The following is a 72089-nucleotide window of genomic DNA, read 5'->3' as shown; positions in this document are numbered from 1 at the left end:
TACCTTCCCCTTCTTCTTGCTCTATCTAGAGGATGAGAGAAGCCCATAAATGGAAGCTCCCCTCTCCTTTAAGGTAGAGCCTCCCTTCCCTTAGCCTCACCATGGTTCCTCGCCATCAAGTACTCCGCGGTCCTCGTTTGTGAGTTCAGCTCACTCCCGCATCAGTTCGTAGTTCTCCCTTAACATTGGCAAACATTCCTCATCAGTTGGTTGCCAGAAAATTATTTTGGAGCACTCTAGCATTGTCTTTTAACCTTTTGAGGTCTGATTTCAACGTTTTTTGAATTTTTGGCACTTCCCAAACATAAACGACCCTATCCCGCACCTTTTCAGAAAAGAAAAGGGATTTTTTTCTCGTTTTTTTTCGTATAGTTGTATGGACGTCCATACGGACCTCTGCAAATGGATGCGCGACAGTGCCAGGAGTCCATACAACTTGTTAGAAGGTGATTCCAAGAAGTTTTAGGCTATTTTTTGGCATTTTTTGCTCAGATTCGGACTCTCGTGACCTCCAACAGTGATTTGAGCTCCCTTGGCACTTTTACTCATTTTTTTGAGCCTCTTCTGTGCATTTGGTGATTCTGATCGGCACATTGAGAGTCATGATGTGATCTCCCTTGGTAGTTGCTCCTATGGCCTTCATCGACACATCATTCAAGGGCATTCTCGCTTGGTTCTTCACCGACATACTTCTTTGCATTAGGATGTGCACACTCTTGTGCAGTAGCTACTTTGGGCACATGGGCTCTCTTCCCTTGCTATGCATAAAATGAATAAAATATATCTTTACTACTTTCTTGTTTGAGTCAAGGGTACTCTGCCCTCAGTTGTCCCCCAAAATGAATGCAAATAAATAATGTGTGTTAAAGGTTCTCTGCCTTAGTCCTCCTAAAAAGATGTATTTTCCTATATTATTTTGGTGTGTGGCTCCATGTCTCTCATTAGCCCTTGGAGCCAGGAAAGGATGTACTGTGGGAGCCATGTATTGGCTTTGATAGGTTTAGAGGGGGATGTATTGTGGGAGCCATGTATTGGCTTTGATAGGTCTCTTTATCAGGCCTGGCCGAGTTCCAAGATGTTGGTGTATTTCTAGACCTATGACCTGGTCATGTAGCCATGCTATAACATGAGCCTTTGAGCATGTTGTCTCAAGCGATGAGAGTGCTTGGATAAACCTCTGAACACGCTCAGACTTTAGCCTTTGAGTTACATAGGGTGCACAGTTTGATGACTGTCATTGTCATATTCTGTTCTTGGTTCCATTCCAATAGTCCCTCACCTTAGACCATCATTGTCCTGTTCTATTCTTGGTTTCATTCCAGTAATCTCTCGCCTTGCCTTCATGGGGGGTTGTTGGAATATGAAGCCAAAGTGAGTCAAAAATGTGTGTTCTAATGTGAGTTCTAGTCTAGTGTGTCCTTTGGATGCCATGTGTCATATTGGGAGTATCAAGCTACAAGCTCTTTGGTCTACATGTGAGTACTCTCATTTTTGTTCATTGCTCTAGTCATTTCATTTCCATTTCATTATGTCTCCTTTTGAGTATCACTTCCTCTCTCCCTAGCCTACCCTCTGTCTCTCCCTCTCTCTACCATGTTCCTTCACTACCTCCTTTTTGCTTGGCCTGGTGTAATGGCTCTGCTTCACCCGCTCAGACTTCTTGGTCCCTGGGAGTTTCTTCCTATTCTCTTGTCTCACCTTCCTCCATTTCCTTACCCTCGAAGGTGCCCTTCTGGATGTTCCCCTCTAGGTTATCCTATTCTTTCCCTTCATTGTCATTCCCCTCTGGCCTCTTTTCTCCCTCTTGATGCTCGGTGAGCTGCTCTTCCTACTCCTTCTCCCATTCTTGCTATTCTTGGTTCTATCCCTTCTCCTGCTCATGGTCCTCTTCTTGCTCCATCTCCTACTCCTGCTCACCAATTCCTTGTTCATCTTGATGTTGTTGTTCCTGGCTTTCGGGTTCTTGCTCACCTTGTTGAGTTCTCAATGGCCCGACTCTGCTTGAAGAAGGTAGTGCACCAAGGCACCGTTTTGACACCCACCGATGGTATATCATGCAAAGATGGGGGTTGGGGGCTGAGGTTAGAGTGAGTGTAGCCTCTTTTCACTGATCGTTTCAAAAATTGTGAACTAGTCAACTGCCATCGAGTCCTCCATTGCAATGATGACTCAAGCCACATATTGCCTTAACACATAGACTACACTTTTCTTTATTCCAATGAACTTGGACAAAAACTTGCAAGCCCTCATCCTCATCCTTATTGATCAGGTATCCCTATGAGGATGAGTAGCTTCCTCCTTCATGTTGAGATATCAAGCTCTATCCCCGACATATCTCCTGGATGACTATCATTTATGTCACCGTCTATGTTAGTTGTACTCGTGGTGTAGTTAGACCACCACGTATGTTTTTGGTTTGGGTTCACATATGAACCACGTATTCTAGGTTTTGACATATAGGGTATTTCCCTCTTCTATTGTATTGTTGTTGTGTGCAAAAGTGAAGAAAGGCTTCACCCTCCAACCTTGTGTCCTCTCTCTCTTTTGTGTGTTGAGAAGAAAGCTGAACTTGAGTCTCCTATCTCTCTCCCTCATTCTTTACATGGTATCAGAGCCTTGTTCGTGGTAAGGAGCTCAAGAAAGCTAGCCAAGTTTCTGGTGTCCTGGTAAGAGGACCAGTGTAGCTTTCCTATTTCGAGTTTGGGAGCAAATCTCTGCAGGTAGCACAGCCAAAAGTGCAGGAGTGCACTGCTTCAGATTGAGAGGCCCTTCGCGGTGCGGCGAGAGCGCAGTATATGCTGCGGGAGAGGGCGAAGCCCTTGGTGACTTTATTTTTCTGATTTGAGGCCGTTTCGGGGCCTGTTTTCAAGGCGGAAGTTCTTCGCAGGCACTCAGAAAAAGGCTCTGTTTTTGCTGTGCGACCACCGCGCGGCTAGTCGGTGGAAAGGTGCCACAGAAATTGCATCGTATGCCTATGTGCATAGATATTGGGAGTTGCAGATTCATGCCTGTTGCCTGTTGATGCAAAATCGTCACGAGGAAGTGACTGTGTGGTGAAATACCACTTTCGTCAGTGTTGCAGATCTGCCCCTGTGAGGCTTTTCGCAGAAGTTTTGCTATTTGCCCTTGTGTGGCATTTGCTGTGTTTACAGGTTGCTGTTGCAATTCGTGATTTGTAAAATGTCTGAGAATCTGTCTACCATTGTCAGTGAGAAGCTTGACAAGAACAACTTCCAAGCATGGAAGTTCAGGATGACAAACTTCCTTATGGGAAAGGGAGTTTGGGATTACATCAGTGGTGAAACTGCAGAACCAGTTTTGGGTACTGCTCCCACTCCTGCTGAATTGAAGGCCTTTAAGGAATGGCATGAAAAAGCCAGAAAATGCTTGTATTGGCTATCTGTTAGCATTTCAGATTCTATGATTGTGCATATACAGGATCTAGAGACGCCTAAGGAGGCATGGGATACATTGGTGAAGCTGTATAGCACAAATACCAAAGCACGAAAGATGCAGCTAAAGCAGGAGTTGCACAATGTGCAAAGGAAAAATCTGAATATAAATGAGTATTCCTTGAAGGTGAAAGGCCTTGCAGATTCTCTTGCCTCCATTGGAGCACCTGTTGATGATGAGGACTTAGTGTCCGTGACCTTGAATGGTCTTGGGAAAGATTATGCACAATTTCGGACATCCATTGGAGTCCGTGAAACATTTCCTGATTTTCAGGAACTTATTGCTCTCTTGCTGAGTGAAGAGCAAAGGAATGGTGGTTCAGCCACCTCAACTTCTCAAGGGACTGCTTTCTACTCGAATACAGGTAGAGGCAGGGGTAGAGGAAGAGGCCGTTCTGGTGGCCGTGCAGGAAATCAGAACCAACAGCAACAACAGGAAAACCAGTCCTATGGAGGAGGACGTGGTAGTTCTAGAGGCAGGGGGAGCCAAAGAGGCCGTGGTTCATGGCAAAGGAACCAGCAAGTAAATAGCAGCACAGAATGCTATTATTGTGGAAAGCCTGGACACAAGGAGAATACATGCTATAAAAAGTAGAATGACATCAAAAGTGGAAAGTTGCAGCAAAGCAACTATGCATCATCAAGTGGGCATGGTGACGACAGAAATGAGCACCTTTTTGTGATGCAGCATATGGTTAACTCCATGTCAGGAGATGCTGCAGCTTGCAATGATGTTTGGTATGTTGATTCAGGTGCCTCTAACCACATGACCAGTCATGGTGAGTGGTTTCATGATGTCAGAAATTTGGATAAGCCAGGTTATGTTGAAACAGGTGATGATACTGCGCACCCAATTACGCAAGTTGGTAAAGTGCCATTGGCTATGCAGGATGGCAAAACAAAGTACTTGGCAGATGTACTTCATGTTCCAAAAATCACTAAGAACCTGGTTTCAGTTGGCCAGATGGTTGAGCAAGGTCTGCAGGTTAGATTTAACCCTGATGGATGCTTCGTTGAGGACTTGAAAAATAAATGCCGCTTGGTTGCGAAAGGCAACAAAAATGGAAGAATGTTCACCTTGGATGCTGATATGCCTGAGGTGAAAGCTGCTATGTTTGCGCATGGGAGAGGTGTCATTGCAGATATTGAGATATGGCACAAGCGCATTGGGCACGTGAATATACAAAGGCTGAAATCTATGCAAACGAAAAACATTGTTGCAGGTTTGCCTAAATTCAGAGTTGAGGGAATGCAAAAGGTATGTGAAGCATGTCAAATGGGTAAGCAGGCCAGACATGCATTTCCCAAAAATGCTAAGGTGAGCAGAAGACCTTTGGAAGTGATCCATTCAGATGTTTGGACAACCAAAGCTGCTTCTATTGGTGGATGCCATTATTATGTGACGTTTATTGATGACTACACTAGGAAGGTGTGGATTTATTTTATGAAGCACAAAAGTGAAGTGTTCAGCCATTTCAAGGCTTTTAAGGCCATGGTTGAAAAAGAGAAAGGTGTGCATATTAAAGTGCTAAGATCTGATGGAGGTGGAGAGTTCTTTTCAGAAGAATTTTGTGAATATCTGAAAGAACAGGGAATTCAAAGGAAGTACTCATGCAGGTCTACCCCTCAGCAGAATGGGGTTGCAGAAAGGAAGAACATGCATATTGCAGAAGTAGGACGGGCGATCCTAAATGAGAAAAACATGCCTGATTATTTTTGGGCTGAAGCAGTAGCAACTGCTGTTTATATTATGAACAGAACCCCCACTGCAGCTGTCCATGGTATGACGCCTGAAGAAATGTATACAGGCCAAAAACCAGATATTTCTCACTTGAAGGTATTTGGTTGCATAGCTTATGTTCATGTTCCTGATGAGAAGAGAACAAAGCTGGATCCAAAGGCAGAAAAATGCATCTTTATTGGATATGCTCAGCACCAGAAAGGGTATCACTGTTATAACCCTTCCACCCGCAAAATGCAAGTGAGCAGAGATGTTGTTTTTGATGAAATGAGCAGCTGGTATGCACCAACTGTTATGGTAGGAGATGCAGATGCAGGAAATGGGAATGCTGCAATAAATGCAGAGCAGCAATCTCAAGCCTTGAGTGGACCCAGAGAGTCCTCTACTAGTGGATCTAATGCATGGACAGGGAGATTGAGATCTAGTGAATCGTCACATGGCAGTCCTGATAGTGTTGTGCAGGTATCACATAAGGGAAAAGAAAAAGTGGACCATGCTCCAGTGTTTGATGTGTCTGCTGGTAGCTCTCATGTTGATGGAGAGTCAAGTGGCTCTGAAATAAGCCTTGATGAGGAACTTGGGATTCCTTCTGTTGTTACACCTGGTGCAAGGAAAAGCAGGCATGATTTAAAGACTCCTGCAACTGATCCAGTTGTACGGAGGTCCACTCGTATTAAGTATCCAGTTGACAGGCTGAGATATGATGGGTATACAGCACATCACTATGCTTATATGGTCAAGGTTCTAGAGGAGCCAGAGCCCACATGTTTTGAGGATGCAGCAGGGCATAAAAATTGGGAAGCAGCTATGGATGAAGAGATGGCTGCCTTGGATGCAAACCACACTTGGGATTTGATGCCTTTGCCTCATGATAAGAAGGCTATTGGCTGCAAGTGGGTTTACAAAGTAAAGCACAATGCTGATGGGTCTGTTAGCAGGTACAAGGCAAGATTGGTTGCCAAAGGTTTTGCACAGACATATGGAATTGACTATGAGGAAACTTTCAGCCCAGTTGCAAGGATGGCAACCGTGAGAGCAGTAATTGCTATGGCTGCTGCAAAGGGATGGTCTTTGCATCAGATGGATGTGAAAAATGCCTTCTTGCATGGTGACTTGTAGGAAGAGGTTTATATGATGCAGCCAGAAGGTTATGAGGATAAAGCACACCCCGATTTTGTATGCAGGTGCGCAAAGCCTTGTATGGCTTAAAACAGGCGCCGAGGGCATGGTCAGACAAGATAGGGCAATATCTTGTCACTATTGGATTTCAGATTTCCAATTCAGATTTTTCACTTTATGTGAAAAGGACAAACAGAGGGATTGTGCTTATAGTCATCTATGTTGATGACTTGATTATTACAGGTGATAGTGATGCAGACATTAATGAAGTGAAGCTGCTGTTGAAGCAGAAATTTGAGATGAAGGATTTGGGAGAGCTGCGTTACTTCTTGGGCATTAAGGTTATTAGATCCCCAAGTGGGATATGGCTGTTGCAAAGGCAATACGGTTTGGACATGCTGTCCAAATATGGGATGACAGGCTGTAAGCCTATCTCTGTTCCATTGGAGCAGAATGTGAAGCTCAATGCAGAGTCAGGTGAGCTTCTTGAAGATATTACTATGTACAGGCGCATAGTAGGTAGCTTGATTTACATGACTATAACCAGACCAGATTTGAGCTATGCTGTGGGGCTGGTGAGTCAGTTTATGCAGGCACCGAGGAAGCCACATTTGGATGCGGCTAGGCGCATACTGCGGTATGTGAAGTCCACATTGCATTATGGACTGTTTTATGAAGCTGGGTGTGCATTACAGGTACATGGATACACAGATGCTGACTGGGCTGGTAGTGTCTCAGACAGGAGATCTACTAGTGGTTTTATGTTTTCCCTTGGGAGTGGTGCCATCAGTTGGAGCAGCAAGAAGCAGCCAACAGTTGCCTTGTCGAGCACAGAGGCAGAGTACAGGGGTGCAGCAATGGCTGCATGTGAGGTAGCTTGGTTACGGAAGCTACTTGCAGATATGGGACAGTCAGTTCATGCAGCAGTTGTCATTCATTGTGACAACATTAGCAGCATCATGCTTGCTAATAACCCAGTTTATCATGCTAGAACGAAGCACATTGAGGTGCATTATCACTTTGTGAGAGAGAAGGTTCTAGCTGGTGAGATTGATCTTGTCTATGTCAGCACTGAGGAGCAGGTGGCTGATATCTTTACGAAGGCATTGGGTACCGAGAAGCTTCGCAGATTTAGGAGCTTGCTTGGTGTACGTGAGATGGATTTGAGCTTGAGGGGGAGTGTTGAGATATCAAGCTCTATCCCCGACATATCTCCTGGATGACTATCATTTATGTCACCGTCTATGTTAGTTGTACTCGTGGTGTAGTTAGACTACCACGTATGTTTTTGGTTTGGGTTCAGATATGAACCACGTATTCTAGGTTTTGACATATAGGGTATTTCCCTCTTCTATTGTATTGTTGTTGTGTGCAAAAGTGAAGAAAGGCTTCACCCTCCAACCTTGTGTCCTCTCTCTCTTTTGTGTGTTGAGAAGAAAGCTGAACTTGAGTCTCCTATCTCTCTCCCTCATTCTTTACACTTCAAAGTAAGCATCGCACCGTTTGGCATCCGCCAACTTTGCAGAAGTGGTGTGCTGCTTCAATCTCGAAAGGCATTCTTTAGCAACTATGAGGTGATCCTGGCATGTGTTTCATTGATGATGAGGTTGTGGTTGTTGTCCTCATCATAAGAGTCAAGGATCTCCTCTGCTAGCTCCTCATCGTAAACCTCCTTCCATGGCAGCTGTGTGAAATTTAGAAGATAGTTGGTCTCTAGGATGCCTATAAGAACATTGCTAAAGAATTCTTCAATTGGGTGTGCGGTGACACATGAGAGCTCAGTCTCTGCTCCTATCAGACTTGGTGCTCTGTCTCCTCCATGATAATGAGGATAACGTAGTTGATAACCAAGAAGGAAGATGGTTGGCAAAGAGGTTGGGTAATGAGAATGAATTGGCATAAGAAAGATACCAAGATCAGAGAGGATGACATAAATGTGAAAGCTTTAGCAAAGTAAGCTCAGAGAGGGTTGTTGAAGATGAAAAAGTATACTAAGTCCACAAGTAAGGTTGATCAGTAGAGTTCCTGACCAAATGTAGTCGATTTGAATCTACAATTGTAGTTCCTATCAAATCAATGATTGTATGAGACTCCTTTGCTTTGGCATGATGATTTTGCATTAATAGGCCTTCAACTTTAATCACGCTACATGGTGGAACACGATGCATTTGTTCCACCATAATTAAACAGCTAGCTGGCATGTTGCCTTATGAGAAATTCACTAAGGCATTGTGTGAGATGAAGTTGGGGGTAATAAACTTCACGCACCTCTTCACTTCCTGCTGCTTTCGAACTGACAGCCAAAGATATTTATCATTGAGAATGGGACATTTAGAAAGAAACTTTTATGCCAAGATACCACACCATACTTTCCTCCCTCAGATAAGAATGAAGATGGTAACATCCCAAGTGATGTTGTAATCAAGCATAGGGAGAAGGAAAGGATCCTACAAAATGCACAAGCAACTTTAAGTGGGGGTGGGGGTGTTTTTAAAGTTTCCAATTGCTCCTTAATCATTTGTTCTAACTTAGAGAGCTTGTCTGATTTTTTCTTGCCTTTTGATTTCTCTTTGGTCTTGCTCTGTTTTTTCTTTTTCTTTGAGGTTTCTTCCTCTTCACTCTCATCATCTGATGTGTAATCGTTTGTATCATCACTTTCCTCTTCTTCTGCATTAGTGTCTGTCTCTATTTCACAATCTGTGTCAGAGTTGGAATGCCTTTTCTTCTTTTGTTTTTTAGACCTTGACTTCATGCCTAGTCTTCTTTTTGCTCTTTGTGCCACATCAACCATGTTGTTTACTCCTCTAAGCTGATCTTTGCCAGCTACTGATGTCTGTAATTCTTTGTTTAGTCCCTTATAGAAATAATCTGCCAACTACTCATCAGTGGGTTGTTGATTGTTTGTCAACCTTCTATTCAAATTTTTGAACATTTGTGCATAATCTTCAACTGAGAGATGTTTTTGCTTCATATTTTGAAGCTTCTTGAGTATGTCTTCTAGAGTTTTTTCTTTACAAAAATGGCTTAAAAATGCAGTTTTCAATTCATCATAAGAGGCAAAATGAGCTACACCATATTGCATAAGCCAAATCATTGCCTTACCATTAAAAGTTGCTGCAAACTGCTCTTTTTTGGTGAGGTTCCGAAGTTGTCCGAATCTGCTTGTAGCTCACCTTGTTTTAAATTGTCTGACATGACTATCCTCTGCGATAGACCTCACACCCCCCCCTATTCCATTCTCTCTTCTCCTTCTCTTTCTCTTCTCTTCTCCTCTCCTCTCCTTTTATTAAGGAGTGGGAATTGAACCCAAGACCTCCCCATTCACAAAAGAAAGACTTATCAATGGGCCATGAAATAGGAAATGATGAAAGTGTAATGATATTGCTTATGTTGAAATATCATGAACTATAACTCTCTAACAGTAGGGAAATTCCTCTTGCTGTAAAAAGAAAAAGTACTTCATTTCATGTGCTCTATTCATGTCTCATACTAGATCGTAGATTCTGAACTTTTTCAAGTTCATTCCTTGGACGCATGCCACACGAGGAGGGTGGATATTTATGTCACTTCTCGACGAGTTCAACGATTTGGTGCTTGGTCCTCTGCTCATTATGGCTACCAATTGCCAAGATCTCTTTCTTGATCTTCATGTCGACCTTCAACAACTGATTGTACAATGCGTTGCTCAAGGAGACGATGAGTGGGATGATACACCATGGATGATTCAAGGTAAAGAACTAGTGATACATTGGGAGGGCTTTGATTCCAATTCTACTCATTGTGTGGTGATCCGAGCTACTTGTTGCATTGGAGGTAATTGAAAGGGTGACATTCTTCCAAGGGTGGGATGATCCACAAGCTTGGGGGAGATAATTTGGCGCATCTGCTTATTAATTCCTATGGATAAGCTCATCGTGAATGATTTCTTCTCAACCTCACTACAAACGTTTCTAGGGCTTGGCTATAGTCGGTAATGTTTCGACTAAGGAATCCCTTGTATGTAATCAACCCTTTGTGCCACATTTTGAGATTTAAGTTGTAATCTTTTTGGTGATAAACTATCAACAAAGGATTGCAAGTTCATTTGGTGCTGAACATCTTGTTCAAGTATTGAATTCTCCCCACCCTCTCCTTCTACCTATCTTGGACTACCGAGAATCTTGGGATGTTCAAATTTTAGTCTTGGTGTGATGACATCTTGGCTCCTCCAATTTAACGGCGCATACAAACCTTCGACCAACAAGGCTACTGGTGTGGGTGTGAAGCTCACTTCACCAAGGGGTGAGGTGTATTGTTATAGCAAGTCAGCACTAGTAAGAACTTGCAACTAAGCTGAGTACTCGGCACTCATTTTTGGGCTACAAAAGGTGCAAGAACATTGCATCAAGAAACTTGAGGTACAAGGAGATTCTGAACTCGTGTGTGAACAAGTTAGTGGAAGGTGGAAGGTGTAGAGCGAAGGCTTGATTCCACGACATCAACAAGCATTGGAACTTTGCCAACAATTTCAAGAGGTAAAAATTCAGCATATCCCTCAAGCTCAAAATTTTGTTGCTGATTTCTTAGCAGGAGAAGCTTGTACTTCAATCATGCATGAAGCGAGTGGAAGCACCGCCCCAACAAAGCTGCAAGCCACGAATAATGGTCTCAGACAGGATGAGTCATGTCTTGGATAGCCCGCTATCACTCCTGGAGATCACAGATTCGTTACATGAGCTTCCTAGAGATAGATGCTTAGGAGAGGATGGTCTATCGCCCCTTCTTTTTAGAGCTCTCTGGGATACGATTGGGCGTCATCTACTTTCTGCCTTTTCAGAGGCTCTCGATATAGGATCTTTGGGCGAGGCATTATGCATAGGTATGATTTGTCTCATCCTGAAATGGGGAGACAAGATAGTCCTACGTAATTGGAGACCCATTACACTTTTAGGGATAACCTATAAGATCCTAGCAAAGACCTTGGCCCTTTGTTTAAAGCCTATGATACCAGATATCATCAGAGCTACTCAGACAGGATTTGTCCAAGATAGGAGTATCTTGGATAATATCTTCACTTTTTGATCTTCTCTAGAGTTTACTTGGGCAATGTTTTCTCAGCTAAGTGACTAGATAGTGTCATTGGATCCACACTTGCATGATGATAATAATGAGATGAAAGATTTCAATTTGACACATAATGTGATACGAGATATTTCGATTAGATCACTAATGTGAGACTAAAAGATTTCGATTAATGAACTATTGTACCAAAAAAGATTTCAATCAGACAACTAATGTGGCAAAAATTGTAGTTACTCTTGCCAGAGATATTGTAGTTATCACCACAAATATTGGCGGTACAACTTGAGGTAAGCTATTTTCTTGTAAAAGTAAGGACGTTTTACTTTTGTAGCATATCAGTATTGTTGGGATTTTATCATATTGTACCCTTATGCATGAGCATAAGCATGAGCTTATGCTCATGCTTATGCGGAAGCATAAGCATAAGCATAAGCTCATGCTTATGCTCATGCAGAAAAAGAGAAGGAGCTTATGCATAAAAAGAGAAAGAGGAGCTACTAGCCACACAGGTTATTATAGGAGATTCATCTTGTTCTATGCGAACATAGCCTAGCCACTGCACCAGTTTTGAGGTCACCCGAATGGACTTTAATATTCCATGTCCATATTGATGCCTCTAACTTTGCCATCGGTTGTGTGTTAACCCAGCCCGAGGAAAAAAGGGAGCTCATTTTGGGGCCTTTTAGAAGAGAGAGAAAATAGGCTCTCAACCAATTAGGAGTGGGCCAACGTAACGTTGAAAATTCAACAAAAGAAGATGAAAATAAGAAAAAGAAATAGTACTATATGTTCGTAGAAGCATGTCACATTTATGAGGTGATCTGATTTGAATCTTTAAAAAATTTATTTTCTGTGCAGAATTTGATGATTCTGACACCGCAGACGCGTTCGAAACGGCCCAAAACCCCAAGAACGGCTCTGGAAACGCTGGAATTGGACATCCGGAGGCCCGGAAACGGCCAAAAAAGGCCGAAAAGTGGGATTTGCAGCAAAATGCGATCTGGCACCTTTTGGAAAAAAGGCCGAAAAACGCGATTTGCAGCAAAATGCGATATGGCACTTTTGAAATTTCAAAAGGTGCCAGATCGCATTTTGCTGCAAATCCCACTTTTCGGCCTTTTTTGGCCGTTTCCGGGCCTCCGGATGTCCGATTTCAGCGTTTCCAGTGCCGTTTTTGGGATTTTGGGCCGTTCCGGACGCGTCTGCGGTGTCAGAATCACCAAATTCTGCACAGAAAAGTGTTGCTCTTATATGAACATTGAATGTAAAGCATGTGAAAGAATATATTTATTCCTTTTCACACTGACATTTCTCACGCAAGTATCCATATTTTCTTGCTTTTGTAGAGAGAGAAAAGAGAAAATAGTGAATTTCTTACAGGGCCCCAAAATGAGCTCCCTTTTTTCATAATGAAGCTGCCAACTAAATCCAGAAAAGCAACCAAAGAGAATAAGAGTAATGAATGAAGATGTTATGCTAAAAGCAATGCGATCTACATGCTGTAAGCATACATGTATGCGATCCATTAACTTACATGACATAAAGGGTTGTAGAGAACATGTCTGGCAAAGGAAAGGAAGCAGAAGAAATGAATACCTACTCACGAGATTGTCTTGCTTTCTTGTAAATCATAAGAGAAGGCGAAGTTCAGGACATCAAATAAGGCCTCTTATAAATGGAAAAAGTATATGCAATAATGCATATCGCATTATTACAGGACTATCACATGGCACATATTGGAATTTGGCTAATAAAGCAAAGTATGGAGTTAAATTTAACATTCATGGAAACATAGGAAGGCCCAAAACAAGAGCCTCAACGGTTGCGGCAACAGCAATTTTGAAAGATTACATTTATGAAAATGCTTTACCGCAACCCCACCTATCAGAAATGCATCTTCCGATAGGTTTGACCAAAAAAGAAGTATTTAACTCTATTGGAGAAACACAGAGGCAAAGAGGGCATGCACCGGCATCTTTTCATACTTTGTATACTCTTTGGAAAAAAAGCTTTGGACATGTTAAAATCCCAAAGAGGCAAAAAATGTCAAAGTGCAACGACTGTGATGATCTAAAGCGAGCACTTGAGAGTGCAACATCTCCAGAACAAAAAGAAGCTTACAAAAGAAAGAGAGAATTTCATCATGGACTTGTTCGACATTCTAGAATAAAATATGCATTTTGGAAGGAGCAAGCTATTTCTCACCCAAATGAGTACATGTGCATTATTGTAGATGGTATGGATCAAAATACAACAACATTACCTCGATTCGTTAACACTCCACCTAAGCTACAAGGCAAATACTTTTTAAAGACACATCTATGTGGAGTGTTAGTGCACGGATTTAAGTTTTTTGCAGACATATGGATTGATTCCTTGCATCTACACGATAGCAATCAAGTTGTAACATCCGTTATGAAGGCAATTCACAATGTACATGCAGAAAAAGGTCGCCTACCAGCAACTTTGAGAATACAAGCAGACAATTGCGGAGGAGAGAATAAGAATGTACTCTTCTTTGCATTTTGCTCAATGCTAATCGCTCATAGAATCTTCAATGAGATTGAAGTTGGGTTTTTGTTGGTTGGGCACACACATGAGGATATCGATCAGGTATTTAGCACAGTTTCAAGAGAACTAAAACACAAGGACATGGAGACAATGGATGACTTGATAAGAAAATGCGGGAGGCAAGTTGGTGGCCGTAAGGAAGGAACAATATGCTCAATGGTTGAGAGGATGTATGATTGGAAGAGCTTTATTCTACCTTTCATACAAAAAGGTGGTGATGCCCTGATTGGTCATAGCGCTCCACACTATTTTCGATTTTTCTTAAAGGATGAAAAACCAGTGATGCAATGGCAACACTATTCTCTTGATACAAAATGGGAACCTGAAGAACCTTACTCTCTCTTAACTTCAATCCTGAGCAAAGAAATGCATCCAACATGGGCTCCTATAGAAGAATTCAGCGAGAAATCCAAAGGTGAAATAGAAGGCTTAAAAGCTTTTATTGCATACAAAGAGGAAATGCTCCGGAGATTTCCTGATTGGAAGCCCTCTTGGAAGGAACACACTACTGTTGTAATTAGCAAGACCTACCAATTGATAAAGGACCTTGCAAAAATGCGAGAAGATGATATTAAGGCAGAACGGCCTTTATTTTGGCCAAATGTTGGTAATGACTTGCGTCCAGCATGTGGTCTCTTTGAAAATGAGTTTGAATCGTTGCTCCCACGTCCATATTGTGGACCTAAGAAGAGAGAGTTTATGCCACAAATAGACATAGATGTCCATTGTTTTGTTGCAGTTCGACCATCGGATGATGAACATGAGAACGTGAAGTTTTGGGTTGCAAAAGTAGTTGACGTGAGCATGGATGACCGGGGGAGAGCTACAACATTTACAGCGGTATGGTATGAGCCAAGGGGCAGGAAGGAGAACCAAGATAATAGTACATTGTATAGTAGTTTTTTGAAAAAGGAATGGGTCCCAAACCATGAAGCAATTTCAAGACTTTCCACAGAGACAGTCATAGTATGCTGGAAATCAAGGTCAAAGAAAACAAAGAAGCACATGGGGTATGATGTAGAAGACAAAATAAAATTACCGCAACCAATTATTACGCACATTACAGAGTTCACAAAGATGCTCGCCCGGGAGGAAGTAGAAGGAGATAGCGCAAATGAAGAATGCCCATGATAACACCATTCAAATATCGAGAAAGAGTGAAGGTGGTGGTGGTTGTCAGATGAGAGTGAATGAAGATGGCACCCAAGCGACAAGTGACGACAGAAAGGACATTCTGAACAAGCAAATGTTTGGATCGCTCATTTCTGTAATCATGATAGAAAAGGACATTCAAACAAGCAAATGTTTGGATTGCCCATTTGTACTAAACTCATTGTAAAGGAAAAATTAAATTATTGAAAAGGCCACAGGAGATCCTTTGTACAAAGACTCATCCAGAGCAATATTTGTTGTAAAACTTATGACATGATAATGTAAAATTGCAAGCATAGCTATTGCTATTTTTTGGAGTACAAAAGAGGCTTCCATCATGTCTCATGTGTATATAAATCTTTTAATTTCTTGAATATTCAAGAGTGTTATAGTTTTCTGCATTGAAAGTAAAAAGAGTCTTACAGTCTCTTATGTATACATTTTTAAAATGTTGTGAATCCTCAATAGCATGGTTTTTCATGGATTTAAACTAATAACTCGGATTTTTTATTTTAAGAATATGATTCTTATAAACAAGAAATACAAATTTAGGATTTAATAGTAGTTTTTGCATTATTTGTACAACATTGTAGAGAGATATTTTGAAATGTCTTATGTGAAAATGATAGTGCCAGAAAGTAAACTTTTGATTCTCGAATGACAGTTTCATAAAGTAAACTTTTCAGTTGGCAAGGATTTTAAGGAATAGTCCAAAAGTAGACATATGAGTCCAAAATTAATGAAATAAGTGTTTATTTTTGTTATTTGCATTGGCCTGTAGCTAGCGCCTTAAGCACTAGCTGTAGTGATGGGTGTAGGAACCCCTCTCTTCCCTTATTTCCTCTTCTTTCCCTCTCTTCCTCTCTTCCTTCTCTTCCTTTCCCTATTCTTTATCCCTCTTCTTGCTCATATGCTCATGCATAAGAATAAGCATATCCTTTTCTTCCTTTTCTCTTATGCTTATGCTCTTTTTTCCTCTTCCTTCTCTTATGCTTATGCTTATGCTTTCTCTTTTCATAAGCATATGTATTTGTCTATGCTTAAGCTTTCTCTCTTTTTCTTTTATGCTCATATGCTCATGCATAAGAATAAGCATATCCTTTGTTTCCTTTTCTCTTATGCATGAATGTCTCCTTCTCTTTCTCCTTCTCTTTTCCTCTTTTTCTCTCTCTTTCTCCCCCTCTTTCCCCTCTTTCGATCTCTTTTCATAAGCATATGCATTTGCGTATGCTTAAGCTTTCTCTCTTTTTCTTTTATGCTTATATGCTCATGCATAAGAATAAGCATATCCTTTCCTTCCTTTTCTCTTATGCTTCTACTCTTTTTCCCTCCTCCTTCTCTTATGCTTATGCTTATGCATGAGCATTTGTCTCCTTCTCGTCTTTTCCTCTCTCTTTCTCCCCCTCTTCCCCCTCTTTCAATCTCTTTTCGTAAGCATATGTATTTGCCTATGCTTAAGCTTTCTCTCTTTTTCTTTGATGCTCATATGCTCTTGCATAAGAATAAGCATATCCTTTCCTTCCTTTTCTCTTATGCTTATGCTCATTTTTTCTCTTCTTTCTCTTATGCTTATGCTTATGCATGAGCATATGTCTCCTTCTTCTCTTCTCTTTCTCCTTCTCTTTCTCCTTCTCCTTTCCTTCTCTTCTTTTTTCCTCACTTTTTCTCTTCTTTTCATAAGCATATTCCTATGCCTATGCCTATGCATATCCTTCTCCTTTGTTTCTCTTCTTTTTTTCTCTCTTTTTCTCTTCTTTTCTCCCAGTCCTACGGAGTTATACGGCTACATGACGGGTACTCTAAGCACCCCCGTAGGAGTCGTATAACTCCGCAGGAGTGGGAGGGTACCCCAAAAGGTTATATAACTTCTGAAAGATGGCATCTCGAAGATCAGGTGAGGCTGAAGAGCTTCCTGGCCACATGATGAACTGAAGAAAAGAAAAGAAGACGCATCGAGCATGCCCTTGTCACGAGATGCAAAAGAGAAAATAGAGTGACATCCTGACATTGAGCAAGCATTTATAGACTCGTGCATTCTTTGAATTACAGTGACAGAAGTCTGTATCCGTTTGCTCAATGTCAAGCTATTGATGCTTCACATGGGGAAAAAGAGAGGAAAAGAGAGGAGAAAAAAGATAGGAGATAAGAGAGAGAAAGAGAGGAGAAAAGAGAAGGACAGAGAGGAGAAAGGAGAGGAAAAGAGAGGAGAAAAAGAGAGAAAAAGTGGGGATAAAAGAGAGAAAAAGAGAGAAGGAAAGAGAGGAAAATAGAGGAAAAGAGAGGAGAAAAAAAGAGAGAAAAAGAGAGGAGATAAGAGAGGAAAATTACCACAAAAAGAGAAGGAAAGAGAGGATAAAAGAGAGAAGGAAAAAGAGAGAAAAGGTGAGGATAAAAGACAGAAAAAGAGAGAAGGAAAGAGAGGAGAAAGAAGAGGAAAAGAGAGGAGAAAAAGAGAGAAAAAGTGAGGATAAAAGAGAGAAAAAGAGAGAAGGAAAGAGAGAAGGAAGGAGCGTAAACGAGAGGAGAAAAGAGAGGAGGGAAAGAGACAAAAATAGAGAAGGAAAGAGATGAGAAAAGAGACGAAAAGAGAAGGAAAGAGAGGAGATAAGAGAGAAAAAGAGAGAAGGAAAGAGAAGGAAAGAGAGGATAAAAGAGAGAAGGAAAGAGAGGAAAATAGAGAGTGCAATCCCTTTCTTCAATCATGCTTTCCCTTTCCATCATTCATGCAATCCCTTTCCATCATTCATGCAATCCCTTTCTTCATTCATGCAATCACTTATTTCCATCATTCAATATGCAATCCTTTTCTTGGAAATGGAAGTGGAAACGGAAGGGAAAGGGAAAGGGAAGAATACGGATTATCGGAGTATGTCTATGGATGCATCTAACAACGCATCTATAGGCGCAACGGTTTTGTTTTTTCAAAGAGACGCATCTATGTTAGATGCATCTAAAGACGTGTTGTTAGACGTGTCTATAGACGTGCTTCGACAAATGCCTTTTTCTAAGAACTTGAAAAGGACATGCGCCCGACACAAAAAAGAACAGCACTAGTACCAAAAACATCCATTCCCTACATACGACAAAGGACGAATCCAAAGAGAGCAACTTTCAAAGAAGATCAACCATCAAGATACTTACCTTGGATAGAGGTATGGAAGCTTCTTGTCCTTCTTCAAAGTTGCTTCTCTTTCTTCTCTTTCTCATTCACCCTCTGCTTCTCTTTCTTCTCTTCCTTGTTCACCCTCTTCTCTTGTGTGCTTGGGGATGATTGTCTAAGCTTGGAGATAAGTGTGGGTGCTTGGATGATCGATGTCGAGGAAACATGTATCATGCACATAGAATTACACTCAATCACGTCTCAAAGTATGGAGAATGGGATGCGACCATAAACATGGTAAGTGTTAAAGAGTTAAGGTTGATTGAGTTACCTATGGGTGTTCATGTGCTTGAGTTATGATCTCGTTTCAATTTGATATAGGATGCACTGCCACACCCACATATATTTCCCTATGCTCATCGTGAGGAGGCGAAGCATTAGTGATATGAGGTGAGATCTTCAAGAGGTACCATTACGGATGCATGGAGTGATGGTGATAGAAGCCCTCCTCCATTACCTCATGAGGCCGTGGAGGAGGAGGTGTTTTATGATATGGTGCGGGATTTATATGTCCATCAATCTTCAAGTAGGGATGATAGCATAGAGTAGGACGATCTTTTTACCGTAGCATCGACTCCACTATTTGAGGGGCACACATTCTTTGTTCTACATGCCTACCTTGAGTTACTAAACTTGTAGACCATCTATGGATGGAGCAATGCAAGTTTGAATGCATTACTCAAGTAAACTTTAAAGTCTATTTTGCAAACATGGTGAATTCTCAGGGGGGTCACTCATCATATGTAACCCTATCACATGAGTCCAACAAAAGGATATTTTGAACTTCTAAATTTTACAGAAGTTGATTTACATAAGGGAGTATTTAAACAATTTTGGAAAAAAGTTATAGATTTGTATAGAAAAAGGGTATATTTTATTAGTGAAGAATTTACAGATAAGAGATTTTAGAAATAGACCTTGAACGCACGTGATATAGAGGGTTTATACATAGTGACCCCTCGGAGGGTGAATTATGCTAGTGGGTCAATTACTCGAATGCTTTTTCTCATTTATGGTCTTCACATGCAGGCTATTGTGTCAAATGCTTCCAAGGGAGAATAAATTACCAACCTCAAGAGATATGGCAAGGCAACATGTGACCTCTCTTGGAGGATTAGATTACAAGTACATCCATGCATGTGTCAATGATTGTGTTCTGTTTCATGGAACACATAAGGATGCAAGAGAGTGTCCTAATTGTGGAGAGGTAAGATATAGAGCAAATCTCAAAACTTTGGATGTGCCTCGTAAGGTTCTGTGACATTTTCCCATAATCTCTTGCATCCAACATATGTTCAAGTGCAAATCCATTGGAGAGCTCATGTCATGGCATTCCTCCCATCGATCAATCGATGGCAAGTGGAGAACTCCCGTAGACACTCCTGTGTGGAAGCAACTAATCAACCATTCCAAGTGTGTTCAGTTCATACTACCTACTAGCATTTCTCACAGTGCATCGAAGGATGTGAAGGATTGTATTTACAAGATGGGCGAGCTTGTGAGGTACTGGACATGATGCAAGGTGTTCATATTGCTAATATTACATACTTTTTCCTTTCTAGGTATGTGAGCTCAAAGGAAATAGATCCCACCATGCTTGAGAATGCTAGAGTTATGTCAGTGGAGGAGATATTTCCATGTTCTATTCTCACAAGCCAACTACACCTCTTAGTGCATTTGGTGGATGAGATTGCTATGTACGGTATTGTACATGCACGATGGTTGTTCTTCCTTGAGTACTTCATGAAGACCTTGAAGGGTTTTGTGAGACAAAATGCAAGACCCAAAGGTAGCATGGCCAAGGGTTGGTTGATACAAGAGTCACTTGTATATATTTTTGAGTTTCTTGTTGATGTGAATAGCTCTCTCCCACGACTATGGAGAGATGATGAAGACCTAAGGATGATCTCTATTGTGCCTCAAGGGAAAGGATGTAGCAAAGTAATAGACATTGAGTGGCTTAATAATATCAACCTCTATTGCATGCTTAATAATGATGTCATGAAAAGATGGGTGACAAGATACGAGGATGCAAAGACGAGAAGACAAGGAGAAAGGGCCCTTTTTGTACACACCACGTATCTCATGTGCCATACCCTCAGCATCTAAGAGCATTTCCAAAGGATATTTATGTGGATTGGCTACTTGACAAAATGGAGAGAGTAGAGAGAGACGAGGGGATGCATATCACAATGAAAGAATGGGAGTATGCTAGGGGATGCATGAGCAAGGTCGGTATATAGAATGTTATGCATAAGTTAGGAGCTTTCAATAATTTAGATTGCTTATTTAATTGATTTTTTCTTGGTGTAGTGCAAGTGGCTTGTAACTATTAACTCCACAAAGTTTCAGCAAAGTAAGGACACACTAGTACTACCATAACAATCTGAATAGGTATTGTACACACATATAAAAATACTCACTTTTAAATATTTGATACCTTCGATGCAAGGAAAATAACATGATTGTATTTGTGTTTGAAATAGATTGTCAATTAACCAATGGTGGGGATAATAATCGATGTTGGCATGTCATACCTATCACACCATGTTCCAAAGTGATGTATAGTACATTTACTAATATGGAGCATATGGAGGATGATCATGGCCATGGAGGCAATGATGACCATGATATGAGAGATGAGGATGATCATGAGATAGGAGATATAGATATTGAGGCCATTACCCATGAGGACAAGCCTACCATTGGTGATGTTGATTTCAATGAGCACATGAGTAGCACAAGTAGTAGTGGGTTGAATGTGTTTGTAGATCTCAACACTAATTTGGATTTTGAAGTAGATAGTTGAGAGTGCTCTCAACGGAAGCAAGAACGGAGGAGGGAGAGAGAAACAGAGAGCCACACAAGTTTTGGTGGGTGCAGAACCACCCTAATCTTCTTTTTCATTCATTTATATATGTGTTTGAGTATTATACATAACTGGGGGGTAAAGGCACAGTGACCTTTAACCCGCACAACCTCCCACTTAAAGGACAATGTGCCTTTAAGGGAGAACAACCAGTGAGTATACTATCCAATGCCCATCAATACACGATAATACTCAAACCGCTCACTAGGTAGACTCTTCATCAGCATATCTACAGGGTTATCATCTGTATGAACCTTAACAAGCTCTATGCGCTTGTCCTCAAGTACCTCCCTGATGAAATGGTACCTGACCTCAATGTGTTTGGTCTTTGCATGAAAGACCGGATTCCATGCTAGCTGAATAGTACTCATGGAATCACTATGCAATGTCGGTACACCTGTATGAATTCCCAAATCTCCCACTAGCTGATCAAGCCATATAGCCTCCTGGCAACCCTCTGTGGTTGCAACATACTCAGTCTCTGTGGAAGACAAAGCAGCGCACTTCTGTGCACGAGACATCCACGACACTGCACCACCTGCAAAGGTGAACACATAACCAGAAGTGGATCTCCTACTATCCACATGCCTTGCATAGTCTGAATCCATGTACCCAAGTACATGCATGTCTCCTTACCAAAGCAGATGCACATCTCCTTGGTACCCTTCATGTACCTCATGATGCACTTAACTGCCTCCCAATGCCTCTTTCTTGGATTAGCCATATACCGGCTAACAACTCCCACTGCAAATGCAATGTTTGGTCTAGTAGCTATCATAGCATACATAAGACTCCCAACTGCTGATGCATAAGGAACTGTGGCCATCATGGCCCTTTCCTCATCTCATTTGGGACTATTTGTATGACTTAGTTTCACATATGGAGGCAATGAAGTACTCACTGCCTTCCCCCCCTCCATATTGAAACACTGCAATACTTTTGTAACATACTCTTTTTGTGAAAGCCAAAGGAGTTTCCTACTCCGATCCCGCGTGATGCACATACCAAGAATATGACCTGCAAGTCCCAAATCCTTCATATCAAAGGCCTCATGCAACTTGGCCTTTAATGCATCTAGCTCATAAGTATTCTTGCTAGCCAATAGCATATCATCCATATATAGTGTCAAGAGTATCAGACTATTATCCTTAGCCCTTTTAGTATAGAGGCAGTGATCAATTTCACTCCTTCTAAATCCTAGGACCGAATGAAAGCATTAAACTTCTGATACTATTCTCTAGGTGCTTGCTTAAGACCATAGAGACTCTTCTTCAGCTTGCAAACTAAATGCTCTTTGCCCTTTTCTTCAAAGCCTTCCTGCTACACCATGTAAATTTCCTCATGCAAATCCCCATGCAAGAAAGCTGTCTTGACATCCATCTGCATCTCCATATCCTCTGCTGCCACTAGTCCAAGCATGCATCTAAGTGTGGTCATCTTCACAATCGGAGAGAATATCTCATCCAAGTCCACACCCTTCTCTTGCTAGGCTTGTACCTAGGCACATCATCACCTGTGACCTTCATTTTGTAGACCCATTTACATGGCAATGCTTTCTTTCCATGTGGCAAAGAAACCAAGTCCCAAGTCTTATTCTTCATAAGTGAACTCATCTCTGATTGCATTTGCATACTCCCACTTGCGTTGATCCTCACCATCATAGCCTCTTTGTAGCAAGAAGGCTCCCTGCAATCAGTAAGCATCACATAGTCTACCCCTGGAACAAACCTATCAGGAAGTCTAGACACTCTAGATGATCTTCTTAAGGGCATTTCAGCCTGCTGTCCCACCTACATATCAGTCACATTTGGCTCATCATTTCCACCAATAGATGATCCATCATCTGCCCTTGATTGTATACCTATGGGAGTACTTGGTGGTGCCATTTCTTGCACATTTGGTGCATGGACAGCTTGCTGTCTATCAACATATGCAGGTGGATTCACATCCTGGAAAGTGATTCTCCTCATTTCCACATCCCTCATGGGTGCCTTATGCATCTTCTTCTCATTGAAGACTACATCATGGCTGCGTATGATTTTCTTTGCTTCTGGATCCCAGAGACGATAGCCCATCTCTCCACTTTCACCATAACCCAGAAAGATGCATTTCCTAGACTTAGGATCTAGCTTCTTTCAAAGCTTTTATTGATGGTAATCTTGTGACCTTGACAAACTAGTTGCCCCTCCTTCACATTCATGTCTTGCACCATCTTGATGAAGTTTTGGAGAGCATCCACATTGGGATTTTGAATAGTGAGAGAGGAATTCCCATATGTCACAATTTTAGGATGAGGGGCTCTAGCACTATGCTGCAAAGGGGTAGGAAAGATTGTGTGACGAGCTCCCAGACTATGCAAGGTCCATTACGAGAGGGGATAGAAGTTGCAAGAAGAGTGCAAGGAAGAAAAAATTGGTTAAGAGGGATAGAAGATGAAACAATGAAGGAAATGGAATAGTGGAGGCTTGAGATTACAAGGGAGAACGAAACATTCGAAAGGGATATAAGAGGAAACGGTTAAGGGAATGGAATAGCTGACCTCACTATCTAGGTGAGAGCCATCACGGTGGTTGGCCCGAATTTCGAATAATTCAAGGTGGCAGTACTGACTTGCATGGTAATGAATTATTAGAAGTGGTGGCATCTAAGATTCCCAGCCATGTCTGTGATGGCGTCTAAGATCCACTGGGTTGTTAGCGAAAATGTATGCTATGTGTACTCACCCACCCTAGAACCATGATATTCTTGTGAGCCTAACAATGAGGCCACATATGGAATCATTACTTTACCAACAACTCATGCTATCGATGCAAGGGAGGAATTATTTGCAAACTATGACTTTTAATTTAAAAAATTTGTCACCGATTTTCTCAAGAGGGATCATTTCCTACATTTCATCCATGTTATAAAGAGGAGACCAATGTTTGCAACAATGCTGTCATAGAAAACTATTCTAATGTGATATCAAAAGGCATGAATTGTGAGTGTATTTGAATTTATTTTAAACACCCATCACAATTATGTAGCCCAGCAAAGATTTTATTTGGCCACTCAGTGTAGTTTTCACTCACATGCAACAGTAAGTCCAATACTTTTCTGCATTAACTTCACAAGATGTGCACAATTTCTCAATACATTGTGGAAAGATAGTGATTGTTGTATTGCTTTAGTTTATGTTTTGTATCTTCTATATGAGAAAAATCTATATTGGGGAATTTGGGAATTATAAAGTGGGACTTGGGAGATTCCCAAATTCTGCAATACAGTGTTTTTTTTGTTCTTGCATTGATTTAAGCATACTCTGATCAATCATTGCTGATAGATTTGTGTTTGTTTTTTCTATATGTTACAATAATGCCATGAAAAGTTTCAAGAAAGAGGGTTCTAAAACTAGAGGGTGAAAGCATGTTTAGGTGGTACACTATTATGGTCTATTAGGACATCTAAATGTCCACTATTAAGGCATTTCCAATGGTATTCATAAAAATCTAAAGGCTCTTATACCACTAGTTAAACTACAAAGATCTTAAAAGCACATCATTTGTTTCCATTTTTGTTCAATTTTCACATAATCGCATGAATAATAGTGGTATCCGAGACACCACTAATTGTACCACCTTAACATGCATAGACCCTAGACCTAATCTTAAGGAGCCAAATGTTCATCGTCATGCTGAGGAAAGGGGGAAGCAAGTTGTTGTTGGCTTAAGTCTTGCTCAAGTGTTCAACCTCTTTTTTTGTAAGTAATCACAAACTTGGTTGAAATTCAAAATGCCCTACTCCAACTACTTTTGAGCCTATTATAGTGTCATATGAGAGCAAGATGTTTGACTAGTAGGCAAGATTATAGCTCATAGAAACAAAGATACCTTCCAAATAGCCTACTAAATGAGCTACCATTCCTAGGAAACTAGATCACATAATCCTCCTGGGAATTAAAGAGAACATTTTTAAACTACATATTTTTTCTGGAAGCCCATATGTATTATATTGCATGTGCTCTGACTTTTACCCACACTTCATGCTTGACTCTACATCCCTATCAATGTGCACATCACTCTTATGTGTCTAGACCTTATCTCCATATAAGCCTTAGCAACAATTAGCTCCATCCATGCATAGTTGTCCTATGATTTCTCTCGCATACATAGAACATCTTCTTAGACATAAAATTCCACTTGCTATTTCTTTCAACCTCCTCCTCAAATTCACTTTCCACCTCCTTCCATACTTGTGACCATGTATTCACAATTGCACTTGTAACAAGACTCTCATCTCCATCACACTTGCACAAGGATGCAATCAATGCCCCCAGCTCAGGCAAGTAATCGTCATACTGGAAAGCACTCTTTCATGCAAGCCCCTAATTGAAGCATAAGGAATCAACATGCAAAGGGGGATCCTAGGACATTCATCAAACCCAAGAAGTCTTGTCTTCCCAATCACCACTTATTATCTCCATGTCCATCTCAGCAATTCATCCTCTTCTTTTGCTTCACCTGAATGCCCAACCCTTGTGTCTAAATATTCCTTAGACATTTCTTTCTCATCATTTACCAAGATCTTTGGCTAGTGTAAGATTTCTCAAGAAAATCTATAGACTGAAGGGTAACAGTCCCTTAAGTTGCTTTCATGTCGAAGATGAAGGACTGTGACTTTTTGTGCTTTGAGGTTTAATTACAAAAGACACTTTTACGCTGGTCACTTTTACATTGGACATAAATATATGCAAACATATTTTACCCCCCCCCTCCCGAAAAAAAAACATTAATTATGCAATTCACTAGCAATATTCCTCTATGCACATGCCTCTCTATGTAGATATCAATTATAAATAATGAATTACAATGAGATTACAATAGGCCTTGCTATGACACATGTGGACCTCTTTGTTCATACTTAAATAAAATTAGGATCAAGTATAGCAAGCTTCTAGATATATACCTTTAAGAAGAAGTGCTTATCAAAGTAAAGGAAGCGATTGATTCTTATTTTTATTACTTTATAATATATTAATGCTCAATATTTTTAAGAGCATGTAGGTGAAGTAAGTAGATATAATTGTGTTGAAGGCACTAAGTTAAAAACATGCTTATAGAAATAGTGATAAGGCTTCCCTCACTCCATGCTACAAAGGAAGTATTATTGAAATCTTTGTAGTTTTGCAAGATTTGATTATTTTAGCTATTGTCTATGTATATATCACCTTTAGTTGGATGACATTAGGTAAAGTGATTAACTAGGTAGACTTTGAAAAATATTCTTTACTAGGATTATGTTACTAAATATTTCTTGTATGCCTAGAGCACATATTCTTGTTTCAAAAGTAATTTTGATTAATATATGAGAAAAGAAATTAATTTTTAAATAAAAAACGATCTTGCATAATGGATAATTTATGAATTAGAAAATTACCTTCTTATCAAAAAACTTTGAAAAATGATATATACTAGTTATAATTCATGGGATACTAGATCAACCAAAACAAGTAGCGGAGTATGTTTATGTGAAAAAGGAGTGGTAGATAACTTATAATTCTCTCATAGTTTTTAAAATATATACTTTATTAGTAGATAAAAAGTATTGTGTGTCTTAGTGAAGAACCATATGTTTCTAGATTCAATGTTTTTAGTATAGACTTCAAATTTCTTAAAGAAATTGTAAATGTGAAAATATTAGATACTACCATACCAAAGGTATGAGCATATTACTTTATTAAGTTTCATTCTGCACAAAAATTAGCATTGTTAAAAGTAGTTCAAGAAGGAAGTAATTGACATTTTTATTTTTATTTTTTTATAATATAGTAATTTTTAACGTTTTAAGAGCACATAGGTGAGGGAACTAGCTACAATTGTTTGGGTTCAAAATAGGTTTATATAAATCATAATAGGCCTTCCCTCAATCCATGCTAGAAAGGAAATATTGATGAAATCTTTGTAATTTTACAAGATTTCATTTGTTTAACTATTGTTTTTATGAATATTGGCTATTGCCTATGGCTGGATGACATTAAGTAAAGTGATTAATTGGCTAGAACTTGAATATATTATTTTGTAATAAATCGACAAGATTGCGTTATCTCTATGCCTAGGGCATCGAATCTTTTCTCAAAAGTAAATTTGATCAATCTATGAGAAACTCAATTCATTTTCAAATTGTAAATGATCTTGCATGATAGATAAATTATGTGAATAAAATAAGATCCTATCAGAAAACTCTAAAAAAAGGTAGAGAACAACATTCCATGGGATGCTAGATCAACCAAAATAGGTAGTGGACTATTGTTATGTGAGAAATTCTTTGAAGAGGAGTGGTAGAATAAAATTTATTATTTTTTCATAGTTTTCAAAATATGAACTGGATCACATCTAAATTCAACATTTGTAATACAATCTTCACATTTCTTGAAGTAATTGTAAATGTGCAAATATTAAATACTACCTTGTCAAAGATTGTGAACATATTACTTTCTTAAAGTTCATTTTGCATAAAAATTAGCATTAGTTGAAAGTAATCTTATATGTCCATAGATGTAGTATAGAAGGTTGTCTAGACAATCTTTGCTATTAAGTACGAATATAATAGTTCAAAGGATTAGCATATGTATTTCATTTTGGAAGTTTTTTTAAAAGTATCTCATCAAACAAAGGAGTATGTAAATTGATTTCCATGCATGAATATTTGTTAAATTTTATAGTCCAACTATCCATCCTAAATGTATGGAAGCCTTTAAAAAATTGATATCCATGCATTAAGACTTGTTACATTTTTTAGTCAAACTCTCCATCCTAAATTCCATGCAAACGGTATCTCTGGTTTGATTCAAATGGATCCAGAATAACTTGCAATTAATCTCAATCCTTATAATAGAAACATGTGTGAAATTTCAAATCAAAAAATTGGTACTCATATAAAAACTACAAATGGTATGTCTAATGCCTCACATGATCTGATTTATTAAAGGCATTCTTATTTTGTGTTATTTAAAATTCATGAAAGAATATTTTTTGACCTTATTCATCACGTTTTTTAATTTTATTTATAATTTCACAAAGATAATAAGGTATTTTATTTTATTTATAATTTCACAAGAAGAAGAAGGTATAACCTTCTTTAGTGTGCTTGTGAGCTAGCTACTCACAATGCCCACCAACCCTTTGTGAAGGAGCACATAGGCTAGGTGGATTACAAGGCCATAAGGTAATTTAATTGAAACCATGTGATCCATGACTATACTAGGCAAATAGGCAATAGACAAATTGTAGAACAACAATCTTCTGCCAATAATGTTGCATGTAGGGGCACTTTCTGCACACATTATCATGATATAATCCACTGTAAGTGAAGAGTTATGAATCGGAATAAATATTTAAGAAATCAAACCCATATCAATGAATTGAATAAAAATATGTGCACAATAAAGAAAGCCTTCCCACTCTAAAAAGATCATTAGTAACAACTAGCAAATATAGATACTTTTCAAAGAAACATAATTCTTGGTGATTACCTTAATGGACACTACTAAAGATTACATAAATTTTATAAGAAGAAAAATTATGAGATGAAATCACAAGTTACACACTTTTGTGTATACCTTTCAAATTAAAGCTAGTCCATAAGTTGTTGATGCTTCATCTGACACCAATGATTGCTTATGATTTAGTGGACCAATGCACACCAATAGAAGGCAAGTTTCACTACAACATTCGTTACTATTGACACAAATAGCACCGATGGCTTTGCATGTAGGAATGGATTCTGTAACAATGCCACAATATGTATTATAATCAATAAGGTTAGTGATGCCAAAAGCTTTTAGGTAATCAAATCATCATACCTATGAATGTAGCAAGGTCGTTGGTCATTAATGGTTCCTTTGATGCTAAGGGCTGATCATACTTAAGTGGAAGAGCACACACTAGTAAAAGGCAGCTCTCACTACAACATTCATGGTTGCTTGCACAAATGGCGCCAAGGGCTTTGCATGCAAGGGCTGATTCTGTAACAATGACAATTGGGCTCAAGTGAGTAATACTTTTATTGGTGGAAATTATCATAATTCTCTAATGACGTCAAGGACTCATCATGCTTAATTGGAAGAGCACATAGGAAATTTAGGGATCAAATTTTACCATAGCCAATGCTAGTTCATTCTTGTTAATGCAACCTTTGATACCAATGACTCCTCATGCTTAAGAGGGATAGAACACAATAATAAAAGACAATTTTCGCTATAGCATTCATGGCTAGCCACACAAATAGCACCGATGGATTTTCATGTCATGGTCAATTCTATTTCAATGCCATGAAGATTCATAATGATCATTAAAACACTATACATAGATGACTATGACTTCTCACAAAAAAAACACTGATGAGGAATGCTTTTATGGGATAAAATTTTACCTGTTAGTGCTAGTCCATTGCTTAATGATGCAATGGTTGATGCCAATGATTGATCATTCTTAAGAGGAAGAGCACACATTAATGACATTCAATTTTCACAACAACATTCATGGCTAGTCGCACAAATAGTACCAATGGATTTGCATGTAACGGTTGAATATGTATGAAGATAATTAACAATATACATATATACTATCATTGTAAATAGATGGCTATTGCTCCTAGAAACATCACCTATATAGGAAAATTTCATGGGATCTACCTTTACCTATCAATGCTAGTCCATCACTTGTTGATGCAACCTTTGATACCAATGACTTCTCATGCTTAAGAGGAAGAGCACACACTAATAAGAGACAATTGTCGCTACAACATTCATGGCTAGCTGCACAAATAGCACCGATGGCTTTACATGTAGTGGTCACTTCTCCTTCTGCTTGAATGCCACAAAGACGAACGATGATCATTGTCACTATACATAGATGGCTATCATTGTACAATCATGACTATCACTACTCACGCAAAACAACATTGATGATGGAAATCTTTTAGCCATCAAATTTTACCTGCCAGTGCTAGTCCATTGTTTGTTGATGAAACCTTTGATGCCAATGACTCCTCACGCTTAAGAGGAAGAGCACATACTAATAAGAGACAGTTTTCACTGCAACATTCATGGCTAGATGCACATATAGCACCGATGGCTTTGCATGTAGCGGTTGATTCTGCTTTAATATCACAAATACACATGAAGATCATTAACACTATACATATATACTATCATTGTGAATAGATAGCTATTGCTCATAGAAACAACACCTATACGGGAAAGTTTTATGGGATCTAACTTTACCTGTCAATGCTATTCCATTGTTTGTTGACGTAACCTTTGATACCAATGACTTCTCATGCTTAAGAGGAAGAGCACACACTAATAAGAGACAATTGTCACTACAACATTCCTGGCTAGCTGCACAGATAGCACCGATGGCTTTACATGTAGTGGCCACTTTTGTTTTTACTTCTGCTTCAATGCCACAAACATGCATGAGGATCATTAGCACTATACATAGATGGCTAGCATTGTACAATCATGATTATGACTACTCACACAAAACAACGTTGATGATGAAAGTTTTTTAGACATCAAATTTTACCTGTTAGTGCTAGTCCATTGCTTGTTGATGAAACCTTTGATGCCAATGACTCCTCACGCTTAAGAGGAAGAGCACACACTAATAAGAGACAATTTTCACTACAACATTCATGGCTAGATGCACATATAGCCCCGATGGCTTTGCATCTAGCGGTTGATTCTGCTTCAATATCACAAATACACATGAAGATCATTAATACTGTACATATATACTATCACTGTAAATAGATGGCTATTGCTTATAGAAACAACATCTATATGGTAAAGTTTTATGGGATCTAACTGTACCTGTCAATGCTATTCCATTGCTTCTTGATGCAACCTTTGATACCAATGACTTCTCATGCTTAAGAGGAAGAGCACACACTAATAAGAGACAACTGTCACTACAACACTCATGGCTAGCTGCACAGATAGCACTGATGGCTTTACAAGTAGTGGCCACTTCTGCTTCTGCTTCAATGCCACAAATATGCATGCGGATCATTAGCACTATACATAGGTGGCTAGCATTGTACAATCATGATTATCACTACTCACACAAAACAACATTGATGAAAAATTTTTAGACATCAAATTTTACCTGTTAGTGCTAGTCCATTGCTTGTTGATGAAACCTTTGATGCCAATGACTCCTCACGCTTAAGAGGAAGAGCACACACTAATAAGAGACAGTTTTCACTACAACATTCATGGCTAGACGCACATATAGCACCGATGGCTTTGCATCTAGCGGTTGATTCTGCTTCAATATCACAAATACACATGAAGATCATTAATACTTTACATATATACTATGATTGTAAATAGATGGCTATTGCTCATAGAAAGATCACCTATATGGGAAAGTTTTATGGGATCTAACTTTACCTGTCAATGCTATTCCATTGCTTGTTGATGCAACCTTTGACACCAATGACTTCTCATGCTTGAGAGGAAGAGCACACACTAATAAGAGACAATTGTCACTACAACATTCATGGCTAGCTACACAAATAGCACCGATGGCTTTACATGTAGTGGCCACTTCTGCTTCTGCTTTAATGCCACAAACATGCATGAGGATCATTAGCACTATATATAGATGGCTAGCTTTGTACAATCATGATTATCACTACTCACACAAAACAACATTGATGATGATAGTTTTTTAGACATCAAATTTTACCTGTTAGTGCTAGTCCATTGCTTGTTGATGAAACCTTTGATGCCAATGACTCCTCACGCTTAAGAGGAAGAGCACACACTAATAAGAGACAGTTTTCACTGCAACATTCATGGCTAGATGCACATATAGCACCGATGGCTTTGCATCTAGCAGTTGATTCTGCTTCAATATCACAAATAGACATGAAGATCATTAATACTATACATATATACTATCACTGTAAATAGATGGCTATTGCTCATAGAAACAACACCTATATGGGAAAGTTTTATGGGATCTAACTTCACCTGTCAATGCTATTCCATTGCTTGTTGATGCAACCTTTGATACCAATGACTTCTCATTCTTAAGAGGAAGAGCACACACTAATAAGAGACAATTGTCACTACAACATTCATGGCTAGCTGCACAAATAGCACCGATGGCTTTACATGTAGTGGCCACTTTTCCTTTTACTTCTGCTTCAATGCCACAAACATGCATGAGGATCATTAGCACTATACTCAGATGGCTAGCATTGTACAATCATGATTATCACTACTCACACAAAACAACAGTGATGATGAAAGTTTTTTAGACATCAAATTTCACTTGTTAGTGCTAGTTCATTGCTTGTTGATGAAACCTTTGATGCCAATGACTCCTCACACTTAAGTGGAAGAGCACACACTAATAAGAGACAGTTTTCAGTGCAACATTCATGGCTAGATGCACATATAGCACCGATGGCTTTGCATGTAGCAATAGATTCTGCTTCAAATGCCACTGTCACATATGCATGGGGATGATTAGCACTACACAAAGGTCATCAATATCATAGCTAACTTAAACGCCATAGAAGAGGGATGTCTTTAAAGGATCAAATTTTAACTATGAGTGCTAGTCCATTTCTTGCTGAGGCAACGTTTGATGCCAATGATTGCTCGTGTTTAAGAGGAAGAGCACACACTAATAAGAGGCAATTTTCACGACAACATTCATCGGTAGCCGCACAAATAGCACCGATGAAAGAAAGCCGATTAAGGAGCTAAAGAACAGAGCGGAGTACCGATGGCCATGAGAAGTTCACCTTTCAAATTGGACGGCTAAAGATACATGAGGATCATTAACACTCTAAAGAACAGAGCTAAATAGAGAACAGGAAGCCGATGAGGATCACTAACACTCTATGCAGATGACTACAACCGTAACCAAAAGTTGACGGAGCGAAGATACATGAGCATCCTTTGACACTCTACACAGATGACTATCGCTGTCAGCAAAGTTGACGGAATCCCTATGGCGCTAAGAATTTCACCTTTCAAAGGAAGTGCCGGGAGGAGGTGATCGCTGCTGGATTCCGTTAATATGGGGGCTGCCATTGCTGCATGCCAATCCACAAAGTTGAATATCAGCCGCAATAGATTTACAAGGAAAGCTTTCATTCGTAATACGCAAAAGAAGCGACTCGGTTGGATGAGCAGGGCTTTTCCGACCAGCAGTTGAGGCGCCATGCATGAAGGGTAACCCTCCGCGAGAGGCAGAAGCGGACGGGAGAGGCAAGCACATGCACAGCAGCAGCGCCCAAGCGAGGAAGGCGACGACGTCGAGGGTGGAAGCGCTGGTCTTCATGGTGCTGCAGGAGACAACGAAGAAGATTTTGAGATCCTGAAATGCCATAGCCAGGCATCGGCTTAAATAGACAGATATGCTGACGAGCAACCCGTTGATCGATCACGTTGATCAACAAGAGCAACCCGTTTCCTTTCCTCTGAGCAACCCGTGATCCTCTCCTCTGAGCAAAGGTGACAGACAGGGGTGATACGTTCTCGAGTCGGTCCTGGATGCGTTTTGCCTCGATTCTAGCTAGGTCCTATCGCGGATGCCTTTTGCCTTGTGTTGCCCGCGCAAAATGCACCCAAATACGGGTTGCTTGAGTTGGCGGTCTCCCTGGCGCTCATAGAGACCTCCCACTGCCCATTGTCATCATGAGTACTGCTTTCTAGGAATTGTCAAGGGGGCGCACTGTTAATCAACCTGGAAAGTGATGCGAGAGGAAACCGTGATCCTCGTCTCTCGCATTTCCTCTCCACCCAAAACCAGTCTAATTTTTACGCAGCGCCATGGTTTAAGCTTAGAGGCCTTTTCTTCTAGTCTTTTATCTCCTGAACATAACTACCCTTTTCACGAACATTTCTCTCGTGAACAAATGAGACCGATGGTCATACAGTGAGAGGCTAGTCTCTGGTTTGAAAATGAGGAAAGTGACACTACAGCTTAATGCGCGGCCGAAGAGCAAAAACTGGTGCTTATAAATGTGTACATATAGAAATAAATTAGTAAATCAAACAAAAAAATGTATATAAAGAAGAATGAAGTTAGAAACTTTGAATTGATAAGAAGTTGGTGTGTATTATAGATCCAAAACAAATAAACCACGTATTGGTCCCAAAGATATATTGTTTACTCATTGACATGGATTATCGACTCCACATTGAGAGTGATCCTCAATCCTTCATAAAGTAACAATATTCCCAGCTTAACATTCCATACCAACATTAATTGTTGTTTGTATTGTTAATTGAAATGTAGACAAAGTACTTGATATGCCATAGTGGCCGGTGTGATCAAATCACATTTGTCCTTGGAATGAAAACTCTTCTACACACATGGGTGCCGATCATTACTTCAAGTTCTCTTCTATTAAAATTGTTGCATATCAATTTGGAGCCCTTGATAAATTTTCTATAGCATATACTTATGAGGTGGAAATGAATCTCTGAATTTTATGGTGCAAATGAACTCACGTGGAAACTTTTCATCTAGTGTTGGCACCTTTTTTTGAACGATACTTTGAAGAGGATTTTTATAACTTTCTTCAAGTCCATTAGTCTTCATGGTTCACCCACTATTACATGTTAAGCATTAGTATTTGTGATCCTTTAAAGTGCATATCCTTCAGAAAAAATCCAAAATAGCCAAAATGACTTTCCAATGGTGGCATTTGGTATACACTAAAATCTGATCAACATTATCTAAGATATGTCTGAAATTGCTATGAATGGTGTATCAACTAATGCATTAGATTCCTAGGCTGAAAAGGATGTGGCAGCTAGGAGAAGGGGCTTTTGCTCATGATCGCTCGCTCAAGTGGTGCAAAACCCTCTCTATGCTTTTTGAATTTGTTGCTGACTAATCGCATAAGAGTTCGCATGATGCAAGATCGAAGGAGTCTCTAGCCTCAGGTGCATTGGATGAGATCTGAGGTGATGTCTAATGTCCACCTCACTCTCTATTTCATGCTATATGATGACCTAGATCGATGAGGTGAGAACTAGTACTTGCCCAACACTTCCTACTTTAAATGCAAGAATAAGGCCCCTATTTCCTCTAGCCAATGTTCCTTCCCTTCTCATCTCCATGCCAGCAAAGCTGTGCAAGAGAAATCATCCCTCACATGCAAGAACTACGCCATGAAAAACCTATCTTCACAGCAAGGTCACCCCAATTATGAAAGAATCCTCAAGACAAGCTAGTATTTCTTCAAGGAACCAAATGGCAAGAAAGGACCACCATCTATGCTGAGTTCTTGCCATAGACTAGAACCTTGTTAGGAATTTTCAATGTAGGGGAATATTCTCCTAGAAAAGAATAGTATATGTTAGACTAGGTGGCGCAATATATGGAAACAAGGTGAATGGTAATAAATAATTCATAATTCCTACTCGAGATCTAAAACAATAAAAATAGTGAAAAAGAAGAGGAAGTGGATGTGCAACATGGAAAAGAGGGCAGAGATTGCAAGAGCTAATGAATTGAATCTATAAGAGAGAGTGAGAGGGAGGGAGGGAGAGAGTTTGTTTGAGGGGGGGTTCCTACCACTTTTGAAAGTGTTACCAAAGGCCTAAGGCCACTGGTGAATGTTGAGAGGAAGAGAAAGAGGAGAGAGATGGACACAAGAGTTGTACTTAGAGGAGGAGAAAGAGGAGAGAGACTGACACAAGAGTTGCTCCTAAGAAAGTGATTCTATTCATAGATCATAGGCATATATATAGTTGAGGACTAGGCTGGGTTAGGGCAAGCTATATATAGCTCTAACACCGCCACTCAAACTAGGCTCTCTAAGTACGGATGAAAAAAACCCTTCGGAAGTACAAGGGAAAAACCCAAGCCACTATATATATCTATGTGAAAATGTATATACAAAGGATGGCCATATGCCAATTTGAATGATACAGTGCAAATTGCATGTGGATAGTACAAGGGCATAAGACAAGCACTTGTCTATAGTATAGTGCAACTTAGTATAGGCATTTGTTTGGTGCATGATACAGTGCAAAGTATGTGTGAAAAATAGAAAAATCTTCCTGGAAATCTCAACTTGTTTGACATAGTGATGATGCATAATCAAGGCTTGAGATCTTCAAGTTCAATGTTTGAGCTCTTCATCTGAATAGTAGAGCTTGTTGTCTCTAAGTTCATTCTGGTAAAACCTCCTCAAACCTTTATAATCATGCCTTCATGTTTTGCACAATTCATCCACATAAAATGACCAATTTCATGAAGTGTATATGAACACAACAAATATTCAAGTGTCCGTTTCTATTGTACCAAGGATGAATGTATGAGAAAATTGCTTCGGTCACTCCAAAGATGAGTATGGAGGGGTGATTTGAGATGTCCACAAAGCTAGGGTTGAAATGTCTCTTGGGTAGTGTAAGAAAGCCGTAGCAACACAATAGGAAGGCCCATAAAGTTTCTACAAGTTGAGAACCAATAATTCAAAAACACAACGAGCATTCCGCCATCTAGAAGTATTGAACAATTGAGCATCCCAAAAGCACCAAACAATTGGGTAGCTGAAAGTAGCGAACAACCGGAAATACAAACAATTGGGCATCCCAGAAGTACCAAACAATTGGGTAGCCGGAAGTACCGAACAACTAAAGATACAACGAGCATAAGCCAGGCACATATGACAAGAGGCAAGCTTGTGTGGATTAGACATAGGTTACATAATCATAGTGAGAATGAAATAACGACCTCTTCGCATCCGAAAGTACCGAACAACTGGGAAGACGAGCATCTGAGATTACAAAGAACATCCAAAACTAACTAAGAAAATGGGCATCCGAGAATAGTGATCATGTCCAAACAAGTACTCAATAGTAATGAATATGTGCCATGTCCAAACGAGTACTTAATAAATAATCCATATGTGCCATGTCCAAACAAGTACTGAAGAAGTAATCCATATCTGTTCATTCGAAAGACGTTGAACCTTGCCACGTGCAAATGGGTACACAATATGACCATGTCCAAATGAGTATTCAATAAGTAATCCATATGTGTCCATTGTGAAAGCTAGATAAATATGTGTCACATCCAAAAGAGGACTTAGTAATAATCCATGTACCATGTCCAGATGAGTAAATATGTGTCACATCCAAACGGGGAGTCAGTATAATAATCCATGTACCACGTTCAGACGAGTACTCAAGTAGTTAGCCATATGCCACGTCCAAATGAGTACTCAAGCAATCAACCATATGTGTTCATAAATATTGTCACCTAAAAGATGTTGAACTTTGTCACGTTAAAACGAGTATGCGATAAGTAATCCATAGATGCCACGGAAAAATGAGTACTCAATAAGTCAGCCATAGATGTTCATCGTGAAAGACATATAAGTATACCTCACCACATAAAGGGCGAAATAAAAGTATGCCTTGCTTGAACCAATAAGTAAATACATACCATAAGTCATCAATAAGTTAATGAACAAAGAAGGAACAAATCGTTGGTCTAGCAAGACCTTGCATGCACTCGTAAATATAGATGAGTATGAAAAACGAAGTGGATTGTATCTAGGCATCTATGCAAACCTGCATGTACTCGGAGAAACAACTGAGTGTGATGAAAGAGAACATATGAGCTCACCTTGGAAGTAAACGAGTGCCTTGAAAACAACAACAAAACATGTGAGAAGTACCTTCGCATATGTGAAGTAGCGTACCCAAGAAGTAATGATAGCAAAGCTAAATAGAAAAGAAACATTGAAAGAAAACATGTTAGAATATTAACTACGTAAAACATTCGACAAGTCCTTTTCTTTCATAGGATGGACCAACTTATGAAAGTGAAGCTTGAATATGAGCAAGTCAAGCAATATGTTAGCATATAAGAGAGAAAGAAACATTAGATTGACATTTTCTTTTGCATATCAAGTACACCTAGATGATATTTAGCATACTCCAGATCAAATACAATGGATGGCCTATAGGCATGCTTGATTAACAAAGATGAAAGAGAACCTGCTTTCAAAATCATAACATAATCGAAAGTAACTCTCACCTTCAAAATAACATAGAACATTTAGGAAATCAAAAGTAAATGATAAAATAATAGAAGAAAACAGTGTGTCATAAAAACAACCCTCACCGTGGCTGCCTTCTTGTCTTCTCCACCTCGGCTGCTCTCTATCCCATTTTTCTAACCTCGAAGCTCTCTCGCAATTCCTGCATCACCTTTTTGGTTTTTGCAGTCTCCCTTTTTAGCTCCTCCATCTTCTAGTATTTTTCAATGTTCAATGATTTATGCATGTTGCAGAGCCATTTGTAAAGACCCTCCTTTTTGGATCTCTGATCTTCAAGGTCCTTTTGCATCTATTCTAGCTCCTTGTCCACCATGTCCCCATCATTTCTCACTTCTTCGAGCCTATCTCAAAGCTCCTTCATGCGCTTCTTTGCTTCTTCTCTTCAATGCCTTTCCATGTCAACCAATTTCGTGGAGCTTGCTCTTGCGCCTGAAAGGCTCTCGCTTGCGCCTCCTATACCTTGGGTTTTGCACCTATCTTGAGACTGTTCTCAAGTTGAATTGCCTTTGCTGCATCGGTGGCTTTCTCTTGTAGAAAAGTCACCTTCTAAGACATTTGCTTCTCGTATTGCTTAAAAATCCCTTCATCTCCTTCATCTTCATCTCCTTCACTTTTTGCTCACTCTGTGCAATAGCAGCATCAGAATCCCTTAGCAACTTCTACTCTAGTTTAGAAATCTCGTAGGGCGATTGACTACTTTTCATAACTATCAAAAGCCACGGCAAGCTTGTGCAAACATCTATCATGATCTTCTTGTAGGGTATTGTAGCTTGCTCTTTAGACTTCCAACACTGTTTCATAAAAACAACCCTCACCATGGCTGCTGCAAATTTCTCCACCGCGGTGGCTGGAACTTGCTCCACCATGGTGGTTGCTCTCTGCATCCTTCCTAGTCTAGGGAGTTCCCTCGTTGTCTTCCCTACCATGGCTTCTCTCTGCCCCATCCTTCTTGGCCTCAGAGCTCTCTTGGAGTTCTTGCATCACCTTTCTGGTTTCTGCATTCTCCCTTTTCAGCTCCTCAATCATCTGGTTTTTTTCAATGTAAAGACCCTCCTTTTTGGCTCTCTGATCTTCAAGGTCCTTTTGCATCTCTTCTAGCTCCTTGTCCCCATGTGCCCATAATTTCTCACTTCTTCAAGCCTATCTCAAAGCTCCTTCATGCACTTCTCTTCTTCTGCTCTTCTATGCCTTTCCATGTCAACCACTTTTGTGGCGGCCTCAACTTGCTCTTGTGCCTACATGGCCCTCGCTTGTGCCTCCTCTACCTTGGCTTCTACACCTTCCTTGAGGCTTTTCTCAAGTTGTGCTACCTTTGCTGCATTGGTGGCTTTCTCTTGTAGAAAAGTCACTTTCTAAGACATCTGCTTCTCGTATTGCTCCAAAATCCCTTTGAGGGTGCATGCCATCAGGTGCATTGCAACTCTAGTGGACTGAGATGACAATTGGGATTTTCCATCCATGCAATTCTTTAGGTTGGTTAACATGCTCTTGGAGATCGCCCTTGAGAAAGATACATCACATCCTTTCACTTGCTCTACTGCTGCTTGAACTTGCCAGAACTTGTAGGTTCCTCTCGTATCAGGAAAGAAGTGAATTGACTTCTTCAATACATCTTGGAGGTCTGATGGCAAGCTTGAAATCTTGACTCCACCATCTTTACTAATCTGAGCATTGGGGCATACATCTAGAATATCCTGTCTCTTTCACTCTTTCTCAAAAAAGTGTGCTTGCATATTGCCTCCACAAATTCCTAAATCCTTTTTAATCACTCTTTTATTGATGGTAATCTTGTGACCTTGACAGACTAGTTGCCCCTCCTTCACATTCATGTCTTGCACCATCTTGATGAAGTTTTGGAGAGCATCCAAATTGGGATTTTGAATAGTGAGAGAGGAATTCCCATATGTTACAATTTTAGGATGAGGGGCTCTGGCACCATGCTGCAAAGGGGTAGGAAAGATTGTGTGACGAGCTCCCGGACTATGCAAGGTCCATTACGAGAGGGGCTCGGGGGGGTCACTCATCATATGTAACCCTATCACGTGAGTTCAACATAAGGATATTTTTTATTTCTAAAATTTACAGAAATAAATATACATAAGGGACTATTTAAAATAGTTTTGGAAAAAAATTACAGATTTGTATAGAAAAGGGGTACATTTTATTAATGAAAAAATTTACAGATAAGGGATTTTAAATATAGGCCTTGAACGCACGTGATATAGAGGGTTTATACATAGTGACCCCCCCCGAGGAGAGGGGATACAAGTTGTAGGAAGAGCGCAAGGAAGAAAAAATTCGTCAAGAGGGATAGAAGATGAAACAGTGAAGGAAATGGAATAGTGGAGGCCTGAGATTACAAGGGAGAATGAAACATTCGAGAGGGATATAAGAGGAAACGGTTAAGAGAATGGAATAGCTAACCTCACTATCCAAGTGAGAGCCATCACGGTGGTTGGCCCGAATTTTGAATAATTTAAGGTGGTAGTACTGACTTGCATGGTAATGAATGATTAGAAGTGGTGGCATCTAAGATTCCCAGCCATGTCTGTGATGGCATCTAAGATCCACTAGGTTGTCAGCGAAAATGTATGCTATGTGTACTCACCCACCCTAGAACCATGTTATTCTTGTGAGCCTAACAATGAGGCCACATATGGAATCATTACTTTACCAACAACTCATGCTATCGATGCAGGGAAGGAATTATTTGCAAACTATGACTTTGAATTTAAAAAATTTGTCACTCATTTTCTCAAGAGGGATCATTTCCTACAATTCATCCATGCTATAAAGAGGAGACCAATGCTTGCAACAATGTTGTCATAGAAAACTATTCTAATGTGATATCAAAAGGCATGAATTGTGAGTGTATTTGAATTTATTTTAAACACCCATCACAATTATGTAGCCCAACAAAGATTTTATTTGGCCACGCAGTGTAGTTTTCACTCACATGCAACAGTAAGTCCAATACTTTTATGCATTAACTTCATAAGATGTGCACGATTTCTCAATACATTGTGGAAAGATAGTGATCATTGTATTGCTTTAGTTTATGTTTTGTATCTTCTATATGAGAAAAATCTATATTGGGGAATTTGGGAATTCTAAAGTGGGACTTGGGAGATTCCCAAATTCTGCAATACAGTGTTTTTTTTGTTCTTGCATTGATTTAAGCATACTCTGATCAATCATTGCTAATAGATTTGTGTTTGTTTTTTCTACATTTTACAATAATGCCATGAAAAGGTGCAAGAAAGAGGGTTCTAAAACTAGAGAGTGAAAGCATGTTTGGGTGGTACACTATTATGGTCTATTAGGACATCTAAATGTCCACTATTAAGGCATTTCCAATGGTATTCATAAAATTCTAAAGGCTCTTATACCACTAGTTAAACTACAAAGATCTTAAAAGCACATCATGGTTTCCATTTTTGTTCAATTGTCACATAATCGCATGAATAATAGTGGTGTCCGAGACACCACTAATTGTACCACCTTAGCATGCATAGACCCTAGACCTAATCTTAAGGAGCCAAATGTTCATCGTCATGCTGAGGAAAGGGGGAAGCAAGTTGTTGTTGGCTCAACAAGTGTTCAACCTCCTAATATCCTGGTAAATGAGGAGAAAGAAATGTCTAAGGAATATTTAGACACAAGGGTTGGGCATTCAGGTGAAGCAAAAGAAGAGGATGAATTGCTGAGATGGACATGGAGATAATAAGTGGTGATTGGGAAGACAAGACTTCTGGGTTTGATGAATGTCCTAGGATCCCCCTTTGCATGTTGATTCCTTGTGCTTCAATTAGGGGCTTGCATGAAAGAGTGCTTTCCAGTATGACGATTCACAACAAGACAAAGCACCCAGAGACGCGCGCATAGACGCGTTTCATGAACTAAATAAAAAACTTACGGGCATGTCTATTTGCGCGTCTGGAGACCCGCGTCTAATTGCGCATCTATATATCAGACTTACGCGCGTATAGACGCGCACAAAGACACATACATAGATGCGCTTATAAACGCTTTTATAGACACACGTATAGACGCAAGTCGAACAGACAGACTCGAATATAAACGTGTTTTTAAATGCACTGATAGATGCGCTTTTTTTTTTTTTAAATTTTACAGAATACTATGTATGTTGTGTATGCTATATAGTTACAAGAATCCCATATCCACATTCTGTAATTCAATTCTTATCGCCAACCGCATTTTAATTACAATTCCAAATAAAATATTACAACTCCAAAACGCAATAAAATTGAAAGCTCAAAAAGTGCTTGTATATACATATAGCACGAAGCTAAGCCACGTCATGTGGCTTCAAGTACAAAAAACAAGGAAGCTAAGCCATGTCATGTGGCTTCAAGTACAAAAAATAAGAGGAGTCTATATACAAGAGGCACGAAGCCAAGCCAGTGGCTTTAAGTATAAAAAAGAATAGTAGCACTACTTCTATGACTAATCCTCGCTGCCTTCCACGCTCCCTTCTGCGCTCCCTTCTGTGCTCCCTTCTGTGCCTCCTTCCTCGTCTTCCTCGTCGTCTTGTGCATGGGCCTGTAAACAAGGGACAACATATATCAATGTATGAAAAATCAAATCTTTACTTATAATTTTGGCATTATTTAATTACTTTCAAATACCTGGGGGGCCTGACCAGTAGCTCAGGTATACTGCTCCTCAGTAATCAACCCGTCATCATAGAAGTGCCTCCATGTATCTCCTCTGCGATGGTGGTGGTGGTAGGCTGTCTCCACTGGAGTAGGGTATCTGCCCACGATCTCAAGCTGCATGACTACGATACACTTTGTGGAGGGATTAGTACAAAGAAACAACCAACCTCCTAATAAATTACATAAGCAATATAATTTGAGATCGATACTTACAAATTGGGCCTCCCATGATTCAACACCCCCTGCTCCAAAATGCATGCTTCCATATTCCTCCATCTGGATCCTCCATGCCTCCACGTGCTGCAGACTAGGCTCCTCCCTTGCTGACTTCATTGCCTTCTTCCACTCACGTTTGTGAGCGGTGTGGGGCGGTCCCCTTGGTGGTTGACCTGCCTCAAGCCTGGCAAGCTCCGCTAGTGCCTGCCTCTTAAGCGAAGATCTTTTATTGCTAAGTATCGTAACAATCTTTGACTTCCCCCATTTATCTGTGAACTAGCGATTGGGAGGGTTAGGATACCTAGAGCGAACAGTAGCAAGGGTCTCATCAGCCAACCTCTTTGGGTGGTCTTTATAGTGGATAAAGCAATCTCTGTAATTGTTAGCAATTACAGAGCGCATGAAGGCCATGATCTCCTTCCCCCGCACATCCATCAAGATGCCTCCTGTCTGAGTGATGTCATAATAAATCATACCATCACCCAGAGGCACGTCTAAATCATCTGAATCATCCTCCTCCTCACTGCCACATGGCCCAAAGCACTGTGCCATGCATCCGCCACCGCTCTCCTTGCTACTACGCCTGCTACCTTGTTGTGTCGAGCTCGTACGCTAGCCACTCGTAGCTGGGGACTGCATGGGACTACGTCGCTGACCACTCGTAGCTGGAGAACTGAGTCTCGACGGCTGGGGAGTACATCGACGGCTCGCCGAGATAGAAGGACCTCCTGACGGCATGGGAGAAGGAGCATAAGACGGGATGGCAGAAGGGGCATAGGACGGCATGGGGGAAGGGGCATAAGACGGTACGAGGGAAGGGGCATAAGACGGCTGTGCTGACTCCGCTGGGGTGATCTCAGGCAGTGTGGGGTGGCTCGGAGTCTGTAGTGCCGACTCATGAGGAGTGTTAAGGGTACCCGTCATATATCCATATAACTCTGTAGGACTAGGAGGGTGCCCTAAAAGATTATATAAGTCCTTCCAAATCGATTCCCGCGGATCAGGTGAGCTAGAAGCACTTCCTGGCCACATGTTGAACTGGAAAAAAGGAAACAAATCTATTACTTTGGGAGCTGAGAAGAAAAGGGAAGAAAAAAGAGGCTCTGTCAGAGCGCGTCTATAGACCCGTCTGATTTGCACATCTATAGACGCGTCTAACCGAGCGTTTAACAGTGCGTTTAATAGTCCGTCTAATAGTGCGTTTAATAGTGCATCTAACAGTGCGTTTAAAAGCACGTCTAACAGTGCGTTTAAAAGTGCGTTTAACAGGGCGTCTGTGTGAGCGTCTACAGACGCGTCTGTGTGTGTCTGCATCCCAAAGGAGTACTTTGTCCTTGTGGAATCTATATGAATCCCTTAGCTGTTAGATTTGGTTCAATAGCAATTAAAGGGGGATTCCTATGTATTGACTCTATTTAGGTGTCAATTTATGTTTAATTAAGGTCAATCCCCTCAATGATAATGATCTTGTAAAAGTCAACCTCCTTTTCATCCCCCCTCTTGTAAACAATTTTTGAGAGAGTTTGGAGGGTACTAAACATAACATGGAAACCTATACATTCAAATGAAGAGAGTATGTATTGAACTCTAGGATAAAAAATACCAGAGAAGATTTCAACTCTTTTATGTGGTTAATCTTGCACAAGATTGCTTGGATGAACAAAGAGGAGAGGCAATCAATTAAGAATATGGAAAGGGAAGGGATGCCCTAGTCATAAAGAAGACACCTTCCATTTTTTTGCTCCATATCCTAATGCCATAAGGGTTGGAAACTAGACAATACAAATGCACTTAGGAGAGCCAATAAATTGGAAGCCCATTCTTTTAGGGATGTAGAGTCAAGCATGAAGTGTGGGTAAAAGTCAGAGCACATGCAATATAATACATATGGGCTTCCAGAAATAATATGTAGTTTAGAAATGTTCTCTTTAATTCCCAGGAGGATTATGTGATCTGGTTTCCTAGGAATGGTAGCTCATTTAGTAGGCTATTTGGAAGGTATCTTTATTTCTATGAGCTATAATCACGCCTACTAGTCAAACATCTTGCTCTCATATGACACTATAATAGGCTCAAAAGTAGTTGGAGTAGGGCATTTTGAATTTCAACCAAGTTGTGATTAGTTACACAAAAAGAGGGAAGATCATGACAAGATCTTTGGCTAGTGTAAGATTTCTCAAGAAAATCTATAGACTGAAGGGTAACAGTCCCTTAAGTTGCTTTCATGTCGAAGATGAAGGACTATGACTTTTTGTGCTTTGAGGTTTAATTACAAAAGACACTTTTACGCTGGTCACTTTTACACTAGACATAAATATATGCAAACATATTTTACCCCCCCCCTCCCGAAAAAAAAACATTAATTATGCAATTCACTAGCAATATTCCTCTATGCACATGCCTCTCTAAGTAGATATCAATTATAAATAATGAATTACAATGAGATTACAATAGGCCTTGCTATGACACATGTGGACCTCTTTGTTCATACTTAAATAAAATTAGGATCAAGTATAGCAAGCTTCTAGATATATACCTTTAAGAAGAAGTGCTTATCAAAGTAAAGGAAGCGATTGATTGTTATTTTTATTACTTTATAATATATTAATGCTCAATATTTTTAAGAGCATGTAGGTGAAGTAAGTAGATATAATTGTGTTGAAGGCACTAAGTTAAAAACATGCTTATAGAAATAGTGATAAGCCTTCCCTCACTCCATGCTACAAAGGAAGTATTATTGAAATCTTTGTAGTTTTGCAAGATTTGATTATTTTAGCTATTGTCTATGTATATATCACCTTTAGTTGGATGACATTAGGTAAAGTGATTAACTAGGTAGACTTTGAAAAATATTCTTTACTAGGATTATGTTACTAAATATTTCTTGTATGCCTAGAGCACATATTCTTGTTTCAAAAGTAATTTTGATTAATATATGAAAAAAGAAATTAATTTTTAAATAAAAAAAGATCTTGCATAATGGATAATTTATGAATTAGAAAATTACCTTCTTATCAAAAAACTTTGAAAAATGATATATACTAGTTATAATTCATGGGATACTAGATCAACCAAAACAAGTAGCGGAGTATGTTTATGTGAAAAAGGAGTGGTAGATAACTTATAATTTTCTCATAGTTTTTAAAATATATACTTTATTAGTAGATAAAAAGCATTGTGTGTCTTAGTGAAGAACCATATGTTTCTAGATTCAATGTTTTTAGTATAGACTTCAAATTTCTTAAAGAAATTGTAAATGTGAAAATATTAGATACTACCATACCAAAGGTTATGAGCATATTAATTTATTAAGTTTTATTCTGCACAAAAATTAGCATTGTTGAAAGTAGTTCAAGAAGGAAGTAATTGACATTTTTATTTTTATTTTTTTATAATATAGTAATTTTCAACGTTTTAAGAGCACATAGGTGAGGGAACTAGCTACAATTGTTTGGGTTCAAAATAGGTTTATAGAAATCATAATAGGCCTTCCCTCAATCCATGCTAGAAAGGAAACATTGATGAAATCTTTGTAATTTTACAAGATTTCATTTGTTTGACTATTGTTTTTATGAATATTGGCTATTGCCTATGGCTGGATGACATTAAGTAAAGTGATTAATTGGCTAGAACTTGAATATATTATTTTGTAATACATCGACAAGATTGCATTATCTCTATGCCTAGGGCATCGAATCTTTTCTCAAAAGTAAATTTGATCAATCTATGAGAAACTCAATTCATTTTCAAATTGTAAATGATCTTGCATGATAGATAAATTATGTGAATAAAATAAGATCCTATCAAAAAACTCTAAAGAAAGGTAGAGAACAACATTCCATGGGATGCTAGATAAACCAAAATAGGTAGTGGACTATTGTTATGTGAGAAATTCTTTGAAGAGGAGTGGTAGAATAAAATTTATTATTTTCTCATAGTTTTCAAAATATGAACTGGATCACATCTAAATTCAACATTTGTAATACAATCTTCACATTTCTTGAAGTAATTGTAAATGTGCAAATATTAAATACTACCTTGTCAAAGATTGTGAACATATTACTTTCTTAAAGTTCATTTTGCATAAAAATTAGCATTAGTTGAAAGTAATCTTATATGTCCATAGATGTAGTATAGAAGGTTGTCCAGACAATCTTTGCTACTAAGTACGAATATAATAGTTCAAAGGATTAACATATGTATTTCATTTTGGAAGTTTTTTTAAAAGTATCTCATCAAACAAAGGAGTATTTAAATTGATTTCCATGCATGAATATTTGTTAAATTTTATAGTCCAACTATCCATCCTAGATGTATGGAAGCCTTTAAAAAATTGATATCCATGCATTAAGACTAGTTACATTTATTAGTCAAAGTCTCCATCCTAAATTCCATGCAAATGGTATCTCTGGTTTTGATTCAAATGGATCCAGAATAACTTGTAATTAATCTCACTCTTTATAATAGAAACATGTGTGAAATTTCAAATCAAAAAATTGGTACTCATATAAAAACTACAAATGGTATGTCTAATGCCTCACATGATCTGATTTATTAAAGGCGTTCTTATTTTGTGTTATTTAAAATTCATGAAAGAATATTTTTTGACATTATTCATCACGTTTTTTAATTTTATTTATAATTTCACAAAGATAATAACGTATTTTATTTTATTTATAATTTCACAAGAAGAAGAAGGTATAACCTTCTTTAGTGTGCTTGTGAGCTAGCTACTCACAATGCCCACCAACCCTTTGTGAAGGAGCACATAGGCTAGGTGGATTACAAGGCCATAAGGTAATTTAATTGAAACCATGTGATCCATGACTATACTAGGCAAATAGGCAATAGACAAATTGTAGAACAACAATCTTCTGCCAATAATGTTGCATGTAGGGGCACTTTCTGCACACATTATCATGATATAATCCACTGTAAGTGAAGAGTTATGAATTGGAATAAATATTTAAGAAATCAAACCCATATCAATGAATTGAATAAAAATATATGCACAATAAAGAAAGCCTTCCCACTCTAAAAAGATCATTAGTAACAACTAGCAAATATAGATACCTTTTAAAGAAACATAATTCTTGGTGATTACCTTAATGGACACTACTAAAGATTACATAAATTTTATAAGAAGAAAAATTATGAGATGAAATCACAAGTTACACACTTTTGTGTATACCTTTCAAATTAAAGCTAGTCCATTAGTTGTTGATGCTTCATCTGACACCAATGATTGCTTATGATTTAGTGGACCAGTGCACACTAATAGAAGGCAAGTTTCACTACAACATTCGTTACTATTGGCACAAATAGCACCGATGGCTTTGCATGTAGGAATGGATTCTGTAACAATGCCACAATATGTATCATAATCAATAAGGTTAGTGATGCCAAAAGCTTTTAGGTAATCAAATCATCATACCTGTGAATGTAGCAAGGTCGTTGGTCATTAATGGTTTCTTTGATGCTAAGGGCTGCTCATGCTTAGTGGAAGAGCACACACTAGTAAAAGGCAGCTCTCACTACAACATTCATGGTTGCTTGCACAAATGGCGCCAATGGCTTTGCATGCAAGGGCTGATTCTGTAACAATGACAATTGGGCTCAAGTGAGTAATACTTTTATTGGTGGAAATTATCATAATTCTCTAATGATGTCAAGGACTCATCATGCTTAATTGGAAGAGCACATAGGAAACTTAGGGATCAAATTTTACCATAGCCAATGCTAGTTCATTCTTGTTAATGCAACCTTTGATACCAATGACTCCTCATGCTTAAGAAGGATAGAACACAATAATAAAAGACAATTTTCACTATAGCATTCATGGCTAGCCACACAAATAGCACCGATGGATTTTCATGTCATGGTCAATTCTATTTCAATGCCATGAAGATTCATAATGATCATTAAAACACTATACATAGATGACTATGACTTCTCACAAAAAAAACATTGATGAGGAATGCTTTTACGGGATAAAATTTTACCTGTTAGTGCTAGTCCATTGCTTAATGATGCAATGGTTGATGCCAATGATTGATCATTCTTAAGAGGAAGAGCACACATTAATGACATTCAATTTTCACAACAACATTCATGGCTAGTCGCACAAATAGTACCAATGGATTTGCATGTAGCGGTTGAATATGTATGAAGATAATTAACAATATACATATATACTATCATTGTAAATAGATGGCTATTGCTCCTAGAAACATCACCTATACAGGAAAATTTCATGGGATCTACCTTTACCTGTCAATGCTAGTCCATCACTTGTTGATGCAACCTTTGATACCAATGACTTCTCACGCTTAAGAGGAAGAGCACACACTAATAAGAGACAATTGTCGCTACAACATTCATGGCTAGCTGCACAAATAGCACCGATGGCTTTACATGTAGTGGTCACTTCTCCTTCTGCTTGAATGCCACAAAGATGAACGATGATCATTGTCACTATACATAGATGGCTATCATTGTACAATCATGACTATCACTACTCACGCAAAACAACATTGATGATGGAAATCTTTTAGCCATCAAATTCTACCTGCCAGTGCTAGTCCATTGTTTGTTGATGAAACCTTTGATGCCAATGACTCCTCACGCTTAAGAGGAAGAGCACACACTAATAAGAGACAGTTTTCACTGCAACATTCATGGCTAGATGCACATATAGCACCGATGGCTTTGCATGTAGCGGTTGATTCTGCTTCAATATCACAAATACACATGAAGATCATTAACACTATACATATATACTATCATTGTAAATAGATAGCTATTGCTCATAGAAACAACACCTATACGGGAAAGTTTTATGGGATCTAACGTTACCTGTCAATGCTATTCCATTGTTTGTTGACGTAACCTTTGATACCAATGACTTCTCATGCTTAAGAGGAAGAGCACACACTAATAAGAGACAATTGTCACTACAACATTCCTGGCTAGCTGCACAAATAGCACCGATGGCTTTACATGTAGTGGCCACTTTTGCTTTTACTTCTACTTCAATGCCACAAACATGCATGAGGATCATTAGCACTATACATAGATGGCTAGCATTGTACAATCATGACTATGACTACTCACACAAAACAACATTGATGATGAAAGTTTTTTAGACATCAAATTTTACCTGTTAGTGCTAGTCCATTGCTTGTTGATGAAACCTTTGATGCCAATGACTCCTCACGCTTAAGAGGAAGAGCACACACTAATAAGAGACAGTTTTCACTACAACATTCATGGCTAGATGCACATATAGCACCGATGGCTTTGCATCTAGCGGTTGATTCTGCTTCAATATCACAAATACACATGAAGATCATTAATACTTTACATATATACTATCACTGTAAATAGATGGCTATTGCTCATAGAAACAACACCTATATGGTAAAGTTTTATGGGATCTAACTGTACCTGTCAATGCTATTCCATTGCTTCTTGATGCAACCTTTGATACCAATGACTTCTCATGCTTAAGAGGAAGAGCACACACTAATAAGAGACAACTGTCACTACAACATTCATGGCTAGCTGCACAGATAGCACCGATGGCTTTACATGTAGTGGCCATTTCTGCTTCTACTTCAATGCCACAAACATGCATGCAGATCATTAGCACTATACATAGGTAGCTAGCATTGTACAATCATGATTATCACTACTCACACAAAACAACATTGATGGAAAACTTTAGACATCAAATTTTACCTGTTAGTGCTAGTCCATTGCTTGTTGATGAAACCTTTGATGCCAATGACTCCTCACGCTTAAGAGGAAGAGCACACACTAATAAGAGACAGTTTTCACTACAACATTCATGGCTGGACGCACATATAGCACCGATGGCTTTGCATCTAGCGGTTGATCCTGCTTCAATATCACAAATACACATGAAGATCATTAATACTTTACATATATACTATGATTGTAAATAGATGGCTATTGCTCATAGAAAGATCACCTATATGGGAAAGTTTTATGGGATCTAACTTTACCTGTCAATGCTATTCCATTGCTTGTTGATGCAACCTTTGACACCAATGACTTCTCATGCTTAAGAGGAGGAGCACACACTAATAAGAGACAATTGTCACTACAACATTCATGGCTAGCTACACAAATAGCACCGATGGCTTTACATGTAGTGGCCACTTCTGCTTTTGCTTTAATGCCACAAACATGCATGAGGATCATTAGCACTATACATAGATGGCTAGCATTGCACAATCATGATTATCACTACTCACACAAAAAAACATTGATGATGAAAGTTTTTTAGACATCAAATTTTACCTATTAGTGCTAGTCCATTGCTTGTTGATGAAACCTTTGATGCCAATGACTCCTCACGCTTAAGAGGAAGAGCACACACTAATAAGAGACAGTTTTCACTGCAACATTCATGGCTAGATGCACATATAGCACCGATGGCTTTGCATCTAGCAGTGGATTCTGCTTCAATATCACAAATAGACATGAAGATCATTAATACTATACATATATACTATCACTGTAAATAGATGGCTATTGCTCATAGAAACAACACCTATATGGGAAAGTTTTATGGGATCTAACTTCACCTGTCAATGCTATTCCATTGCTTGTTGATGCAACCTTTGATACCAATGACTTCTCATTCTTAAGAGGAAGAGCACACACTAATAAGAGACAATTGTCACTACAACATTCATGGCTAGCTGCACAAATAGCACCGATGGCTTTACATGTAGTGCCCACTTTTGCTTTTACTTCTGCTTCAATGCCACAAACATGCATGAGGATCATTAGCACTATACATAGATGGCTAGCATTGTACAATCATGATTATCACTACTCACACAAAACAACATTGATGATGAAAGTTTTATAGACATCAAATTTCACGTGTTAGTGCTAGTTCATTGCTTGTTGATGAAACCTTTGATGCCAATGACTCCTCATGCTTAAGTGGAAGAGCACACACTAATAAGAGACAATTTTCAGTGCAACATTCATGGCTAGATGCACATATAGCACCGATGGCTTTGCATGTAGCAATAGATTCTGCTTCAAATGCCACTGTCACATATGCATGGGGATGATTAGCACTACACAAAGGTCATCAATATCATAGCTAACTTAAACGCCAAAGAAGAGGGATGTCTTTAAAGGATCAAATTTTAACCATGAGTGCTAGTCCATTTCTTGCTGAGGCAACGTTTGATGCCAATGATTGCTCGTGTTTAAGAGGAAGAGCACACACTAATAAGAGGCAATTTTCACGACAACATTCATCGGTAGCCGCACAAATAGCACCGATGAAAGGAAGCCGATTAAGGAGCTAAAGAACAGAGCGGAGTACCGATGGCCATGAGAACTTCACCTTTCAAATTGGACGGCTAAAGATACATGAGGATCATTAACACTCTCAAGAACAGAGCTAAATAGAGAACAGGAAGCCGATGAGGATCACTAACACTCTATGCAGATGACTACAACCGTAACCAAAAGTTGACGGAGCGAAGATACATGAGCATCCTTTGACACTCTACATTAGATGACTATCGCTGTAAGCAAAGTTGACGGAATCCCTATGGCGCTAAGAATTTCACCTTTAAAAGGAAGTGCCGGGAGGAGGTGATCGCTGCTGGATTCCGTTAATATGGGGGCTGCCATTGCTGCATGCCAATCCACAAAGTTCAATATCAGCCGCAATAGAATTACAAGGAAAGCTTTCATTCGTAATACGCAAAAGAAGCGACTCGGTTGGATGAGCAGGGCTTTTCCGACCAGCAGTTGAGGCGCCATGCATGAAGGGTAACCCTCCGCGAGAGGCAGAAGCGGACGGGAGAGGCAAGCACATGCACAGCAGCAGCGCCCAAGCGAGGAAGGCGACGACGTCGAGGGTGGAAGCGCTGGTCTTCATGGTGCTGCAGGAGACCACGAAGAAGATTTTGAGATCCTGAAATGCCAGAGCCAGGCATCTGCTTAAATAGAAAGATATGCTGACGAGCAACCCGTTGATCGATCACATTGATCAACAAGAGCAACCCGTTTCCTTTCCTCTGAGCAACCCGTGATCCTCTCCTCTGAGCAAAGGTGACAGACAGGGGTGATACGTTCTCGAGTCGGTGCTGGATGCGTTTTGCCTCGATTCTAGCTAGGTCCTATCGCGGATGCCTTTTGCCTTGTGTTGCCCGCGCAAAATGCACCCAAATACGGGTTGCTTGAGTTGGCGGTCTCCCTGGCGCTCATAGAGACCTCCCACTGCCCATTGTCATCATGAGTACTCCTTTCTAGGAATTGTCAAGGGGGCGCACTGTTAATCAACCTGGAAAGTGATGCGAGAGGAAACCGTGATCCTCGTCTCTCGCATTTCCTCTCCACCCAAAACCAGTCTAATTTTTACGCAGTGCCATGGTTTAAGCTTAGAGTCCTTTTCTTCTAGTCTTTTATCTCCTGAACATAACTACCCTTTTCACGAACATTTCTCTTGTGAACAAATGAGACAGATGGTCATACAGTGAGAGGCTAGTCTCTGGTTTGAAAATGAGGAAAGTGACACTACAGCTTAATGCGCGGCCGAAGAGCAAAAACTGGTGCTTATAAATGTGTACATATAGAAATAAATTAGTAAATCAAACAAAAAAATGTATATAAAGAAGAATGAAGTTAGAAACTTTGAATTGATAAGAAGTTGGTGTGTATTATAGATCCAAAACAAATAAACCACGTATTGGTCCCAAAGATATATTGATAACTCATTGACATGGATTATCGACTCCACATTGAGAGTGATCCTCAATCTTTCATAAAGTAACAATATTCCCAGCTTAGCATTCCATACCAACATTAATTGTTGTTTGTATTGTTAATTGAAATGTAGACAAAGTACTTGATATGCCATAGTGGCCGGTGTGATCAAATCACATTTGTCCTTGGAATGAAAACTCTTCTACACACATGGGTGCCGATCATTACTTCAAGTTCTCTTCTATTAAAATTGTTGCATATCAATTTGGAGCCCTTGATAAATTTTCTATAGCATTTACTTATGAGGTGGAAATGAATCTCTGAATTTTATGGTGCAAATGAACTCACGTGGAAACTTTTCATCTAGTGTTGGCACCTTTTTTTGAACGATACTTTGAAGAGGATTTTTATAACTTTCTTCAAGTCCATTAGTCTTCATGGTTCACCCACTATTGCATGTTAAGCATTGGTATTTGTGATCCTTTAAAGTGCATATCCTTCAGAAAAAATCCAAAATAGCCAAAATGACTTTCCAATGGTGGCGTTTCGTATACACTAAAATCTGATCAACATTATCTAAGATATGTCTGAAATTGCTATGAATGATGTATCAACTAATGCATTAGATTCCTAGGCTGAAAAGGATGTGGCTAGGAGAAGAGGCTTCTGCTCATGATCGCTCGCTCAAGTGGTGCAAAACCCTCTCTATGCTTTTTGAATTTGTTGCTGACTAATCGCATAAGAGTTCGCATGATGCAAGATCGAAGGAGTCTCTAGCCTCACGTGCGTTGGATGAGATCTGAGGTGATGTCTAATGTCCACCTCACTCTCTATTTCATGCTATATGATGACCTAGATCGATGAGGTGAGAACTAGTACTTGCCCAACACTTCCTACTTCAAATGCAAGAATAAGGCCCCTATTTCCTCTAGCCAATGTTCCTTCCCTTCTCATCTCCATGCCAGCAAAGCTGTGCAAGAGAAATCATCTCTCACATGCAAGAACTATGCCATGAAAAACCTATCTTCACAGCAAGGTCACCCCAATTATGAAAGAATCCTCAAGACAAGCTAGTATTTCTTCAAGGAACCAAATGGCAAGAAATGACCGCCATCTATGCTGAGTTCTTGGCATAGATTAGAACCTTGTTAGGAATTTTCAATGTAGGGGAATATTCTCCTAGAAAAGAATAGTATATGTTAGACTAGGTATGGAAACAAGGTGAATGGTAATAAATCATTCATAGTTCCTACTCAAGATCTAAAACAATAAAAATAGTGAAAAAGAAGAGGAAGTGGATGTGCAACATGGAAAAGAGGGCAGAGATTGCAAGAGCTAATGAATTGAATCTATAAGAGAGAGTGAGAGGGAGGGAGGGAGAGAGATTGTTTGAGGGGGGGTTCCTACCACTTTTGAAAGTATTACCAAAGGCCTAAGGCCACTGGTGACTATTGAGAGGAAGAGAAAGAGGAGAGAGATGCACACAAGAGTTGGATTTAGAGGAGGAGAAAGAGGAGAGAGACTGACACAAGAGTTGCTCCTAAGAAAGTGATTCTATTCATAGATCAGAGGCATATATATAGTTGAGGACTAGGCTGAGTTAGGGCAAGCTATATATAGCTCTAACACTGCCACTCAAACTAGGCTCTCTAACTACGGATGAAAAAAGGGAAAAACCCAAGCCACTATATATATCTATGTGAAAATGTATATACAAAGGATGGCCATATGCCAATTTGAATGATACAATGCAAATTGCATGTGGATAGTACAAGGGCATAAGACAAGCACTTGTCCATAGTACAGTGCAACTTAGTATAGGCATTTGTTTGGTGCATGATACAGTGCAAAGTATGTGTGAAAAATAGAAAAATCTTCCTGGAAATCTCAACTTGTTTGACATAGTGATGATGCATAATCAAGGCTTGAGATCTTCAAGTTCAATGTTTGAGCTCTTCATCTCAATAGTAGAGCTTGTTGTCTCTAAGTTCATTCTGGTAAAACCTCCTCAAACCTTTATAATCATGCCTTCATGTTTTGCACAATTCATCCACATAAAATGACCAATTTCATGAAGTGTATATGAACATAACAAATATTCAAGTGTCCATTTCTATTGTACCAAGGATGAATGTATGAGAAAATTGCTTCGGTCAGTCCAAAGATGAGTATGGAGGGGTGATTTGAGATGTCCACAAAGCTAGGGTTGAAATGTCTCTTGGGTAGTGTAAGAAAGCCGTAGCAACACAATAGGAAGGCCCATAAAGTTTCTACAAGTTGAGAACCAATAATTCAAAAACACAACGAGCATTCCGCCATCCAGAAGTATTGAACAATTGAGCATCCCAAAAGCACCAAACAATTGGGCAGCCGAAAGTAGCGAACAACCGGAAATACAAACAATTGGGCATCCCAGAAGTACCAAACAATTGGGTAGCCGGAACTACCGAACAACTAAAGATACAACGACAATAAGCCAGGCACATATGACAAGAGGCAAGCTTGTGTGGATTAGACATAGGTTACATAATCATAGTGGGAATGAAATAACGACCTCTTCGCATCCAAAAGTACCAAACAACTGGGAAGACGAGCATCTGAGATTATAAAGAACATCCAGAACTAACCAAGAAAATGGGCATCCGAGAACAATGATCATGTCCAAACAAGTACTCAATAGTAATGAATATGTGCCATGTCCAAACGAGTACTTAATAAATAATCCATATGTGCCATGTCCAAACAAGTACTCAAGAAGTAATCCATATGTGTTCATTCGAAAGACGTTGAACCTTGCCACGTGCAAATGGGTACACAATATGACCATGTCCAAAAGAGTATTCAATAAGTAATCCATATGTGTCCATTGTGAAAGCTAGATAAATATGTGTCACATCCTAATGAGGACTTATTAATAATCCATGTACCACGTCGAGATGAGTAAATATGTGTCACATCCAAACGGGGAGTCAGTATAATAATCCATGTACCACGTTCAGACGAGTACTCAAGTAGTTAGCCATATGCCACGTCCAAATGAGTACTCAAGCAATCAACCATATGTGTTCATAAATATTGTCACCTAAAAGATGTTGAACTTTGTCACGTTAAAACGAGTATGCAATAAGTAATCCATAGATGCCACGGAAAAATGAGTACTCAATAAGTTAGCCATAGATGTTCATCGTGAAAGACATATAAGTATACCTCACCACATAAAGGGCGAAATAAAAGTATGCCTTGCTTGAACCAATAAGTAAATACATACCATAAGTCATCAATAAGTTAATCAACAAAGAAGGAACAAATCGTTGGTCTAGCAAGACCTTGCATGCACTCGTAAATATAGATGAGTATGAAAAACAAAGTAGATGTACTCATCCTATAGGTATCGAATGTGCATTTAGTCCGTTGGATTGTATCTAGGCATCTGTGCAAACCTGCATGTACTCGGAGAAACAACTGAGTGTGATGAAAGAGAACATATGAGCTCACCTTGGAAGTAAACGAGTGCCTTGAAAACAACAACAAAACATGTGAGAAGTACCTTCGCATATGTGAAGTAGCGTACCCAAGAAGTAATGATAGCAAAGCTAAATAGAAAAGAAACATTGAAAGAAAACATGTTAGAATATTAACTACGTAAAACATTCGACAAGTCCTTTTCTTTCATAGGATGGACCAACTTATGAAAGTGAAGCTTGAATATGAGCAAGTCAAGCAATATGTTAGCATATAAGAGAGAAAGAAACATTAGATTGACATTTTCTTTTGCATATCAAGTACACCTACATGATATTTAGCATACTCCAGATCAAATACAATGGATGGCCTATAGGCATGCTTAATTAACAAAGATGAAAGAGAACCTGCTTTCAAAATCATAACATAATCGAAAGTAACTCTCACCTTCAAAATAACATAGAACATTTAGGAAATCAAAAGTAAATGATAAAATAATAGAAGAAAATAGTGTGTCATAAAAACAATCCTCACCGTGGCTGCCTTGTTGTCTTCTCCATCTCGGTTGCTCTCTATCCCATTTTTCTAACCTCGAAGCTCTCTCGCGATTCCTGCATCACCTTTTTGGTTTTTGCATTCTCCCTTTTTAGCTCCTCCATCTTCTAGTCTTTTTTAATGTTCAATGATTTATGCATGTTGCAGAGCCATTTGTAAAGACCCTCCTTTTTGGATCTCTGATCTTCAAGGTCCTTTTGCATCTATTCTAGCTCCTTGTCCACCATGTCCCCATCATTTCTCACTTCTTCGAGCCTATCTCAAGTCTCCTTCATGTGCTTCTTTGCTTCTTCTCTTCTATGCCTTTCCATGTCAACCAATTTCGTGGAGCTTGCTCTTGCGCCTGAAAGGCCCTCCCTTCCGCCTCCTATACCTTGGCTTTTGCACCTATCTTGAGACTTTTCTCAAGTTGCATTGCCTTTGCTGCATCGGTGGCTTTCTCTTGTAGAAAAGTCACCTTCTAAGACATTTGCTTCTCGTATTGCTTAAAAATCCCTTCATCTCCTTCATCTTCATCTCCTCCACTTTTTGCTCACTCTGTGCAATAGCAGCATCAGAATCCCTCAGCAACTTCTACTCTAGTTTAGAAATCTCGTAGGGCGATTGACTACTTTTCATAACTATCAAAAGCCACGGCAAGCTTGTGCAAACATCTATCATGATCTTCTTGTAGGGTATTGTAGCTTGCTCTTTAGACTTCCAACACTGTTTCATAAAAACAACCCTCACCATGGCTGCTACAAATTTCTCCACTGCGGTGGCTGGAGCTTGCTCCACCATGGTGGTTGCTCTTTGCATCCTTCCTAGTCTAGGGAGTTGCCTCGTTGTCTTCCCCACCGTGGCTTCTCTCTGCCCCATCCTTCTTGGCCTCAAAGCTCTCTTGCAGTTCTTGCATCACCTTTCTGGTTTCTGCATTCTCCCTTTTCAGCTCCTCAATCATCTGGTTTTTTTCAATGTAAAGACCCTCCTTTTCGGCTCTCTGATCTTCAAGGTCCTTTCGCATCTCTTCTAGCTCCTTGTCCCCATGTCCCCATAATTTCTCACTTCTTCAAGCCTATCTCAAAGCTCCTTCATGCACTTCTCTTCTTTTGCTCTTCTATGCCTTTCCATGTCAACCACTTTTGTGGTGGCCTCAACTTGCTCTTATGCCTACATGGCCCTCGCTTGTGCCTCCTCTACCTTGGCTTCTACATCTTCCCTGAGGCTTTTCTCAAGTTGTGCTACATTGGTGGCTTTCTCTTGTAGAAAAGTCACTTTCTAAGACATCTGCTTCTCGTATTGCTCCAAAATCCCTTTGAGGGTGCATGCCATCAGGTGCATTGCAACTCTAGTGGACTGAGATGACAATTGGGATTTTCCATCCATGCAATTCTTTAGGTTGGTTAACACGCTCTTGGAGATCGCCCTTGAGAAAGATACATCACATCCTTTCACTTGCTCTACTGCTGCTTGAACTTGCCAGAACTTGTAGGTTCCTCTCGTATCAGGAAAGAAGTGAATTGACTTCTTTAATACATCTTGGAGGTCTGATGGCAAGCTTGAAATCTTGACTCCACCATCTTTACTAATCTGAGCATTGGGGCATACATCTAGAATATCCTGTCTCTTTCACTCTTTCTCAAAAAAGTGTGCTTGCATATTGCCTCCACAAATTCCTAAATCCTTTTTAATCACTCTTTTATTGATGGTAATCTTGTGACCTTGACAGACTAGTTGCCCCTCCTTCACATTCATGTCCTGCACCATCTTGATAAAGTTTTGGAGAGCATCCAAATTGGGATTTTGAATAGTGAGAGAGGAATTCCCATATGTTACAATTTTAGGATGAGGGGCTCTGGCACTATGCTGCAAAGGGGTAGGAAAGATTGTGTGACGAGCTCTCGGACTGTGCAAGGTCCATTATGAGAGGGGATAGAAGTTGTAGGAAGAGTGCAAGGAAGAAAAAATTGGTCAAGAGGGATAGAAGATGAAACAGTGAAGGAAATGGAATAGTGGAGGCCTGAGATTACAAGGGAGAACGAAACATTAACGGTTAAGGGAATGGAATAGCTGACCTCACTATCCAGGTGAGAGACATCATGGTGGTTGGCCCGAATTTTGAATAATTCAAGGTGGTAGTACTGACTTGCATGGTAATGAATGATTAGAAGTGGTGGCATCTAAGATTCCTAGCCATGTCTGTGATGGCATCTAAGATCCACTAGAATGTCAGTGAAAATGTATGCTATGTGTACTCACCCACCCTAGAACCATGTTATTCTTGTGAGCCTAACAATGAGGCCACATATGGAATCATTACTTTACCAACAACTCATGCTATCGATGCAGGGGAGGAATTATTTGCAAACTATGACTTTTAATTTAAAAAATTTGTCACTCATTTTCTCAAGAGGGATCATTTCCTACAATTCATCCATGTTATAAAGAGGAGACCAATGCTTGCAACAATGTTGTCATAGAAAACTATTCTAATGTGATATCAAAAGGCATGAATTGTGAGTGTATTTGAATTTATTTTAAACACCCATCACAATTATGCAGCCCAGCAAAGATTTTATTTGGCCACGCAGTGTAGTTTTCACTCACATGCAACAGTAAGTCCAATACTTTTCTGCATTAACTTCACAAGATGTGCACAATTTCTCAATACATTGTGGAAAGATAGTGATCGTTGTATTGCTTTAGTTTATGTTTTGTATCTTCTATATGAGAAAAATCTATATTGGGGAATTTGGGAATTCTAAAGTGGGACTTGGGAGATTCCCAAATTCTGCAATACAGTGTTTTTTTTGTTCTTGCATTGATTTAAGCATACTCTGATCAATCATTGCTGATAGATTTGTGTTTGTTTTTTCTACATGTTACAATAATGCCATGAAAAGGTTCAAGAAAGAGGGTTCTAAAACTAGAGGGTGAAAGCATGTTTAGGTGGTACACTATTATGGTCTATTAGGACATCTAAATGTCCACTATTAAGGCATTTGCAATGGTATTCATAAAATTCTAAAGGCTCTTATACCACTAGTTAAACTACAAAGATCTTAAAAGCACATCATCTGTTTCCATTTTTGTTCAATTGTCACATAATCGCATGAATAATAGTGGTGTCCGAGACACCAGTAATTGTACCACCTTAACATGCATAGACCCTAGACCTAATCTTAAGGAGCCAAATGTTCATCGTCATGCTGAGGAAAGGGGGAAGCAAGTTGTTGTTGGCTCAAGTCTCGCTCAAGTGTTCAACCTCCTAATATCCTGGTAAATGAGGAGAAAGAAATGTCTAAGGAATATTTAGACACAAGGGTTGGGCATTCAGGTGAAGCAAAAGAAGAGGATGAATTGCTGAGATGGACATGGAGATAATAAGTGGTGATTGGGAAGACAAGACCTCTTGGGTTTGATGAATGTCCTAGGATCCCCGTTTGCATGTTGATTCCTTATGCTTCAATTAAGGGCTTGCATGAAAGAGTGCTTTCCAATATGACGATTACTTTCCTGAGCTGGGGGCATTGATTGCATCCTTGTGCAAGTGTGATGGAGATGAGAGTCTTGTTACAAGTGCAATTGTGAATACATGGTCACAAGTATGGAAGGAGGTGGATAGTGAATTTGAGGAGGAGGTTGCAAGAAATAGCAAGTGGAAATTTATGTCTAAGAAGATGTTCTATGTATGTGAGAGAAATCATAGGACAACTATGCATGGATGGAGCTAATTGTTGCTAAGGCTTATATGGAGACAAGGTCTAGACACATAAGAGTGATGTGCACATTGATAGATTGCATCTAATTATTATGGCAAGAACCAATGCGGTGGTCTCTCTAAGCCAACCTTCAATTTTAATGATCTGCATGGGTGCGTGCCCAGTGATAAGTGGCAAAGTTGCACCAAAAGGCTACATGATAATAAGTGATCAGGTGGCGTAGGCTAGAGAATGCACTGCACAAAGCAATGTAGAGATGCCATGTGTCGAGCTACGTGGCGTTTTGATCAAATAGATTACGTCTCATTATTACGCCAGTGCACCTTCATGATTGGGAAAATTTTCAACGAGAGCACGGGTTCGCACAAAATTCAAATATTCACCTAGAAGCGCATCGCATTGTAGCCTCAAAATGGCCCTGAAAATAGTTTCGCGATTGGCTACACCCAAGCTAACATTGACCCTCTTGCATTGATTTAAGTATACTCTGATGAATCATTGCTGATAGATTTGTGTTCATTTTTTCTATACATGTTGCAGTAATGCCACGAAAAGGTTCAAGCAAGAGGGTTCTAAAACTAGACCTAATCTTAAGGAGCCAGATGTTCATCCTCATGTTGAGGAAAGGGGGAACCAAGTTATGGGCTCAAGTATCGCTCAAGTGTTCAACTTCCTAATATCCTAGTAAATGAGGAGAAAGAAGTGTCTAAGGAACATTCAGACACAAGGGTTGGGCATTCAGGTGCAACAAAAGAAGATGAGGATGAGTTTGTTGAGATGGACATGGAGATAATGATGAAAGTCCTAGGATCCCCCTTTGCATGTTGATTCCTTATGCTTGGATTAGGGGCTTGCATGAAAAAGTGCTTTTCAGTATGAGGGTTACTTGCCTGAGTGGGGGGCATTGATTGCATCCATTTGCAAGTGTGATGGAGATGAGAGTCTTGTTACAAGTGCAATTGTGAATACATGGTCACAAGTATGGAAGGAGGTCCATAGTGAATTTGAGAAGGAGGTTGCAAGAAAGAGCAATTGGAAGTTTATGTCTAAGAAGATGTTATATGTTTGGGAGAGAAATCATAGGACAACTATGCATGGATGGAGCTGATTACTAAGGCTTATATGGAGACAAGGTCTAGACACATAAGAGTGATGTGCACATTGATAGACCCCCGGAGGACATTGAAATTGTATTGTTGGTTGGATTGCAATGGATAAATTCATAAGTAATATTTTAACTTTCAAGAGTTGTATTTCAAATTTTGGGGATTCATGTTCCATTGAAATATATTCCGTTCTTAGGGAATTAGATTGGATGAAGATGCATTTCAATTTTTGGGATTCATGTTTGAGTGAAACGTCTTTCTTCCTTCTTGAATTTTAGACTAAATGAACATGCAATCATTAAGCCTAGCCTTCAAGATACCCTTATCAATACAAATAACATCTATGAGTGTGATCCAACATTCTTCATGAATAGAAGTCACTCATGGAATTTCTTATGCCACTTGAATAATTTCTTGTCACTGAAGTTCATGATATGGCAATGAAGTCAGTAATGTAATTTATCAAGCCATGATACTAATTCAATCAATGAAGTTAATGAATTTGGCAGGAAGTACAATTAATAGCAAGATTTTGAGAATAATAAAAAGACTTAAAGACTTACATTTATGTGCTTGTACATAGCTTGGGTCGCTTCTAGTAGCTCAGCTTTTTGCTTGCCTCACTTTTGGTGGCTCAGCTTTCTAACTACCTCATTGCAGACTATTTTTTGTAATGTTTGTTCGGGAATGCTGGTGTCCATATAGGTGTTAGTATATCTGTCAATATCTAGAATGCCACAGTTGGTATGGGTGTCAATGTCCAAATACCCACATTGATGCCTATACCAATGCTCATATTGATAGATTTTTCCCTTTGCCAACCATACATTTTATGGACTAATTGCTAGTTGCATGCAAAACATATTCTAAGGCGCTTTGCATGTAGCAATAGATTCTGCTTCAAATGCCACTGTCACATATGCATGGGGATGATTAGCACTACACAAAGGTCATCAATATCATAGCTAACTTAAACGCCAAAGAAGAGGGATGTCTTTAAAGGATCAAATTTTAACCATGAGTGCTAGTCCATTTCTTGCTGAGGCAACGTTTGATGCCAATGATTGCTCGTGTTTAAGAGGAAGAGCACACACTAATAAGAGGCAATTTTCACGACAACATTCATCGGTAGCCGCACAAATAGCACCGATGAAAGGAAGCCGATTAAGGAGCTAAAGAACAGAGCGGAGTACCGATGGCCATGAGAACTTCAGATGACTACAACCGTAACCAAAAGTTGACGGAGCGAAGATACATGAGCATCCTTTGACACTCTACACAGATGACTATCGCTGTAAGCAAAGTTGACGGAATCCCTATAGCGCTAAGAATTTCACCTTTCAAAGGAAGTGCCGGGAGGAGGTGATCGCTGCTGGATTCCGTTAATATGGGGGCTGCCATTGCTGCATGCCAATCCACAAAGTTCAATATCAGCCGCAATAGAATTACAAGGAAAGCTTTCATTCGTAATACGCAAAAGAAGGGACTCGGTTGGATGAGCAGGGCTTTTCCGACCAGCAGTTGAGGCGCCATGCATGAAGGGTAACCCTCCGCGAGAGGCAGAAGCGGACGGGAGAGGCAAGCACATGCACAGCAGCAGCGCCCAAGCGAGGAAGGCGACGACGTCGAGGGTGGAAGCGCTGGTCTTCATGGTGCTGCAGGAGACCACGAAGAAGATTTTGAGATCCTGAAATGCCAGAGCCAGGCATCTGCTTAAATAGAAAGATATGCTGACGAGCAACCCGTTGATCGATCACGTTGATCAACAAGAGCAACCCGTTTCCTTTCCTCTGAGCAACCCGTGATCCTCTCCTCTGAGCAAAGGTGACAGACAGGGGTGATACGTTCTCGAGTCGGTGCTGGATGCGTTTTGCCTCGATTCTAGCTAGGTCCTATCGCGGATGCCTTTTGCCTTGTGTTGCCGGCGCAAAATGCACGCAAATACGGGTTGCTTGAGTTGGCGGTCTCCCTGGCGCTCCCACTGCCCATTGTCATCATGAGTACTCCTTTCTAGGAATTGTCAAGGGGGCGCACTGTTAATCAACCTGGAAAGTGATGCGAGAGGAAACCGTGATCCTCGTCTCTCGCATTTCCTCTCCACCCAAAACCAGTCTAATTTTTACGCAGCGCCATGGTTTAAGCTTAGAGTCCTTTTCTTCTAGTCTTTTATCTCCTGAACATAACTACCCTTTTCACGAACATTTCTCTCGTGAACAAATGAGACAGATGGTCATACAGTGAGAGGCTAGTCTCTGGTTTGAAAATGAGGAAAGTGACACTACAGCTTAATGCGCGGCCGAAGAGCAAAAACTGGTGCTTATAAATGTGTACATATAGAAATAAATTAGTAAATCAAACAAAAAAATGTATATAAAGAAGAATGAAGTTAGAAACTTTGAATTGATAAGAAGTTGGTGTGTATTATAGATCCAAAACAAATAAACCACGTATTGGTCCCAAAGATATATTGATAACTCATTGACATGGATTATCGACTCCACATTGAGAGTGATCCTCAATCTTTCATAAAGTAACAATATTCCCAGCTTAGCATTCCATACCAACATTAATTGTTGTTTGTATTGTTAATTGAAATGTAGACAAAGTACTTGATATGCCATAGTGGTCGGTGTGATCAAATCACATTTGTCCTTGGAATGAAAACTCTTCTACACACATGGGTGTTGATCATTACTTCAAGTTCTCTTCTATTAAAATTGTTGCATATCAATTTGGAGCCCTTGATAAATTTTCTATAGCATTTACTTATGAGGTGGAAATGAATCTCTGAATTTTATGGTGCAGATGAACTCACGTGGAAACTTTTCATCTAGTGTTGGCACCTTTTTTTGAACGATACTTTGAAGAGGATTTTTATAACTTTCTTCAAGTCCATTAGTCTTCATGGTTCACCCACTATTGCATGTTAAGCATTGGTATTTGTGATCCTTTAAAGTGCATATCCTTCAGAAAAAATCCAAAATAGCCAAAATGACTTTCCAATGGTGGCATTTGGTATACACTAAAATCTGATCAACATTATCTAAGATATGTCTGAAATTGCTATGAATGGTGTATCAACTAATGCATTAGATTCCTAGGCTGGAAAGGATGTGGCTAGGAGAAGAGGCTTCTGCTCATGATCGCTCACTCAAGTGGTGCAAAACCCTCTCTATGCTTTTTGAATTTGTTGCTGACTAATCGCATAAGAGTTCGCATGATGCAAGATCGAAGGAGTCTCTAGCCTCACGTGAGTTGGATGAGATCTGAGGTGATGTCTAATGTCCACCTCACTCTCTATTTCATGCTATATGATGACCTAGATCGATGAGGTGAGAACTAGTACTTGCCCAACACTTCCTACTTTAAATGCAAGAATAAGGCCCCTATTTCCTCTAGCCAATGTTCCTTCCCTTCTCATCTCCATGCCAGCAAAGCTGTGCAAGAGAAATCATCTCTCACATGCAAGAACTACGCCATGAAAAACCTATCTTCACAGCAAGGTCACCCCAATTATGAAAGAATCCTCAAGACAAGCTAGTATTTCTTCAAGGAACCAAATGGCAAGAAAGGACCACCATCTATGCTGAGTTCTTGCCATAGATTAGAACCTTATTAGGAATTTTCAATGTAGGGGAATATTCTCCTAGAAAAGAATAGTATATGTTAGACTAGGTATGGAAACAAGGTGAATGGTAATAAATCATTCATAATTCCTACTCGACATCTAAAACAATAAAAATAGTGAAAAAGAAGAGGAAGTGGATGTGCAACATGGAAAAGAGGGCAGAGATGAAAGTATTACCAAAGGCCTAAGGCCACTGGTGACTGTTGAGAGGAAGAGAAAGAGGAGAGAGATGGACACAAGAGTTGTATTTAGAGGAGGAGAAAGAGGAGAGAGACTGACACAAGAGTTGCTCCTAAGAAAGTGATTCTATTCATAGATCAGAGGCATATATATAGTTGAGGACTAGGCTGAGTTAGGGCAAGCTATATATAGCTCTAACACCGCCACTCAAACTAGGCTCTCTAACTACGGATGGAAAAAGGGAAAAACCCAAGCCACTATATATATCTATGTGAAAATGTATATACAAAGGATGGCCATATGCCAATTTGAATGATACAGTGCAAATTGCATGTGGATAGTACAAGGGCATAAGACAAGCACTTGTCCATAGTACAGTGCAACTTAGTATAGGCATTTGTTTGGTGCATGATACAGTGCAAAGTATGTGTGAAAAATAGAAAAATCTTCCTGGAAATCTCAACTTGTTTGACATAGTGATGATGCATAATCAAGGCTTGAGATCTTCAAGTTCAATGTTTGAGCTCTTCATCTGAATAGTAGAGCTTGTTGTCTCTAAGTTCATTCTGGTAAAACCTCCTCAAACCTTTATAATCATGCCTTCATGTTTTGCACAATTCATCCACATAAAATGACCAATTTCATGAAGTGTATATGAACACAACAAATATTCAAGTGTCCGTTTCTATTGTACCAAGGATGAATGTATGAGAAAATTGCTTTGGTCAGTCCAAAGATGAGTATGGAGGGGTGATTTGAGACGTCCACAAAGCTAGGGTTGAAATGTCTCTTGGGTAGTGTAAGAAAGCCGTAGCAACACAATAGGAAGGCCCATAAAGTTTCTACAAGTTGAGAACCAATAATTCAAAAACACAACGAGCATTCCACCATCCAGAAGTATTGAACAATTGAGCATCCCAAAAGCACCAAACAATTGGGCAGTCGAAAGTAGCGAACAACCAGCAATACAAACAATTGGGCATCCCAGAAGTACCAAAAAATTGGGTAGCCGGAAGTACCGAACAACTAAAGATACAACGAGCATAAGCCAGGCACATATGACAAGAGGCAAGCTTGTGTGGATTAGACATAGGTTACATAATCATAGTGGGAATGAAATAACGACCTCTTCGCATCCGAAAGTACCGAACAACTGGGAAGACGAGCATCTGAGATTACAAAGAACATCCAAAACTAACCAAGAAAATGGACATCCGAGAACAATGATCATGTCCAAACAAGTACTCAATAGTAATGAATATGTGCCATGTCCAAACGAGTACTTAATAAATAATCCATATGTGCCATGTCCAAACAAGTACTCAAGAAGTAATCCATATGTGTTCATTCGAAAGACGTTGAACCTTGCCACGTGCAAATGGGTACACAATATGACCATGTCCAAATGAGTATTCAATAAGTAATCCATATGTGTCCATTGTGAAAGCTAGATAAATATGTGTCACATCCAAATGAGGACTTAGTAATAATCCATGTACCACGTCCAGATGAGTAAATATGTGTCACATCCAAACGGGGAGTCAGTATAATAATCCATGTACCATGTTCAGACGAGTACTCAAGTAGTTAGCCATATGCCACGTCCAAATGAGTACTCAAGCAATCAACCATATGTGTTCATAAATATTGTCACCTAAAAGATGTTGAACTTTGTCACATTAAAACGAGTATGCAATAAGTAATCCATAGATGCCACGGAAAAATGAGTACTCAATAAGTCAGCCATAGATGTTCATTGTGAAAGACATATAAGTATACCTCACCACATAAAGGGCAAAATAAAAGTATGCCTTGCTTGAACCAATAAGTAAATACATACCATAAGTTATCAATAAGTTAATCAACAAAGAAGGAACAAATCATTGGTCTAGCAAGACCTTGCATGCACTCGTAAATATAGATGAGTATGAAAAACGAAGTAGATGTACTCATCCTATAGGTATCGAATGTGCATTTAGTCCGTTGGATTGTATCTAGGCATCTGTGCAAACCTGCATGTACTCGGAGAAACAACTGAGTGTGATGAAAGAGAACATATGAGCTCACCTTGGAAGTAAACGAGTGCCTTGAAAACAACAACAAAACATGTGAGAAGTACCTTTGCATATGTGAAGTAGCGTACCCAAGAAGTAATGATAGCAAAGTTAAATAGAAAAGAAGCATTGAAAGAAAACATGTTAGAATATTAACAACGTAAAACATTCGACAAGTCCTTTTCTTTCATAGGATGGACCAACTTATGAAAGTGAAGCTTGAATATGAGCAAGTCAAGCAATATGTTAGCATATAAGAGAGAAAGAAACATTAGATTGACATTTTCTTTTGCATATCAAGTACACCTACATGATATTTAGCATACTCCAGATCAAATACAATGGATGGCCTATAGGCATTCTTGATTAACAAAGATGAAAGAGAACCTACTTTCAAAATCATAACATAATCGAAAGTAACTCTCACCTTCAAAATAACATAGAACATTTACGAAATCAAAAGTAAATGATAAAATAATCGAAGAAAACAGTTTGTCATAAAAACAACCCTCACCGTGGCTGCCTTGTTGTCTTCTCCACCTCGGCTGCTCTCTATCCCATTTTTCTAACCTCGAAGCTCTCTCGCGATTCCTGCATCACCTTTTTGGTTTTTGCATTCTCCCTTTTTAGCTCCTCCATATTCTATTCTTTTTCAATGTTCAATGATTCATGCATGTTGCAGAGCCATTTGTAAAGACCCTCCTTTTTGGATCTCTGATCTTCAAGGTCCTTTTGCATCTATTCTAGCTCCTTGTCCACCATGTCCCCATCATTTCTCACTTCTTCGAGCCTATCTCAAAGCTCCTTCATGTGCTTCTTTGCTTCTTCTCTTCTATGCCTTTCCATGTCAACCAATTTCGTGGAGCTTGCTCTTGCGCCTGAAAGGCCCTCGCTTGCGCCTCCTATACCTTGGCTTTTGCACCTATCTTGAGACTTTTCTCAAGTTGCATTGCCTTTGCTACATCGGTGGCTTTCTCTTGTAGAAAACTCACCTTCTAAGACATTTGCTTCTCGTATTGCTTAAAAATCCCTTCATCTCCTTCATCTTCATCTCCTCCACTTTTTGCTCACTCTGTGCAATAGCAGCATGAGAATCCCTCAGCAACTTCTACTCTAGTTTAGAAATCTCGTAGGGTGATTGACTACTTTTCATAACTATCAAAAGCCACGGCAAGCTTGTGCAAACATCTATCATGATCTTCTTGTAGGGTATTGTAGCTTGCTCTTTAGACTTCCAACACTGTTTCATAAAAACAACCCTCACCATGGCTGCTGCAAATTTCTCCACCGCGGTGGCTGGAGCTTGGTCCACCATGGTGGTTGCTCTCTGCATCCTTCCTAGTCTAGGGAGTTGCCTCGTTGTCTTCCCCACCGTGGCTTCTCTCTACCCCATCCTTCTTGGCCTCAAAGCTCTCTTGCAGTTCTTGCATCACCTTTCTGGTTTCTGCATTCTCCCTTTTCAGCTCCTCAATCATCTGGTTTTTTTCAATGTAAAGACCCTCCTTTTCGGCTCTCTGATCTTCAAGGTCCTTTCGTATCTCTTCTAGCTCCTTGTCCCCATGTCCCCATAATTTCTCACTTCTTCAAGCGTATCTCAAAGCTCCTTCATGCACTTCTCTTCTTCTTCTCTTCTATGCCTTTCCATGTCAACCACTTTTGTGGTGGCCTCAACTTGCTCTTGTGCCTACATGGCCCTCGCTTGTGCCTCCTCTACCTTGGCTTCTACACCTTCCCTGAGGCTTTTCTCAAGTTGTGCTACATTGGTGGATTTCTCTTGTAGAAAAGTCACTTTCTAAGACATCTACTTCTCGTATTGCTCCAAAATCCCTTTGAGGGTGCATGCCATCAGGTGCATTGCAACTCTAGTGGACTGAGATGACAATTGGGATTTTCCATCCATGCAATTCTTTAGGTTGGTTAGCACGCTCTTGGAGATCGCCCTTGAGAAAGATACATCACATCCTTTCACTTGCTCTACTGCTGCTTGAACTTGCCAGAACTTGTAGGTTCCTCTTGTATCAGGAAAGAAGTGAATTGACTTCTTCAATACATCTTGGAGGTCTGATGGCAAGCTTGAAATCTTGACTCCACCATCTTTACTAATCTGAGCATTGGGGCATACATCTAGAATATCCTGTCTCTTTCACTCTTTCTCAAAAAAGTGTGCTTGCATATTGCCTCCACAAATTCCTAAATCCTTTTTAATCACTCTTTTATTGATGGTAATCTTGTGACCTTGACAGACTAGTTGCCCCTCCTTCACATTCATGTCCTGCACCATCTTGATGAAGTTTTGGAGAGCATCCAAATTGGGATTTTGAATAGTGAGAGAGGAATTCCCATATGTTACAATTTTAGGATGAGGGGCTCTGGCACTATGCTGCAAAGGGGTAGGAAAGATTGTGTGATGAGCTCTCGAACTGTGCAAGGTCCATTACGAGAGGGGATAGAAGTTGCAGGAAGAGTGCAAGGAAGAAAAAATTGGTCAAGAGGGATAGAAGATGAAACAGTGAAGGAAATGGAATAGTGGAGGCCTGAGATTACAAGGGAGAACAAAACATTAACGGTTAAGGGAATGGAATAGCTGACCTCACTATCCAGGTGAGAGCCATCATGGTGGTTGGCCCGAATTTTGAATAATTCAAGGTGGTAGTACTGACTTGCATGGTAATGAATGATTGGAAGTGGTGGCATCTAAGATTCCCAGCCATGTCTGTGATGGCATCTAAGATCCACTAGGTTGTCAGCAAAAATGTATGCTATGTGTACTCACCCACCCTAGAACCATGTTATTCTTGTGAGACTAACAATGAGGCCACATATGGAACCATTACTTTACCAACAACTCATGCTATCGATGCAAGGGAGGAATTATTTGCAAACTATGATTTTTAATTTAAAAAATTTGTCACTCATTTTCTCAAGAGGGATCATTTCCTACAATTCATCCATGTTATAAAGAGGAGACCAATGCTTGCAACAATGTTGTCATAGAAAACTATTCTATTAATGTGATATCAAAAGGCATGAATTGTGAGTGTATTTGAATTTATTTTAAAAACCGATCACAATTATGTAGCCTAGCAAAGATTTTATTTGGCCACGCAGTGTAGTTTTCACTCACATGCAACAGTAAGTCCAATACTTTTCTGCATTAACTTCACAAGATGTGCACCATTTCTCAATACATTGTGGAAAGATAGTGATCGTTGTATTGCTTTAGTTTATGTTTTGTATCTTCTATATGAGAAAAATCTATATTGGGGAATTTGGGAGATTCCCAAATTCTGCAATACAGTGTTTTTTTTGTTCTTGCATTGATTTAAGCATACTCTGATCAATCATTGCTGATAGATTTGTGTTTGTTTTTTCTACATGTTACAATAATGCCATGAAAAGGTTCAAGAAAGAGGGTTCTAAATCTAGAGGGTGAAAGCATGTTTAGGTGGTACACTATTATGGTCTATTAGGACATCTAAATGTCCACTATTAAGGCATTTCCAATGGTATTCATAAAATTCTAAAGGCTCT

The 72089-nt window shown here is 39.5% G+C and overlaps 1 protein-coding gene and 2 long non-coding RNA genes across 3 annotated transcripts; all 3 read right to left on the bottom strand.

Moving 5' to 3' along the window:
* Window positions 1-32438: 32438 nt before the first annotated feature.
* Window positions 32439-33517, bottom strand: LOC147885577 (uncharacterized). Its single transcript, XM_087396149.1, has 3 exons — window positions 33334-33517; window positions 33156-33221; window positions 32439-32623 (listed from the first exon to the last, which is right to left on the bottom strand). The coding sequence occupies exons 1-3, from the start codon at window positions 33515-33517 to the stop codon at window positions 32439-32441; spliced, it is 435 nt and encodes a 144-aa protein (XP_087252275.1).
* Window positions 33518-47776: 14259 nt separating this feature from the next.
* Window positions 47777-48606, bottom strand: LOC147885576 (uncharacterized). Its single transcript, XR_015543494.1, has 3 exons — window positions 48543-48606; window positions 48300-48463; window positions 47777-48013 (listed from the first exon to the last, which is right to left on the bottom strand). It is a non-coding gene; the product is annotated as an uncharacterized LOC147885576 (long non-coding RNA).
* A 15-nt stretch (window positions 48607-48621) lies between these two features.
* LOC147885575 (uncharacterized) lies at window positions 48622-50036 on the bottom strand. Its single transcript, XR_015543493.1, has 4 exons — window positions 49964-50036; window positions 49677-49835; window positions 49379-49543; window positions 48622-48703 (listed from the first exon to the last, which is right to left on the bottom strand). It is a non-coding gene; the product is annotated as an uncharacterized LOC147885575 (long non-coding RNA).
* Between the last annotated feature and the right edge of the window lie 22053 nt (window positions 50037-72089).

Source organism: Dipteris shenzhenensis, chromosome 25, assembly GCF_047967505.1.
Source record: "Dipteris shenzhenensis isolate YYH24624 ecotype China chromosome 25, Dip_SZ_1.0, whole genome shotgun sequence".
In the NCBI taxonomy this organism is placed as follows: Eukaryota; Viridiplantae; Streptophyta; class Polypodiopsida; order Gleicheniales; family Dipteridaceae; genus Dipteris; species Dipteris shenzhenensis.
The sequence above is the reverse complement of the archived record's forward strand: the minus strand, read 5'-3'. Positions and strand labels throughout refer to the sequence as shown.

What these genes read in the sequence shown, in the direction of transcription:
- LOC147885577 (XM_087396149.1), bottom strand. Translation starts at nt 33,517, where the DNA reads ATGGCATTTCAGGATCTCAAAATCTTCTTCGTTGTCTCCTGCAGCACC. An exon ending in GCATGGCGCCTCAACTGCTG is followed by an intron (nt 33,222 to 33,333) that starts GTCGGAAAAGCC and finishes ATTGGCATGCAG; the next exon opens with CAATGGCAGCCCCCATATTA. An exon ending in CCCGGCACTTCCTTTGAAAG is followed by an intron (nt 32,624 to 33,155) that starts GTGAAATTCTTA and finishes CATATGTGACAG; the next exon opens with TGGCATTTGAAGCAGAATCT.